The sequence below is a fragment of the Phascolarctos cinereus genome, unplaced genomic scaffold (assembly GCF_003287225.1).
Source record: "Phascolarctos cinereus isolate Bilbo 61053 unplaced genomic scaffold, phaCin_HiC Scaffold_726;HRSCAF=1367, whole genome shotgun sequence".
Classification (NCBI taxonomy): domain Eukaryota; kingdom Metazoa; phylum Chordata; class Mammalia; order Diprotodontia; family Phascolarctidae; genus Phascolarctos; species Phascolarctos cinereus.
This window is the reverse complement of record NW_027556098.1, coordinates 49,159,864-49,231,952: the sequence shown is the minus strand read 5'-3', so window position 1 is coordinate 49,231,952 and position 72,089 is coordinate 49,159,864. Positions and strand designations below refer to the sequence as shown.

The following is a 72,089-nucleotide window of genomic DNA, read 5'->3' as shown; positions in this document are numbered from 1 at the left end:
ATACTCTTTTCCAGTTTTCCCAGCACTTTCTGTCAAATAGTGAGTTCTAATCCCAGAAGCTAGAGTCTTTGGGTTTATCAAACAGCAGATTACTGTAGTCACTGACTACTGTTTCTTGCATACCTAATCTATTCCACTGATCCACCACTCTATTTCTTAGCTAGTACCAAGTAGTTTTGATGATTGCTGCTTTATAATATAATTTAAGATCTGGAACAGCTAGGTCACCTTCCCTTGCAGAGAAATGAGACTTTTATCAGAGATACTTGCTCTAAAATTTTTCTCAGTTTCTGCTTTCCTTCTAATTTTGGTTGCATTGGTTTTGTTTGTACAAAACTTTTAAATTATTATATACTTTTTAAAAAATCAAGTGGCTTGAAATGGAGAAAGAATTTTATAAATAGCCCTCTTTTGTGCTTTGTCAAGTATATGGAAGTGTTCTTTTTTTAGTGTTTCAGTTCATAAAAAGAAAAAAACATTAAAAAAAGAAAACTTTTTTTATTGTTGTTTTTCAGTCTTTCAGTTGTGTCTGAGTCTTCATGACTCCATGGACCATAGCATGCCAGGCCTTTCTATCCTCCACTACCCCTCAAAGTCTGTCCAAGTTCAACTTCATTATTTTCATGATACTATCTACCCATCTCATCCTGTGCTGTCTCCCTTTCCTTTCGTCTTCAATCTTTCCCAACATCAGGATCTTTTCTAGTGAATTCCATCTTCTCTTTATGTGGCCAAAGTATTTAACCTTCAGCTTCAGCATTTGACCTTCCAGTGAATAGTGTGAATTAATTTCTTTAAGTATTTACTGATTTGATCTCCTTGCTGTCCAAGGGCCTCTCAAAAGTCTTCTCCAATACCACAATTCAAAAGAGTTGATACTGTGGTGCCCAGCTTTCCTTATAGTCCAACTCTCAGAGTCATACATTGCCACTGGAAAAGCCATAGCTTTGACTATGTGGACCTTTGTCAGAAAGGTGATGTCTGTTTTTTTCAGTATATTGAGCAGATATGCCACAGCTTTCTTTCCAAGGAGCAACCGTCTTTTAATTTCATGGCTGCAGTTGCCATCTGCAGTCATCTTAGAGTCCAAGAATCATAGGATTAAAAAAAAAAGACTCAATTCTTGGGCTTATATTCTTGTGAAATATAACCCCCAAGTGTATACACAGAAATTGCAACAATGTAAGTAGAAAAAAACCCCACAAAACAATCACAATCCAATATTGCAGAAGTATAAAGAACAAGCTTGGCCCAGAGAAGCGATATGAGAAGACACTTCCCATTGCAGGCATGGGAGATCCATGAGTGTAGGACTCATGTAATGTTCATGTGTTTCATGAGTATAGAATGCTTAATGTCAGATTTTTTAAATATCTTGAGAGGTTTTGATGAATTTTTCTTCTTCCTCTTTAAAAAAATTGTTATAAGGGAAGGCTCTCTGAAGAAAGAGGGAAAGGGAAATCTGGGTGATGAAGAACCAAAATATATCAATTAAAATCTATTGCTTGATTTACTCAACTCCACTTTACTTAAAGTGATCTTGGTGCCATAGTGAACAATCAGGCCTGGAATCAAGGAGACAAGTTAAAATTTGGTCTAGACATTTCCTACCTGTATGACTTTGGGCAAGTCATTTAGCATCTGTTTGCCTCAGTTTGCCTCATCTGTAAAATTGGTATAATAAAACCACCTACCTTCCCAGGCTATTGTGAGGATCAAATTAGATAAATAATTGTAAAGCACATAGCATAGTACCTAACCCATAGTAAGTACTATATGTTAGCTATTATTATTATTATTATTAAACTGTAGTACACTCAATTTCAATCATAGGCCTTAGACTGTATGAAAAGCCTTTGATAAAATCCTTTAGTGAAGTAAAATTAAGTCTATTCCAATTGGTAAACAGGTTTTATCATATCCATGTCCTGTATAAAAGTCTCTTTTTAGCTGGAGTTAGGGAATTCCAGAATTGGAGCAAACAGGGCTTCTCAGAATGCTCCTAAGGAGAAACCACTCAGGGCATGAGTGGAGAAAGAAAAGACCCAGGCTTCAACCTTGACCAGGTCTGTTCCCCATCACCCTACCTTTATGAATGTTGAAGGGTCTGGAGGATTTTGGACTTCCCATCTTCTCATCATAGGATGGCAGTGGCTAGTGCCAGTGCCTGAATCTGGAGCCAAGGACAGATTGGACACCAAGATTCACTGTGCTCAAGGGAAGCTCGTTGAACACACTATGAATGGTAGAAATGGATTTCCAGCTGCCCAAAGCTATGAGCTAACCATTTGCCACATGTGCTATCTAAGCTTATACTCACTAGACTTTATATGTACTTGTGGTAGAATGTCATAGATTTTTGTAGAGAGGTGTTTTGTAACAATTATTCTTAATGCACTCCCTTAGTGAATACCGCTTTCTAAAATCTACTGAAGGAAAGTTGACTAAAAAGATTCTGAACTAATAATCTTAGGGGGGAAATGCACCAACAGGGACTCAAGCTAAAAAATGACGCTGACTCCTCAGGGAAAAGTAGCTGAGCTCTGGGAACCCAAATTGTCAGTAGGAGTGGGAGATTGGTTAAAGATCCTAAGAGCACACATTTGATACGGTATTATTTAAAAATAAAAGCAACTGGAGTCATTTCCCATCCAAGTCTTCATCTCCTCTCAACTGTACTGCTTGGTTTTGACTCAATCATCATACAACTCCTCCTCTCAGGATAAGCTCATCACCAGGAAACTGTCATCACTGAGATCCTTCAGCTTTGGTACTTACACAAGACCCACAGTTGCCTCTGTCCCTTTGATTGGAGGGCTGTAAGGAGGAGCAAAAAATTCCTCTTGATCACCCAGAAGCTCAGCCAACTCTTCACTTTCGATCAGCTACATGCTTAGTTTCAATTCTATCGCCATCATGCTCTATTACTGCTTTTCACTTTCCTTTTGTGCGCTATTTTCCTCTAGAAGACTGTAAGTTTCTTGAGAACAGGGACTTCCTTCTTTTACTTATTTGTATCCCCAGTACTTATCATATGCCTGGAAATAAATGTTTATTGTATTGCAGTCAGTCAGCTTTGTAAACTTCCTTTTGTCAAGTCTGAAAACAAATGATCAAAACGTCACAGAGGTTATACAACTGCTATTAACTCTAAAAATACCAAACAGCTCACACAGGTCATCACAATCACAGTTAACTCTAAGAAATAAAATAAAATAGGGGCAGCTAGGTGTCACAGTGGAGAGAGCACCAGCCCTGAATTCAGGAGGACCTGAGTTCAAATCCAGCCTCAGACCAAACACTTGACACTTACTAGTTGCATGACCTTGGGCAAGTCACTTAACCCCAATTGCCTAAAAAATAAAAAATAGGGCTTATGACAATAGTCATAAGCAAAAAGCTTTCTTTATTCCATTGGAGGAAGGAAACCAGACACATGTGCAGGTTCCTCTTCCAGAAAGAGATCCGCTTTAGTGAAGTCAAACCTTAATACATATAGCAACGGCTATGCAGAGAGCTATAACCCTGACAATGAGGGGTAACAGCAACAGTGAGACAAGTCAGATTCATAGCAAGGGTTCATGACCAGAACATGGGTCCTGCAGGTCTTGCCGTAGCTCAGGAACCATCAGTTCTATGATTTAGTTGCAGCAGTGTTCATCCAAAGAGTGAGTGCAAAGGATAGTTGTTATGCTAAGCTCAGGGCTCAGCTTGCTTGCTGGGCTTTAGTTCTGTCTCTCTCTTTTTTTTTTGATGAGGCAATTGGGGGTAAGTGACTTGCCCAGGATCACACAGCTAGTGAGTGTCAAGTGTCTGAGGCCAGATTTGAACTCAAGCTGGAGCTTTACCCACTATTCCATTGAGCTGTCCCCTGGGCTTTAGTTCTGGAAAATGGTGTCTCCTAACAGTAAAGAGAGAGGGGCGGTCTTGGCATGGGGACCCTGATACTTGTCCCCAGCAGGATCATCAACCCCAAAACCTGAGGCCATCTAGTTCAACCCTCTCATTTTACAGATGAGGAAACAATGACAGGGAGGTTTACACTGGTAGTATCATGGTTATGATTTGAACCCATATCCTCTGACACCAAAGTCAGTGCTCTTTCTATTTACCTCCCTCCTACTAGAACAGGGAAATCCAGTACCTCAGTCTGGACCTTTCTTCTCCACCTCCACCTAAGTGGCCATAGAAGAGATATCCTGTTCAGTCCCATCTTCTAAGCTCCCCTTTTCCCCTCTGAAGAAAAGATTTTTCCTGTCCTTCTCCTTTTCTACCTAAAGATTATGAGATTACTCATACCCTGTCAAAGCTGGAAGAATCTCCACTTCCTTCCCCCTCCCATCCATTGGAATACAGGAAATTGAAGATTCAATTCAATTCAATAAATATTTACTCAATCCCTGCTATTTACTGTGCTAAGTGCTGGGGATAAAATAAAAACAAAACAGTCCCTTCTCTCGAGGAACTTATAGCCTAGTAGAGGAAGATAATATACAAAAGTAATTTGGAAGAGGAGGGGGAATATCTTGTTCTGTAGAATTGAAACCAAAAAGAATTGTAGAGGGAGAATGAAGGGAGCTGGAAGTCCAACTTCTGCCCCTCTATAAAGGACGGTTTTGGGAGGAGTTTAGCACTCCAGCCTCTAGCCCTACAATTAGGTGGAAGAGGAGGCCAAGAGAAGTAGAAAGGTGTCTGAATACCCATGGATGAGTTATTGAGATGGTATTGAAATGGGAAGTGACCAGTTTCTGTCTCTGAGACTGAAGAAAATGTGGTGATCTCATTCACAACATTTTCAAATTACACCCACCTTATTTTTGCTATGCCTGATCCTTCTACCACTTCTATCCTTAAAGAGAAAAGAAAATAGTAAATTTTAAAAAATCAACTATAACACAACAAATTCCACAATATAGAAGACTCAAGGGGTAAAATTCCAAAAGCAATGCAAGGTGAAGTATCAATCCTACCTACTTTACTCGTGATGCTATTCATTATAACAGCTATTTTCAAACTTTCTCTTCTCTCCTCAATCTTCCTATTCTTTCCCCTCACATATAAAGAGTTCACCTTATATGTTACTGAGAAAATGGAAGCTGTTTGTCCAGAGTTGCCTCTTCTTCCTTTCTCATTTGTCAGTTCCTTCACACCATCCCTCACAATCTTCTCTTTTATTCAAATTTCTGATGAAGGGGGAGGGGTGGGGCTTTTTCTCCATAAGACTAACCTCTCCACGATCTCTCCTTGGCTCACATTCCTTCCATCTTCTCCAACAGATTGCCCTCACTATTATTCCTTCTGTATCACTAATCTTTAATCTCTTTCCCTCTTTCCCTTCTGGTTCCTTCTCTGCTATCTACAAAAATCTAAGAGTGATTTTAAAGTCCTCACTAGACCCTAACATCCCCACAAGCCATAATTATGTGTGTGTGTGTGTGTGTGTGTGCACGAGCGTGCAGCGTGTGTGCATTTTCCCACTTTCTCAGCCTGGCTTGGAGCTCAAACAGAGCATTTTTAAATTTTACTGCCTTTTGCTTCTCTTCTTCCAGATTTTTTTTTCTCAATTCTGTGTATTTTCATTTCCAATCAGTTGTCTTCCTTTCTGTTTCTTTGGTAAGACTTGCCACCACAGATTCAAGTTTTTCTATGCTGCCAATTATTTCTGTTGTGCAGATTATACATTTTGCTCTCACAATTCTCTTTTCTCTTAAACCACTCAGGAGCAAGGTCCACACTGGGCAATTCACACTTAGGAACAGCATGTTGTGATTCCATTTTCTCCTCAAAATCTACAGGGTCCTCTATCTTACCAAGTATTGAATCATTTCCCTTTGTTTTGCAATATTTACTCATTGATGCCTGAACTTATTTACTAGATCTGAAGGCCCTTTTTCTGCTGTTAATGATTTCCCTGTTGGTGTATCTGCTTATGGGCAAGGTCTTTGAGTTTTTTTTTCTCCTGAGATCTTTGGTAATTTCAAGTTTTTTTCCTCTATTTTCCCCTTTTGCTCACTTTCAGACTCCTTCTCTGATGGTAGTTTCCCTGGGGGCTGGCACTCAAAGCCTCTCAGCCTCTTCCCACATTGGGTAACTCCCAGTTCACAAGCCTAGATATTTGCCCCAAGTAGTTTTGGGAGGGACAGGATTGGTCCCATTTGGATTCTGGGCTCTTTCTTTTCCTTTCCTATAGAAATCTTTTGTAACACAGAATATTGCTGCAGCTCTGGGTAGCTTGGCCTCTACAAATTTCGGCAGTTTGGAGCTTGGTCAGGGTGTGGGATTGCATTTTGTTGCCAGCCTGGGATTGATCAGGTGACCAGTACAATCTTGCTACAGAGAGCATGTTAGGTGGGGGAGGAAGGGGTGCTGAGTGAGTGAATCAAGTGTTAGTTCACAGAGTTTTTGCCTTTTTTTGAGTTCCTGATATCCTAAACCAGCTGATGTTGCTTTACCTTTTGGCAAATAATTTCTGTATTAGAGAATCATGTTTTGAAAGGTCATGAGGACAAGGAAAATATCTAGTCTTCTATCTTGTTGGTCATATGATCCAGAAGTATCCTAGATGATTGGATAATTAGGCACTGATTCAATGATACCATCTCATCCCTGTTCTATAGCTCCTGCCTCGGTCACTTACTTATAGAATTTGTGATCTTGATCTTGAAAGATGACCTATAGTAATTTCTCCTTTGATTTTCTGTTGACTACTAGGTCCATTGTTCTTAGATTATTGTTGAAATAGTTGTGGATGGAGCTGGAATATAACTGCTTCCTTCTAGTCCACCATCTTGGCTTTCCCCATTCTCTGTGATTTTTTTTAAAAAATTATTTACATTGGCTTAGCAATCACTTCCACCAATTATTTGTCTTTCAACAGCAAGGAGAGATCAACCCTTGGCTGATTTGATTATCACCCCTTGGTTGGAAAAGGGAGGTAGCTAAGATTCCAATGGGCTGACCGGCCATAAGGATTAGCCCTTTACCATCAGAACTCAGGGTACCTCACCAGCTCAGGTTCTCCTTCCTCATTCTTCTTTTCACCACCTGATATCAAATATAGATCTTAGCTGGGATCTAGTGCACAGATCACCTTGCTATTGAGATGAGTGTGACATTCTTTTGCCAAAAGACTAACATGGGGCAGCTAGGTGGTACAGTGGATAAAGCTCCAGCCCTGGAGTCAGGAGGACCTGAGTTCAAATCCGGTCTCAGACCAGATACTTGACACTTACTAGTTGTGTGACCCTGGGCAAGTCACTTAACCCTGATTGCCTCACCAAAAAAGCAAAAAAAAAAAAAAGACTAATAGACTCCTGTTTCACTCTGAGTAAGTTTTGTGGATGAAAATTCATCCCTCTTGCTACCATTCTCTTGACTCCATCTGCCTTAAGCCTACTTTGATATTTCTTAGAGCCCTGTCACATAGGCTGGTACTATTTTTCCTAAGTCTTTACCCATACATGTTGTGCTTATTTTTATTTAAAAGCCATTGAAGTGGTCCTTGAAACTTAATTGGTTCAGAGGACTAAGGCTCAAGCCCTTGATGTAGTTTCCTCATTATCTGATTACTAAAAAGTCCAGGGAAATGAGGGGCTCTGGCTGCGCTCTTAAAGGCATGATGACCACTGCGGTCAATCCAAAGACAGGAAAACTGTGCTTCAGGGAACCAAGGCGGAATCGTTGCAGAATAACCTTTCCCTTCTATTGATGTCCTTCTCCTGCTGTGAGTAAATAAACCTCTTTTTGTAAGCTATCAAATCTTTCACAAGTGTTTCATGTTGATCTAATCTTGACCCTGAGATATCAGTGATTCCTGTTTCAGGTCTACCCTCTTATAGCAACCATTCTTATATTCCTGTCCTGCTCTGTCCTCTCTTTCCACTGCACTCTCTGGATTCTCTATTCCATTGTTAACTAACTGCCTTTGATATTAGATCTTTTCCTCTTATCTTCCTTTCTTTTTTTCACTTGCAGAAATCTGGCTCCTCCTTACAAGATGTTTCATCCTTGGTTATAATCTCCAGTTCTGGATACACTTTCTCTCATGCCCCTATCATACTAGGCCAGGGAGAAAGAGTAGGTGTGCTCCTCAGTACCTTTTTTAGACTGTCCTCCCTGTAGCTATCACTCATTGACCTTTTGTCCTTTGAGGTTCACCACAGCCATATATATTACCCCTTCAAGATTCCATCAGCAGTTATCTACCAAGCCCCAAAACTATTCTCTTCCTTTTTCGAGAAGTATACCTATTTCATGGCCTTCTTTCCCATACCAACGTCAACTTAATACCTTGATTTCCCAATTCATCAACTCGTGAATGAATGAATTAAAAAAAAAAAGTATTAAGAATTTGCTTTGTGCTAACTGCTGTAAAAAGGATATGATACCAGTCATCAAGGAACTTACATTCTTATGGGAGAGACAACACATAGAAGGAAACAGTGCCCAGAGAGAAGCGTTTTGGTATGGGAAGTCACAGGAGTGGTGAGTAGAGATATAGGGGTGTAGATTTATGCATCTTTTTCAGTAATGCTACTGATTTAGGTATGGGTCAAGGACTTAAAGTGGCAGGACTAGGGGACAGACATGTTATGGTTGGTCGTAGAATGAGAAAATGCATGGTGTATATACTAAAGCATGGCTGGAGTTGGCTAGATATGCCATGTTTTTCTTCTTTCCTAAAGTCTTCAGGACTAAGTGGTGCAATGAATAGAGCACTAGGCCTGGAGTCAGGAAGACCTGAGTTCAAATCCAGTCTCAGACAATTATTAGCTGTGACTTTGGGCAAGTCGTTTAGCTCAGTTTCTTCATTTGTAAAATGAGATGGAGAAAGAAATCACAAACCAGCATCTTTGCTAAGAAAACTTCAGATGGGGTCACAAAGAGTCAGACACAACTGAACAGCAATCTTTAAAAAAGAAATGTTCCTTTTCTTCAATAAAGCCAATCCCTGTACTTATTTCTTTGCTATGATCTCCTGTAGTATCCTCTCAGAATTTATTCCTTTGATATGCCCTCATTTAATCTTCAGTGTCTCTATATTCATTGTCTTATTCCCTGTTGCATTCAAACATTTCCCCTTAGATATCCCATAGGCAGTTCAAATTCAATGTGTACAAAATGGGAACTCATTATTTCCTCCATGAATTCACTCTTCTTCTTATTTTCCTTTTTTTTCTCTTCAGGGCATCATTGGCCTTCCAGTAACCCAGGTTCACAATCTGGGATTTATCCTCAACTTTTTAGTTTCATCAACTCATTTTCAATTTGTTACCAATTTTAAAAATTCTATCTCTATAACATGTTTCAAATCTGTCCCCTTCTCTCTATACACATTTCAACCAGGCTTTATGAATAATTTCTCACCTGGACTATACATTCTTTTATTTAGTACCCTTGTCTTTAGTCTCTCCTTTTCCAATCCATTGTCCACACAGTGACAAAAATGCCATTTTTAAACACAGGTCAGACTGTGTCATCTCCCTGCATAAGAAGTTTCAGTAGGTCCCTATTACAATTAAAATATATATTCTTTGTGTGGCATTTAAAGCACTTAACAATCTGACTCCAAATATTCTAGTCTGATTTCATAGTAACCTCCTCCCCATGTCTACCTCCCTCTCCCCCCACCCCAACCTGACCCACATAGACCCTGCATTACAACCAAGCTGGACTGCCTTTTTCTTACATGTGACATTCCACTTTTGACTTCCATTCCTTCACAAAGACCGCCTCAACTATGTCTTGGAGAATTTTGTCACTCAAAGCCCTGCCCAGATTGTCCTCATTCTTGCCCCTTAGGACCTGCAGATAGCCTTTAAGTCTCAGCTCAATGCCTCCTCTAGGAGGTATTTTCTGATTTACCGGGTGGTTAGCACTGTCTCCTCCCCTATGCCCTGAAATTTACTTTGTATGTATTTTGGTTATTTCTGACTAGTAGCATATAAACTTATTGAGGATAGAGATTATTTTATTTTTGCCTTTGTATTTTCATGGCCTGGCAAAGAGCAGACACTTAAATGTTTATCATTGTTGCCCTAGGATTGTGACAGGTGGATTGATTTGAAATGACTGAGGAAACAAAGGTTTGAGCTTCTGAGCGTATCTATTTAGTAAGCAATGCATGCCAATTGCATAACAAATTGGGATCAGACTCCTCAGCTTGGTTTTGGAAACTGAATTCAGGGGAAGACAGATTTTTATGCTTTAAAAGCAAATAATTAATAAGATATAAACTAGGATACAAAATGAGGTAATCTAATTTCTAATTGGAGGAAAGATTAGCAATTTTGTAAATTGGGAATGGGAGAGCAAACAGGTGCAATTCCCTGAAATCAGAAAAAGAGGTGTCCTACTTCCCCTCAAGTGTCTGTATTCAATCAAAGGAACATGAAAACAGTAACTAACCAGTATGGGGCCAGTTTTCAGTTAAGACATATAGGTTGCTTGAGAGGTGTATAATTATGAGAAAACGCCTTGTGTCAACATCTTTGGGCCTGACCAAGTATCTGGGCAACTTAATCTAGGTCCTTAGTTAAGGGTCTCTAAGCAACAGATAGAGGTGGTCCAGTTTCCCAGCCATACAGGGCTAGGTTCAAACAACACAATAAAGTTTTCTCACAATTCCCATAATTGAATAAAGTATTCTCACAAGACAGAAATTAGATGAGGCCCGTAATTGAATCGAAAGGGAACTGAACCAGATCCAGAATTGAGTCACAAGATGGACTCAATGTGGTTCACTCAATTCCCATTACCACTTGCTGTTTCAATCTCCTCGGTTCCCTCAATGGGAAGGCTTTTGTGGACTGATGCAGAGTGAAGTGAGCTGAACCAGAACAATTTATACAACAATAATATTGTAAAGACAAACAATTTTGAAAGATTAGGAACTCTGTTCAGGGCAATGATCAACCAAGGTTCCATAGGACTAATATGAAGTATATTGCCACCTTTTAAACTTAAGCTGATGGACTTGGTGTAGAATGAGACATATAATTTTTGGCATGGCCAATGTGGAAATTTTTTTCGCTTGATTAGATATATATTTGTTATATGGGCTTTTAAAATTATATTGGAAGAAATGGAGGTGGGAGGGAAACAAAATAGAGTTTTGTTAAATGAATAAAATAAAAACAAATATGGTAACAACAATGAAACAATATACTAAATTTCTTTGGAATGCAGCCATGGTACTTCTTTGGGGAAAATTATGTCTTTAAACACTTTCATTAATAAAGAAAGAGAAAAAACAACAGATCAATGAATTGGAAATACAATTTTTAAAAACCCTAGGAAATTAACAAATTTTAAAAATTCTGATGAACACCAAAATAGAAATTCCAAAGGTCAAAAAGAGACTAACAAAACTGAAATTTAAAAAGCCATTGAATTAATAAATTTAGAAGATGATTAAAAGCTAATAAATTGCATAAAATTATAGCTAATACAATTAAAAAAGGAACACCAAATTAACAGTATTGACAATGAAAAAGTAGAATGTGCAATAAATGTAGAATAAAGGGAATTATTAAATCTATTTGATCAGCTATAGGCCAATAATACATACAGCAAATTAATTGTATGAATATTTGCAAAAATACAAAATTCTCACATTAATAGAAATAGTAATAGAGAATTTAAATAACTCAATCTCAATAAGATAAAATCAACAATCCATAAATCCTATCAAGGCAAAGAAATCCAGGAACACATGGACTTATAGGTAAATTCTATCATTAACAAACCCCAACTAATTCCTATATTACATAACTCTCTGCAAAAACAGGAAAAAGTGGGATTCTGCCAAGCCTCTTCTATGATATAAATATCATCTACATACCGAAATTAGGGAGAGTCAAAATGAAGAAGAACCAAACCAACCAAACAATAGACCAAAATCCACAGGTGCTGCTGGTAAATGTTTAACAATTAACTCTTTGAAAAACAAAAGTAGGCAGAATACATGTTTATGTTATCTGCATTATTAACATTGTCTCCATCATCTTCTTTAGTCTGGGAAATAAATAAAATAATAAATCAAACCCTGATCTATAGCATTTGCAGATTTTTGAAATGTAGTTGTTCACACCATTTTCTTTTTTAAAAAAATGTAAATAATACTTCATTTTTTCAAATACATGTAAAGATAGTGTTCAATATTTATTTTTATAAGATTTTGAATTCCAAACTTTTTTCCCTCCCTTGCTCCCTTCCCCTCCCCAAGACAGCAAGCAGATATAGGTTATACATGTGCAATCATGTTAAACATATTTCCACATTAGTCATGTTGTGAAAGAAGAAACAGAATAAAAGGATAAAACCACGGCGGGGGTGGGGGGAAAGGGAAAGGGGGAACCAAAGTGAAAGTATAATGCTTCGATCTTCCTTGATCACTTCCTTCTCTGGATGTGGATAGCATTTTCCATTATGAGTCTTGTGAAGTTGTCTTGGATCATTGTATTGCTGAAAAGAGCCAAGTCTATCACAGTTGATTATCACATAATATTACTGTTACTGCGTACAATGTTCTCCTTGTTCTGCTTACTTCACTCAGCATCAATTCATGTAAGTCTTTCCAGGTTTTTCTGAAATCTGCCATTTCTTATTTCTTATAGCACAATGGTATTCCATTACATTCATATACTACAACCTTAGCCATTCCCCAATTGTTGGGCCCTCCTCAATTTCCAATCCTTTGCCACCGCAAAAGAGCTTTTATAAATATTTTTTGTACCTGTAGGCCCATCTGCCATTTTTGTGCTGCCTTTGAGATACAGATCTAGTAGTGGCAGATCAAAGGGTATGCACGGTTTGATTGCCTTTTGGGCACAGTTCTAAATTTTCTCCAGAATGGTTGGATCAGTTCATAACTTTACCAACATTGCCTTAGTGTCCCAGTTTTCCTCTTCTGTCATATTAACCTATCTGATAGGTGGGAGGTGGTACCTCAGAATCGTTTTAATTTGCATTTCTTTAATTAGGATTGCTCACACCATTTCTATCCCCTGCTGAACTACTTCAGAACTGAGAGATATAAGGACCTAGCAGTGGAGAGGGGAAAATCAATCCCCTGAGTTAATTAATCTCCAGTTAATCCCCTAAGAAAGAACCTATAAAGTGGAAGGATGAACAAATCCCTGGCTTTGGTCTAAGTCTCAATCTCCTCACCGTCCCTGCTGCCATCTTCGTTGCCAAGAAGACCTTCTGAGGATTGGAGGATTTGGGACTTAACCTTCCCATCAGCAACTTAACAATGTCCCCAGAACAGCTAATAGCAGTGTCTACATCTGGAGTTCAGACAGACCAGTGGGAGAAATAGATGTAAAGCTCTACAGAATATCCTTCAGAACAGGTCCATCACATATGAGGGGGACATCTTGTGGACTCCTACCTAAAGACTTCCTGGAGCTGTGTTACTCCTTTGTCCCATATGCAGTCTAAGCTTGTCTGCTCCTCTAGACTCTATGTGTACTTGTGGAAGAATGTATCACAGAATTTGGGAGGGGGGATGTCTGGTACCAACTATGCTATCACAGTTGTACTCCTTTTCAGAAGCTAATTGTTTAATTGACTTAGTTGATATAAACTCATAATTATGGCAGAAAGTGTACCAGTGGGAGCTTAGCTGTAGTATTAGAACAAACCTGTCAGGGCTATATCCATGAATCCCAAGGAAATGTAGTAGCTATTTTCTGGAGATTTGGCTTGTCAGTCTGAGTAAGAGTTTAAGTCATACAAACCAGCAATGAACTAAAACGTTGATGTCAAGGACAGGTGTACTTGTTGCACATAAAACCTATGTCTGGAACAACTCTTTTAAAATTATGAACTTCATAATTGGTCAATAACAACAAAAAATCAAACAAATGTACAGAACAAGGGGAAAAATCTTATCCTAAATCCCTAGCCTTCAATAAGACAAACTCATATAAGCTAACTCATTACAAATGAACAAAGATGCTTTTGTTTTGTTTCTTCTTCTGGGTCAGTGGGAAGAAAGTAGGAATGCCCATTTATTCAGTCTTGTGGTTTTTTTGGCTGTGGAGACATGGATCCATTGTTTGGAAAGCTTGGGGTATTCTTTTGTTTTGTTTTGTACTTTTAAATTTTTAATCACTGATATCTATATGCCAACTTCTTTTTGGAGGACAATCAGCTGTTGTTAGTTTCATGAGAATCCACTAAATTTATTAATACTTCCTAGTATTCACTGTGGTTACTTTGTAAGGGAGGAAGGTATCATAAAGTACTTTATGAAGATTCTAGGGAAGGCCAGACATCCAGAAAACATTATTCTTTAATTGATCTCTGATCCACTCTGTCCTATTTTTCTAGATGTAATTTTACTGAATCTCTTTGCATCAAAAAAGCCAGTTTAGGAGTAAAGTGGAGCTCAAGTAAGTATAGCCTCTTTTTCTCTTGAGGGTATTATGGTCATTTCAGTCACCTGTGTTTGAAACTTTGGAGTCATTCTTGTTGTTTCCTTTTAACTCAAACTTCATATTCAATCAGTGACCAAAGTTTCTCAATCCTATTCAAGAACATTTCTTGTTCTCCTCCTCTTCTTGGCATTCATGCAATGCCCAGCCTAATTTAGACCCTCTTTATCACCTGGATTATTGCAATAGTTTTTTGTCTCCTTATTGTATGTAGGATTAAATACAAACTCCTTAGTCTAACATTTAAAAACCTTCACAGACTTTCCAATCATTTCAAATCATTTTCCTTCATACTATTTCTGTTCTAGTTGAAATGGTCTATGAGCTATTCTTATAGAATATTACTCAGACGTGGAGGACTTTTGCACAAGTGGCCTTTCAAGTCCGCCTTCAATTTACATGTTAATGTTTCCTTTAATACCCTTGGTTTACAATTCATCAACCTTCTCAACTCATGATCTACACTTTCACTCCACATCAGCCCCACATAAGGATGATTACATTTGATGTCATCATTATCCACAAGTGTTCCACCTCCACAAAAGCAATTAGATTTGATCATTAGTAACTTTGGAGAGAGCAGTATCAGTTGAAATGATGATGTGCATTCAGCAACTAGAACCAGAACTCTGAACTTTTTGGGAATGTTCACTGGTAGTAAGAAAACTCCAAATTTATTCTATCACTGCTCTCAGGAGGGGTGGTGGTGGTGAGTCCCTGCCCTGAGACAGCAGGTAGTGGGTAGACCTCTACCAAGGACTTGGAATAGTTTCAAGAGAAGTTCAAACTGAATCCTGAATTCTGGAGCAATGGTTTCAGAGGGGTGGTTTAATGGAGTTGATGCTGAGCAACTCTCCACAACTGACTTCTTTACTGTGGGTGATCTCTCTGAAAACATAATTGTACAGAATCAACTAAATTTATTAGATACTCTAGTCAAGTTTTGGGGAAATACAGTGGGTAGGAAAACCCAGAGGATTCCAGGCACAGTCTAGAATATTTGCTTTCCCACAGTTGAAGAAGGAAGCCCAAAGACTTATTAGATCCTTCAGGTTTTGGAGAACCCACATTCCTTACCTGAGCATCCTAATGGTTCTTAATTATCTAAGCACTATTAAGTGTGCCTCTTTCAAGTAGGGCCCAGAATAAGCTAAAGTACTAGAAGATCTAAACTAGGTTGTCTAGCAATCTCTCCCTTAGGCCCTTATGGCCTGGAAAGGCCCTTGTTTTTGGAAATCTCTGTCCATATAGACCAGGTTGAGTAGAGTCTTTGGCAGTCACTTAAGAGGTGGCTGGAAAAAGTGATTATTGTGGAAACTTTAAATTCCTCTTGGTGCCACTTTTGAAAAGTAGTTGAGAACCTCTTACTGGGCTCTCATAGCTACTGAACAGATTACACAGGGTCATACAATCAACACTTGTCCAGAGTTGCCTACTATGAATCTCTCCATCATTTATGTCAAACTAATTTTGATGTTTGGGAGTGTTCTGTCACAGATGAGTAAATGCAGTGCTGTACATCAGATCTCTGAAAGCTATCTACTCCTTTTTTGCTCCACCGTTGCCAACCACGTATTGATTCAGCTTTCCCTACAAGTTAGCAAAAACTGTTCCTACTCAGAGAAGTACTCTAATCAGTTGAAAATTAAATTAAGTAAACAAAAGCCATAGCTTTTGTTGAATGTGAATATTTAGCTTGGTGAGGATAAGTCTATGATCAGTCTAGCACTCTGCACCACACATTGCCTTTGTCACTCTCACATCTTGTCGGTCTCTTCTCTTTACAGTGACATAGTCTATTAAATGCCAATATCTGCTGTTAGAGTGAATCCAGGAAGTTTTATTATGTTTAAACGAACAGAAGACAGAATTGGTGATAAGAAGATCATGAGATGCACAAGTTTTCAGTAGTAAGTGACCATTGCTGTTGCTGTTTCCAACTCCATGCCTCTCAGGGATTCCCTGTCGTGTCTGATAGTCTGTGTCTATTCTTGCATTGAAGTCACCCAGAATTACAAGATTGTCCTCTTTCGGCATATTGATGATGAGGGTCTCCAGGTCTTCATAAAATTTTCCTTTGACCTCAGCAGGGTTTGTCATGGTGGGAGCAGATGCACTGATGACGGTGGCATGGTGCTTTCCTGCAAGGGGCAATGGTATTGTCATAAGTCTGTTGTTCACCCCTTTTGATAGGCATACAAGCTTCTTGATTAGATTAGTTTCGATTGTGAAACCTATGCTAGCTTCATGGCGCTCCCCTTCACTGTGGACCCTGTGGTCACTCCAGAAAAATGCATATCCAACTCCAGCTTTGGTAAACTGGCCTTCATTTTACTATTTGGATGCAATACCTGCTGAGCTGTTTGTCTTTCTGCTGTGGTTTCATGGTAAGTTGTGGTAGTACCATCTCAAAGAATTCAGAGTCAGACCACCTTTAATCCAAGTAGAGGCATTTATTGAGAAGTGATGCCTCTCAGAAGTGGGCTAGGGGTTCTAAGAGGAACCAGTGGTAAGACAACAAAGGCACATTTATAGTGTGATAATGCTGATTATACAAGAGAAATTATGAATATTAAAAAGGCAGGAGGGATTTGTTAAGGGATTAGGTAATGGGGAGGGGTCCTTTCTGTGGTTCAATGGTCAGACAGCCTGGTTGTGCTGCTTTCTTATTGGCTAGGTATTGTGGTCTTGTCTGGTCAAGATAGTTAGGTGTTGTGGTCCTGTCTTGGGCTAAATGGATGATGTGATTGTGGTTGAGTACAAGGACATACCTGTTCAGATATGTGAATTGGATCTAGGGGCAGTGGTTAGCTTGGGACAGTGGCTGTATTGAGTTGGGGGGGGCTGAGGTGTGGTTAAAGCCAGATTGTGTGGTTAAATCAGGACATGTCTGCTGTTCAGTGGGGTCCATAAGGAAGTTAGAATGGGTCTGGGGGAAGCTTTATTAGAATTCCATCATTTCAAGTCTACCGGATTTGGTGTTGCCCATAAGCACATGAACATTTCACGTACCAATAATGAGTGGAATCTTTGCAAGTTTTTGCATTTGTGTGTGTGTGTGTGTGTCTCAATCTGAGTGGGATCCTTGTTTGCTGTAGTAAGCAGGCCAGGGTTGGGTAAAGCAGACAACTTTTAGGGTACCTTTTTTAGCCTCTTTGTCACACCAGGAGGTGAGCAGTGTGGTCTTTCAAAGAGGCTGCTCAGACACCCAGGAGGCTGCCAAATCCCACTGCTGCTTCAGTCTAGTGAGAAGATGACCCTATGGCCCGGGCCACCTGCATGCAGGGTTGTGACTACAGCTCCCAATGTATCCTCATCTGCTGTTTCATCACTTGCCTGTCATTATAGGAGTTTGAGGTAGGTCAAAATGGTAAAATGGTATGGGTGATATCTTTGGTTTCATGCATAAATTGGATTTAAATGAGGCAGAGTTGTATGGAGTGGTCAGCCTCATTGTCTCCCCCAGAGTCATCAGAGTCCAGTGGCAATTCAAAGTTAAGATAACTGGTGATGGCCCAGGATGCAGTGGATGACCTTGGAATCTTCAATGTCTTACCAAGGTCTAATATTATCTGCTTCAGTGGCCTTCACGGCCATTGGAAAAAATTGTTCTCATCTTTCCATTCTGCCAGAGGAAGTCTTTACATGCGTGGGGTAGACACCCTCCTAACTCACCTCAATTGTCCTTAACCTAATTTAGTCTATCTGCCAAAATGGTTTACCAGGGTGTAGCTACTGCTTCTTGGAACCATAGGTGAGATTTGAGTGAGTCAGGTGGACACCACACATGGAAGACAGCCCTGAGAAGGGCTCGGCAGCCCACAACCAGAGGTACTAGTCTTCCCTGAACACACCCTGGACCCCAATCTAAACTAATTCCTGGGTGGTGGCTCTGCATCTGGCCATGTGGCCTGGGGCCTGGAGAGCACTGGCCTGGACAATCAAATGATTTCCCATTTGGAATCAAGACCAATTAAGGAATTTTGCCAATGCCTTCCATTGCTTATAGTTGTTTATAGGGCATGTCAACACTCCTCTGAGACATCATATGTTAAACAACTAGGTTGGAGCTGTTACAAGAACAGCATAAGTTGGTGAATGGATCCAGTGCTAATTTGGACATTGGAGTGGTAATGCCATGTTGTTTTGGGCATAAAACCATATGGTTCCCCCTAAGAATAAAGCAGCAGTTCCTGTTCAAATAGGCTCCTAGGGCCAGTCAGAATGCCCATCTAACTAAAGTGGTCTTTGTCCTGTTCCCAGAAGGCAAAATGACATTTTCTTATCTCAAGGCAAGAGGTCTTCTACTGCTATTCCACAGTTGCATCCTTATACATCCAAGTTACAAATGTTTATGACAAATCAGTGCCAAGCTGGGAAGAGGAAGGGCTGTCCAGTCCAGTGATTTCTGGGATCTATTCTCCAGGAAGACTTGCCTGATAAGAATGGACTGTTACTGGACAGAGTTCTGGCTGGCCTCACTGGCATTTCCTTATGTCTTCCCCAGGTCAGAGTCGCCTTGGCCTTGAGGTCCTTGCCCCTCAAAGGGTACATATATCATGGAGAAGTAGATTAGGTACCTAGCAACTGGCAGGCTTCTTACCCTCTAGGATGGTTTGGACAACTCCCTCCAATACAGGGCTTGGAAAACCAAGGAAAGGTATTGTTGATAGTGCCTTGCTTTCTAATAGCATTGGGGAGATGAAACTGTCACAAAATAATTATGGTATGTATAACCTGGAGGAAAAAGGATTCTCTAAACTGGTTTGATGATAATTCTGAATCACTGGATGGGTATGAAGGAGAGTCCTTATTCAGCTCCCTCCACAGAGGCCCCTAATAAACTCCTGTTCCAAATTTCCAAATTATTGTCAAGGGCAGATCATATCTTTCTAATCATTTGGGTTCACAGTATTGATATCATTCTTGATTCCTCACTCTTCCTCACTCCACATTTCTAATCAGTTGCTAAATTTGGTTATTTCTGCCTCAACATCTCTCCTACCTATTACCTTCTTTCTATTCATATAGCCACTACATTATGAACTAATTATGAACTCATCTGCCTTCTCAACCTGCAACTTCCCTCAGTACCTGGGACCTTGTTATCCTGCAATATTCCTCAGTCACGTTGGCCCCCTTCTCCTATTGGTCATTTACTTTAGGGCCTCCATTTGCGAGGCAATCGGCCCAGGCCAGCCAGCAGCCGAGCTTCATTCTCTTTTTGGCTGTGCTTTTGACTCTAATACTTTGCCACCATGACTCATGTGCCCTTTTGCCCTGGAACTTCTTTAGGCCTTCTTACTCAACAATAATCTGTCCCACTCCTGCTTTCCAATTCTCTTTTGTGTGTGTCACTTCACATTAGAATACATTCTAACCTTCCTGAGGAGAGGGACTGTCTTGACTGTCATTCTTTTTGCTTGTATTTGTATCTGCAATGGGCATGGCTGGGTGGCACAGTAAACAGAGTGCTTGGCCTGGAGTCAGGAAGACTCCTAAGAACTTAGGAAGAACTTGTTCTTCCCTTGTTCTTAGGGAAGCCAAGGCTAGTGGATCTCTTGAACTTAGGAGTTCGAAGCTACGGAAGACTGAGAAAATCCAATTCAGCCGTAAGCCCCTGGTGGTAGCAGAGGGATGTTTAAGGAGGGTCTATGGTCAAGATTGGAAATGGAGCAAATCAAAACTTCCACGTCAATCAGAGTGGGACTATGTCATGAGTAGTCCCTATACTTCTAGCGTGAGTGAAATAGGAGGATCCATTCTTTAAAAAAAAAAAAAGAAAAATAATTTTTTCCCTAAAGCTTAGGTCTGGCCATGTCATTCCCCTACTCAGTTCAGAGAGGCCTTTATTGACTCTAGTATCAGATAGAATTTTATTTTTACCTCATTCTTTTTATTTTCAATTTTTGTGTAAGTTTCCTAAAGGTACGTGATTATTAATACAGTAGTACATGTATGTAATTTATAGGTAACTAAATATATACATATCAGGAGTATGTACTAGTAGAGGTGCACAATCAAATAAATTTGGAGACTATTGCATAAAGAACATCTTTCCTTCTATTTTCTTTCTTTCTCTTCCTTTCCCATACTATCAGGAAGTTTTGTTTTGCTTCCATTCCAAGGCATTATCCTCCTTCCTAACCACATTCTTCTCTCTGATCATGCTTTTTCTCTTCTGTTGAATTTGGTATATTTCTATACCAAATTCTGTGTGTGTTGTGTTCAACCTTTTTTTTTCTGTTTCAGATGAATGAGGTCCATTTAATTCTTATGCCCCATACCTTCCCTTGTGTTTGCATACTCTTTCCCCATATTTGTATACCTCGTTTATGAGAAATGGCAAGTTCTATTCCATTTTTCCTCCTTTCTGTGCTAGCATATTTCTTTTATCCTTCCTTCTCTTTTCAAACCATCAGCACAGAATCTTTATACTTCCAGGTCCTCTTTCTTATTTAACTCTTTCAAGACTCTTTGAAGACATGAAGATTCTGAAGGAACACTTGTTTTTTTCATCCCCCTATTATAATGTTAGCACAACATCATCATATAACTCCTTCCAAATAACTCAAATAAATTTACCTCTCTAGGTTTTTCTGGACTCTTCTGTTTGCATTTAAAGATTCTTACTTAGCTCTGGTCTTTTCATCATAAAAGCTTGAAAGTTCTCTATTCCAGTAAGATTTTATTTTTTTGCCTCCCTGTAGGCTGATAACTTCGTAGAGTAAGTTATTCTTAATTGTGAGTATATTTTTTCTGCCTTTTGGAATATTGTATTCCAAGATCACCTCTCATCTATGTTAGAAATTGCTGGGATTTGTGTAATCCTGACAACAGTGTCTTGTACTTGAACTTCTTTATGGATGTTTATAGTATTTTTTCTTTGATTTGGAAGCTCTGGATTTTGACAATGACAGTCCTGAGACTTTTCCTTTTAGGTTTTATTTCAGGAGAAGTTTCTTTGTATCCATCTTCATTTTCCCTTCTGGTTCTAAACAATTTGGGCCATCTTCATTTGTGATTTCTGGAAATGTTCAGGCTTTTAAAAAAATCATGGTTTTCTAGAAGTCCAATGATTCTTAAATGATCTCTTCACTTGTTTTCTAGGTCAGTTTGTTAGATATCTTACTTTCCCACCCCCTAATATTAGGCATCCAAGTGGTGTAGTAAATAGAGCACTAGATTTGTAGTTGTGAAATCCCAAGTTTAAACTCTGTCTCAGACACTTATCAAGTGTATGACCCTGGATAAGTCACTTACCCTTTCTCAGTCTCAGTTTTTTTCATTTGTATAATGTTGATAATTATAGCACCCATCTCACATGGTTATTGTGAGGTTCAAGTGAGATACCATATACAAAATGCTTTGCAAAACTTAAAGCACTACACAATTGCTAGACATTTTCATATTTTGATTTTATTGTAATTTTTTTTTGCTGTCTTTTGGAGTCATTGATTTATGTTTGGTCTATTCCAGTTTTCAGGGAGTACACAACTTTTTCTCTTACTTTCTCTTCTAAATTTGTTCTAATTTTTCTTCAAGAATTTTTATTTCATATTGTCCTTTTGGTAAAATCCGTTTTTTCTTTGATTCTTTGATTGCAACTATTATATAGGATTATTCTTCCTTCCTTTTGGGCAATCTTTTGATTTGCAATATTTTAAAAATATTGGTCAGGGTTACCTATCTGTCTGTCTGTCTGTCTATCTATCTATCTGTCTGTCTATCTCTCCAGCTTTTAGTTCCTGAATTGAGGCTGTCCTCTTTTCCCAATGCTAATCCTTTAGACCTCAGTTTCTGTAGCAACAAAACTACTCTCTTCACAAGGGCATCTAGTCTGAATGTGACCATGTTCTCTGCAGTCGTAACAGAAGGTAGATCTGTCATCCTTGACTGTCTCCTTTGTAGTCATACCATTACTTTTCTAGATAGCATGGTTTTGTCCACAGTTCCATCTCTCACCATTTAAAAAAAAGTTTCTTTGCTCTACTTTACACAAGGACCCTGTTTGGGGCTGTTTGATGGGGAAGGAGCTGGAAGGCTTTAGAAATTAGCCATTACATTGACTTCAAGTCAACCCTACCTATCCAGGTAGCTTCCATAGCTTTTAACCTGGCACCACCCACAACTAGCCACTTGATAAATGCTTTTTTAGGGGTACTGTTTCCTGGTGAGCTTTGTTATTGCCATATAACACACTCTTGAGAAAAGAGACATTTGCTTTTTTTTTTTAATTTTTGTTGCTTCCTTCAACCATAATTCATTTATTAGCCCAATATGCATTGCATCATCTATAGTACTGATCAACTTATAAATGTCCCTTGGTTGTACATCTCAAATGCTGTTGAGGTCCCTATCAACTTAGCGGATAAGGATGACCCAAGGATCTATATGGTGATAAGAATAAACTGTTTTAAGGACTGATTTATCCTCTCTGCCTTTAATGACAAGAAATGTTATTATCTCCAAAATACTTGAAAAGAGAAGGCAGTAGATAGTAGATAGTAGAAAAAAACCACTGTTCCAGGAATCTTAAGGCCAGTGTTCTAGTCCTGTCTTGGCCCACACCTGGCTGTGTGACCAAGGACAAGTCACTTTTCCTCTGGTATTTAGTATTTTCATCTGAAAAATAAGAGGCTGGAATAGATTATGTGTAAGTCCCAGCCAGTTTTGACTTTCTATGGATCCAAGTTGCTGTTAAATAAGGATAAACTTCATATTTTTCTACTTATATCATACCTTTCTCAATCACTATTTCCAGAAAAAATCAAGAAAAAAGGTTTCCTTACTACCTACTTCCATAGACTTTAGTAAGGGAGGAAGTCCTGGAGTCAGGATAGAACTGAATTTACATACCTCCTCTAATTCTTATTAGTTGTGTGACTATGGCAGGATCACCTAAGGCTTATGAATCTCAGTGTTTGTCATCATCATGATAATATCACCTATCTCCCAGGATTGTTGTGAGGATCAAATGAGATACTTGTAAAGCATTTTGTAAACTTTCAAGCACTATACAACACCTGTCATAGCAATACCTTTACGAACTTCCTCACAGGGTTGTTTTGAGAATCAAATGAGCTTATATGTAAAATCCTTTGGAAATCTTAAAGCGCTATAAATATCAGCTCTTTTGTTCCATTTTGGGCACTAATGTACTTTGAAAGAGGGATGAATTTTGAGGTTATCAATCAATTTCACAATTGGAAGTAGCAAACTTTGACTAGACTCCAACGATAAAATACATTTCCCTTTGTCCACTAGACAGCACTTAGAAGGGCATTAAAGAGTTAGATTAAATTGAAGATGTCCAAAACAGAATTCATCATCTCTCCAACAAGCCCACTCTTTTCCCTGGAATCTGTATTTTTGTTAGTAACATCATCTACCTAATGACTCAGGCTTGAAACTTAATAGTCATTCCTTTCTTTCTCTGCCACCCCCACCAAAGTTCCTATACTCCTTATGTCTCTGGACTACTTGGGTTGCTCACCATGAAATCAAAGTTTCAAAAGTTCAAATCAAATATCTCTCCCTTAACCAATTCATGAAAAGTACTATTTAGTACACAAAGAATTCCAGTGGAGACTGTAGAGGAGGGTATCAGTGTGTTTCACATACCTCCTAGTTTGTGAAAGAAAACATTCAAGATAACTTACATTGCATCTGCATTGAGGATTGATTCCACTTGCATGCTGGCAATGTAGTAAAACGGATTGAGAGCTCATGGAATCAAGAACAACTGCGTTCAAATCCAACCTGTTACTAAGCCACTTAACCTCTTATCCTGTTTTCTCATTTAAAAAACGGGGTCAATTGTGCCTCACAGGGCTGGAGTTAAGATTCAAATAAGAAAATGGATGAAAAGCATTTTGCAAACTTGGAAGTACCGAATGAGTGCCAGTTATTCATGCATAATCTTGTCTTGCACTCCCCTTCTCAAAAACCTTCAATGACTGGCAGCTACGTGTGGCAGTCGGACCTGGAATAAAGAAGACCCGAGTTCAAATCTAGCTGTAGACACTTATTAGCTGTGTGATGTACAAATTGCTTAACATCTGTTTACCTGTTTCCTCAAGTATAAAATGGGGATGATAATATCACCTACCTCCCAGGATTGTTGTGAGGATCAAATGAGATACTTGTAAAGCATTTTGTGAACTTTAAAGCATTGTATAAACTAGTTATAATGAACCTCTACTTATAAAGTCTAAATTTCTCAATCTGACATTAAAGACCTGCCATAATAAAGCTCCAACCTATCTTTCTAGCCTTCTCCCCTACACTGCTAGTCCTATATACATACTCCATAGTCACGCAACTGTACTAATTTTCCCTTAGCCATAACCTATACATACATGTATGTACATACATATATAGATATACATGTATACACATCCATTTTACATACGATCTTTTATTTTTATACTACCTTCATTTATAATTCTCCCTACTTCCCTACCCAGATTTCTCCCACCTTACATACCCAGTTACAAAGATTTAAAAAGAAATTTTTAAAGGCAGTTCTATAAAACTAATCAATGCATCAAATGAGTATGACATTCTATGACTGTTCCAGTCAGGTGTCTATCTGCAAAGAAGGATGGAATATATCCTGACTTTTCTAACCTGTATTTACATTTATGTTGTTCATACTGCCTCTCCAGCTTTCTCCACCTGTCAGAAGTCCTCCCTACACATGAACAGAATACCATCTCCTCTATAAAGCTTTCTCCAATGTGACCTCACACTCCTCTGAACTGCCATGACACTTTGCACTTGTCTTATGTCATTTATCATATTTTGCTTTGTTTCAATGGCATACTTTGTCTTGGAGCAGGGCTGCTTATCCACCTTTAGTCTTCACCTCTCACTCAACTCTCACCTGTGGCTCCAAGAAGCTGTAGCATGCCTAGAGGCCCCACCCTAATAAAACCATTTTGGCAGAGGAGGCAAACCAGGTTGAGGGTAACCGACAGGCCACAAACGTGTTGGTGAGTTTGGGGGTGTCTACCTAAAGCATGTGAAGACTTCCCCTGGCAGAACAGGTGAATATGAACAATTTGTTCCAATGGGCCATGAAAGTGGCTGAAGCAGGCATTGTGGAGTGCTTAGAGCTTGGTCAGGCATCGAAGACGCTAAGTTCATCCACTGTATCCCAAGCCATAGCCAATCATCTTGATTTTTGTCTTCAATGACTCAGAAAAGGAAGCCAACAACTTCACGCAACTCTCCCTCATTTAATCTAATTCACGGGCATGTCAAGACATCACCCTGTGATGTCACTGGTCCTCTTCAAAAACAAAGGACAAAGGAACAACACTACTACTCTGTCTTTACCTGTCCTTTCATCTATTCCTCACTTGATTTTATGGTCTTTGAGGGCAGACTCCTCTTGCACACAGCAAACTCTCAACAGATACTTACTGAAATCTATTGTTCAGGGTAGGAAAGGAAAAATTAGGCAACATTCTTTCAGTTCTCTCACACCATTTGCTTCTCACCAGCCTTGGTAGGAATACTCGTCACTTTCAAGCAGCAGACCCTCATTGTTGACAGAGGCAATGGTGGTCTTATTGGTTTGATATGTTTATGTGAAGTTTAGCGAACCTTTAATCTTTTGGAGAAATCCTAGCTACACGAGTTTCTTTTGTGGTATTTGCCTTTCTTCTATTAGAACAAAGATGCTTTGTTACACAAACTTTAAATCCTCAACACAAGTGCCACCTCTAAGTCATCTTGAAAATTTTCTTTCACAAAGCAAAAAGCATGTGAAACACGCTTCCTATTAAAGTTTCCATGGGAATTCTGTGCGCTAAATAGTATTTTTCATGAATCAAGGGAAGAAATATTAGCTCTTTGGTTGTATTAATTTGTTTAAAAAACCTATTTCTACAATTAGTCATGTTGTGAAAGAAGAATCACAACAAAAGGGAAAAACCACAAGAAAATAAAAAAGAGAGACAAAATAGTATGCTTCCATCTGCATTGACTCCAAAGTTCCTTCTCTGGATGTGGATAGTGTTTTCCATCACGAGTCTTTTGGAACTGTCTTAGATGATTGTATTGCTAAGAACAGCTAAGTCTATCCAAAGTTGTTCATCACATGGTGTTGCTGTTACTGTATACAATGTTCTCCTGGTTCTGTTCACTACACTCAACATCAGTTCATGTAAGTCTTTTCCAGGTTTTTCTGAAATCTGCTGCTCATTATTTCTCACAGTACAATAGTATTCTCTTACATTCATATACCACAACTTGTTCAACCATTCCCCAGTTGATGGGCATCCCTTCAATTTCCAGTTCTTGGCCACCACAAAAAGAGCTGCTATAATTATTTTTTGTACATGTGGGTCTTTTTTCCTTTATGTTCTCTTTGGGATACAGACCCAGTAGTGCTGTTGCTGGATCAAAGGGTATACACAGTTTTATAGCTCTTTGGGCATAGTTCCAAATTGTTCTCCAGAATGGATTGGATCAGTTCACAACTCCACCAATAATGGTTGCATTAATTTTGACACTGGTTACTGTTTAACTTTGGGTAAAGCAATGATTTTTTAAAAGGGGGCATAAGTGGGAAAAGACATGTATTCATAGAATGAAATAAGAAACACCTTAAAACCACTCTCATTTGGTAGATAAGGAAGGCAAAGCCCAGGGAGGCATACTGATTTACCCAAAGTCACAGAGCATGCTAGGACTATAAACTATGTCCCATGACTCCTACTCCAGTGTTTTATTTATCACTACTCAAAGATTAATAAAGGTTAGAAGAATAGTAGCACTGGACAATGACCCTTGTTTGCAAAATTTCTTCTCTCCCCCTATTTAATGTGAAATAATGGGAAAGGGTGGCCATTATCAAAGTAAACATGATGTTGTAACACTTGTGAAAAAACTGGCAAAGGATCTTCATATTATTAAATTTGGAATACCCAGTGTTTCTAGCATGCATATGGAAAATTAAGGATTACAAATTTGTCAAATCTTTTGTGTGCTGTCACTGTATATTTCAATACTGATATTAAAAGTGTATAGGGAAATGGAATGTTTATCTCTGGGAATTTTGACAGATTTCTCTTCACCCAACCTTGTTACACATAGCCAATTATTTTTGGCAGTGAGCATGCACACTAAGTTGTGCTTTGTTTATGAGAAAGTCAGTTCAGTTTGATGTTTTACCTAGTATGAGGTTAACCATTATGAACTTTGTAAAAGAACACATTTTCTCCTATTTGTCTGCTCCTAACTTTATTTTATTAATTATAAACATTTTAAAGTAATTGTTATGATGAAATGTAGCAATTTGACTGCTTCTCTAGATTCCCTTCCAACTTCTTCAGTTCCCTGAATCCAAGTATGTTTACTTCTCTAACATGACTTTTAATTGATAAATTTTATGCAATGTTTATGTGTTGAAATATCCTTACAGAGATGCTAAAAACAGTCTTCTGTGTAGTTTGAAATTATTTAGTAACAGATTTGATATCTTCCTTTTTCTCTTTCTTCCTTCCTCTACTACACGTTGCTATCCAATAATTTTACGCAGATAGGACTGCATGAGTAACTTCTATTAAAGCAGCACTTTAATAGTACCACAAATCACTCTTTTGAAACCAATATTAAAATCTCCAGCTGAGATCAAAAGACAAACTTTTATTTCAGACACTCCCAATATTCTATCCTTAACAGTTATTTTCTTTTGATAGTTTCTAGGTCTTTACAAGCACTAGAAAGGATGTTTACTGTGGACACCAAGAAGAAATACATTTGATGGTCAAAGAGTCTTGAGATATCTTAAGGAGGAACAAAAATTTGACATGCCATATTTCACTTTGTGTTCGAGACATTTTAATAAAGATTTGATTTTCAGGAACTTCTTCCTCAGTATAATATAATACATTTAACTTTACATGAAGCTAAGATAAAAATAAAACTTTCTTACAAATTATATTTTCCAGTGATTTTTTTTGCAGTAAAAATAGCTGCTACATAAATCCCTCCTGATCTCTGAAAAGGAGTTGCATATTTCCAAAAATAGAGTTCCTATTTTAATCAAACAACATTAGTTGGGAACAGGGAACCACATAGGAGAGGACATGTTGGAAGCAAGGAGGATGGGAGAAATACAATTAAACCAAAAAATAAGTCTTGAATATAAACTTATTGAAAGACATGCAAAGAAGTGGAAAACATAGCATTTATCAGGAAAAGTACTGCTGCTTAGCTAGTAACTTCAACATTAGAATAGAAACCATGAAAAGGTCAGTTATGCCCCATACAATAGTTTTTTGTAAAAATGACCAAATATACAAACTATTTGCCAGATAATAGTCGTGGCAAATAATAACAATAACCTTCTATACTTTTTCCCATGTAGAAATATATTATGTATGTTTAATACACATTTCACAAATTTCCTCCGCCTGCCCTTGGCAGATAAAATATTTTTCTAATGTTGTAGGTACTATTAAAATGAAAGATTAAACATTGGATAGGTCTGTGTCCTTCCGGGTTCCTATTTCGAGCACACTTAATAATTAGTTTAAATTACAATATATAATTTCTGTTAAATAGCACTGCTAGAGGTTTTCAGGAAGAGCCATAAGTTTATAACAGTATACAAATACTATCATCTGAGATGGCATTATTTTTAACTCCCCCTGTGGAAGGAAATGCTTTTGCATTTGCTGCACCTAGCTCTGCAAGACAAAACCAAAGTGCTTGTGGCTTCCCAGAACATCTTTGCCTTAAAAATAAAATTGTTATGTGCAATGTTTTCATCCAAGAGAGCAGAGTATTCCCACCTTATCTTTCATGAGTTAAAGAGAAACATAAATAACATTTTGTCACTGGGCTTTTGAAGCAAGGAGCTGCGCTGACTTCCACGTTTCTCAGTGAGGTGACTGTTTCAGAATCATGATTTTCAACGAAACAAGTCCACTGCTTCCTTTTATATTTTCCATGGCTTACAAAATTTCTCCTTTTTTAAGGTTCTTATTTTGCAGCACTTGCCCTTTCCTGGAGTAGTCAGTCAGTATAGGTCGTCCACAGTGGCATCCCATTCACAGTATATATGGAGCATGGCCATGGCCACTTGAGGTACAGACCCATGCACTGCTCAGTCTTCTGTGTCCGGCTGCACTCCCAGCATGGTGTGAAGTTCTTCTGCTGTATACCCAAGAAGATTCTGGAGATCACACACAAAACGATACACGTATCGTTTGCCAGATGTCTTGTGAATGATATTCTTGTCATAATAATAGCGGAGGCCCCGGCTCAGTTTTTCATAGTTCATTTTGGGCTTGTTTTTCCTTCTACCCCACCGTCGGGCCACCTTTTTATGAAAAGAGATATGAAAAGGAATGCTTAGATTCAAGGGAACTGTATTCTCTAGTAAATTTTCTAATTTGTTGTTACATATACTTTTTCTGGGGCTAAATAAGCTCTATCTTAGCAAATGCCAAATTAAGTGGGGGCAAAACCCACAACAGACCAGAAAGCTTAGAACTAGGACAACGCCATATTGATTTTCTTTTGTGTAACGGAGTGAATGTTATTAGGACACTGTATCTCAGTATTAAGATCATCCTTTGATGGAGGATACTGAACCCTTTAGAATTGTGACAGATATTTTAGAACGAATCTTTCCTTTGACCTGCCTCTGTAGAGATGATATATATATGCTGGAGGCCAAAGAGCTGTACTTTAGACCTGAGACAATAGCTAATAAGTGTGCCAATGCATTTTTAAGATACAACACTACTAGAGCAGGGTTGTATTGGTAAATTAAGGCAGGAGCTTAAACTCTGGGCTTAGTATCCAGAAGTAAAAAAGTGCTAGATTTTCAAAAACACTTTTCAAATGATGCCAAAACAAAACACTTAACTCTGCTACATTAGTAGTTGCAATTGTGAAGGGGATATAGCTAAAACTTAAAGAAGAGATGATATGGGTACATGGCACATAGCAGGCACTTTAATGCTTGCTGACTATTTCTAACTATGAAGGCTCTAGGGCAGTAAGGACAGCTTTAACATTCTTCACATACACAAATATTTTTAGGCTAACTTTTTTCTGAAGAGTAGAAATTCCATATAAGGTAAGTATTTTAAAAGATTATTCACAAAGTCCACCTTTATTTTTAATTGGCTGTATTGTTTAGTTTGTATCAATAAAATGACAGAATTACAAGGCTTAAGGACAAAAATTTCCCTATGACTGTGAATATACTGTAAAAGCCTACATACTTCATCTGGGTCAGCAAGTTTAAACTCCCATCCATCTCCAGTCCAACTAATGAATGACTGACAAGATTTGTCTGTTAGTAACTCTAAAAGGAACTGCCATAGCTGAATAGGTCCGCTTCCTAGAAAGAAAGAAAATAAGAATAAGGAAATATTAATATAACATGCTTCACTAGACTTTCTGACAGAGATAACAGACATTACTGTAACTTTAAGAGCCAAATGGAATGCTATACAAATGGTAGTTTTTAACTGTCAGTTTCTTTAGCTTGTGAATATGAAGAAGAAACTTAAGAGATTTTATTTTGTATCTTGAGTTAAATGGTAGGAATGTTTTTAAAAGAAAGAAATCAGTCAGTTACAGTGATGGTTGTAAAACTGATTGACTATAATCTTTTATTTTGGTTAGGCAACTAGGGTTAAGTGACTTGCCTAGGGTCACATAGCTAGTAAGTGTCAAGTGTTTGGTCTGAGGCCGAATTTGAACTCAGGTCCTCCTGACTTCAGGGCCAGTGCTCTATCCACTGAGCCACCTAGCTGCCCCCTACTATAATCTTTTTCACAGCTAAATATAAACAATTACGTTTTGTTATTGATTACAATGTTAAATTGTATATCTAGCAAATTTTAAATTTATTTAATACTAGGAGATTAGGGATTCTGACATAGAGAAAATTATTAGCAACTGCTTATGAGGTTTTTCTAGGTTTAGAGATTACTCTAATTTACTAAATAATCTTTAATAAATTGGAGCTCTAAGCTTAGTGAATAGTTGAACGCTTTGTTGAAATTGAAATTTTATTAACTAATGAGGAAATACATAGACATAATCCGGGATTACCTTAGATAAACTTAAATATAGAAATGAGTCAAGATGAGGTGACATAAAGTTAACTCCAAAAACTTTGATATATTAAAAAAAAATCCCCAACACAACAACAATCTTTCCATGAAAGTAAAATTCTGAATTAGGCAAACTGAGCTAAGAGGAGAACTGTTTTGTTCCAAATAGCTGCAATGGATTTGAATGTAAAATATAAAATCACTAAATCTTTCAAATGGGTGGGCCTAACTGTTGGTAGAGTTGTGAACTGGTCTAATTATTCTGGAGAACTATTTGGAACTGTGTACAAAGGGCTATAAAACTGTGCATACCCTTTGATCCAGTAAAAATACTTCTAGGTCTATATCCCAAAGAGATAAAAGGAAAAGGACCTATATGTAGAAAAAATATTTATAGCACTTCTTTCAGTGGTGACAAAGAAATGGAAACTGAAGGGATGCTTATCAATTGGCTGAATAAGTTGTGGTATATAAATGTAATGAATACTTTTGTTCAATGATCAACTGTGAAAGACTCAGCTACTCTAGTCAAAACAATGATACAATAAAATACCAAAGGACTCATGATGAAAAATGCTATCCACCTCTAAAGAGAACTGATGAACTCTTAAGTGCAGAATGAAGCATACTTTTTTCATTTCCTTTATTTTTCTTGCTTTTTTTTCCAACATGGCCAATATGGAAATGTTTTGTATGACTTCACATATATAACTGCTATCATATTTCTTGCCTTCTTCAATGGGTTGGGGGAAGGGTTAGAGGGAGGGAATTTGGAACTCAAAATTTTAAAAAAATGAATGTTAAATAAAGTATATAAAAAATAGCTAGGCCTAGAAACCTCAAATTTTGTCTTCTTTGTCACTGTATTTCCCCATTCCTGGTAGAGAACATTTGCTTCCCTATTCTTTTGTCTTCCCCTATCCTCCACTTCTCCCCTTCAAAACTTTATTATCCCTGGTACCTCACCTTAAAACCTTTCCCTGCTAAATTCAAGTCTGGTTTTTGGAGAAGGTACTTCCCCTTTATCTGTGATTAGTCTCATCTTCTAAACAAGGGTTTCTTAGCATGCTCCCCCAATCCCATTTTTGTCATGGACCCTTTCTCAAAAATGCATTTTAAATGCATAAAACACATAGGATTACAAAGGAAATAAATTATTTTAAGTACACTTATTAAAATATCTTTAAAAATGCAAAGACCGTAGGATAGTAACCACTGCTCTAAAATGTGAGCATTGGATGGATGAAGGAAACTCCTTTTTTGCTGTCATTCAGTGATTTTGGATGGGGTGCTTATAAATTTTGACTCAACTTGGGCTGATAAGATAAAGAAATTAAATTTCAGACCTATGAACTGAGTAATCCATGTCAAGTCTAACACACTTTACCATCTACTCTACCTCTATGCCCTCTGGATTCCCTAAAAAAAACTCCTTTGCCCTGTCACTGCAACCTAAGGCCAGCTAGATTTCTCTATTTGCACTGCAGCTGAATTCTCCAGTATATAGTTTCCCCAATTAAAATAGGAATCCTTAAATGATAAATGTTGGAGAAGATGTGGGAAAATTAGAACACTAATGCATTATTGGTGGAGTTGTGAACTAATCCAACTATTCTGGAGAACAATTTGGAACTATGCCCAAAGGGCTATAAAAATGTGCATACCCTTTGACCCAGCAATAGCACTTTTAGGGCTGCATCCTAAAGAGATCATACAAATGGGAAAAGGACCCACATGTACAAAAATATTTGTAGCAGCTCTTTTTGTGGTGGCCAAGAATTGGAAATTGAGGGGATACCCATCATTTGGGGAATGGCTGAACAAGTTGTGGTATACAAATATGATGGAATACCATTGTGCTATAAGAAAAGTTGAGCAAGTAGACTACAGAAAAACCTGGAAAGACTTGCATGAAATGATGCTGAGTGAAGTGAACAGAACCAGGAAAACATCGTATATGGTAACAGCCACATTGTGCGATGACTAACTTTGTTAGACTTGGCTTTTCTCAGCAATGCAATGATCTAAGACATCTCCAAAAGTCTCATGAAGGAAAATGCTATCCATATCCAGAGAAAGAACTATGGAGTCTGAATGGAGATCAAAGCATACTATTTGCTCTTTTTTTCCCCTTCTGTTTTGTTTCTTCCTTCTTGTGGTTCCACCTACTGGTTTTAATTCTTCTTTACAACATGACTAATGTGAAAATATGTTTAATAGGAATGTATATGTAGAGCTTATATCAGACTGCATGCCATCTTGGGGAGGGAGGTGGAGAGGGACAGGGAGAAAATTTAAATGGAAACAACCTATATTGAGTTGTTTGCCTTTTCAATGAGGGGGGGTGGGGAGGGAGGAAGGGAGAAAATTTGGACCCCCAAGTTTTAAAAACACATGTTGAAAAAAATTGTTTTCACATGCAAATGGGAAGTAAGAAATACAGGAAATGGGGTATAGAAATCTATCCTGCCCTACAGGAAAACAGAAGGGGAAAGGAATAAGAGAAGTGGGGAGTGAGATAGAAAGGAGGGCAGATTAGGGGAAGGGGTATACAGAATGCATGCCATCTTGGGGTGGGGGGAGGGATGGGAGGGGAGAAATTTGGAACTCAAAATCTTGTGGAAGTGAATGTTGAAAACTAAAAATAAATAAAGAAAAAGAAAATGAAGGGTGAACAACAACAACAACAACAACAACAAAAAGCTTATGGAAGTGAAATATTGAAAACTAAAAATAAATAAATGAATTTAAAAGAATAAAATAGAGGTCCTCATTGATAGCAAGAATTATCTTGCTCTTTTATTTATAACCTCGTTGATTAGCAAACTACTTGGAATATAGTAAGGGCATAATAAATATTTATCTAGCCCACTGCATTCCAAAATATTCTTGTTCTCAATCATAGGATTGATGTTTCTGGAAAAAAAAAGATTTAAGACTATCACTCAACAATAAAATTTCTCCACCTTACCCAAAGAGTAATGATGTGGTAGCCTTCTAAACAACGTATTTCTTAAAATACATAACCACACACAACAAAAGGTTGAAAGGGCAAGTTACCTGTAACACAGCTGTTAGTACCTCTGAAAAACTCTGTTTTGGAATATTGGTTCTTCTATCGATCGATCGATCGATCGATCGATCTCTCCAACTCCTTACCTATTTACCTACCTACTTTTAGAAGAAGGAGTAGTTTGGTGACTGAGAAATACTATTTTAATCTACAGAGTGGGCTTTTAAAAATGTTTTAATCTTTGGTAGTTAGGGTGCCTTACACTATATATAACCAGTGTATGAAGAAAACATAAACATATGAGAGGGAAAAATAAGGAAATGCAGAAGCATTAGAAATATTTTGGTATATAAAAACAAAGTAGCTTTAAAATTGATTCCAAGAGCAGGAAGGGTTTGAAAGAGAACTTTAAAATAGGTTTAGATCACTGTTTTAATTCCAAGAAAGTTCAATAAGGCCTCTGTTATTTGGGATGGGCTTTGTAGTCTCCCTATACCAGCTTGTTTCCTTTAAATTCTTTAAGTGGGTGAGTCAGTGAGAATTCCATGTATCTAAGTACTCCCTAAAACCTTTCCTTTTCAACTGACCCAAATAGAAGACTCTATTAATTTTTATCCATTACATTTAGCTTTCTATACCCTAAAATTCCTGCAAGATTTTCATTTTTAGAATTCAAGCATGTGATTGGAATGTAAATAATAATGTACTTAAACTAGAAACATCCTTTATAAACATGGAAATATGGCCATGCAGCGAATTAGAAGAGCAAACAAAGTCTCAGCCTACAAGCTCTAGGAGGTTACAACACTTGCCTGTAAAGCCAGCAAGAATGGCAGCTGGTATAACTGGTTTGCCTTGTTCTACTGGGTCACTTCTTTCTTGAATGTAATCCTTGAAAGACATGGTAGGTTTATTCAGGCATAGGGACTGGTTGCAGTCATCTTCAAAGCTTTCAAATGAAGGCACACGCTGCACATCCAATAAAGATGACTGGCTATTCCATGACTGTAGCAGAGAATCAGAACTTTCAAAACTGTCCTTGCCATTCTCAACAGAATCATGTTTTCCTGGCTTACCTTTTGAAAGACAACCAAAATGCATATTTTCATTCTTATGAAACAATGGATCAATCTCATTAATTACTGCACCCACTTCATTTGGCATAGTATTTGAGTTGATGCTCTAACTCTACTGATATGTAGTTTAAAAATGTTTAAGTGTTTTAGGATGAATTACTCAGTGGTATATTCTTTAGTTCTATGAATTACACAAATTGAATGGGAAACTAACCCATAGCAAGTGAGAGGGAGAACACAAAGTAATATAGAAAATCACCAAGTGCTTGCTTGATTCCTAACCTAGTGGCTGACCACAAAACATGCTTATTAAGAAAATCAACCCTATAACTCATTTGTCTTCTTAAATGATCTTCCTAAAATCCAAAACCAAAACATATTTACACAAAAAGGCATTTCGATCTTACCAGGATTATTGATGAGCAAATTCAAATTGTTTCCTGGGAAGTCTGGATTCACTGAGCAGTAGTTCACACTTATTGTGTCAAGTCGGGATTTGGAATACAACTGAAACTCCTGCTCAGAATTAAGAATATTAGGTCCTGTAGATGACTGACACAAACTATTCAGGAGGGTTGTTTTGGTACAACTTTGTGTCTGCATTCCATATGGCAGATGATCCATACTACCTCCTGTAACATATTGAATAGTATTGATAGAGCAAATGTGTCTTTATCTTAACTTTTCAAAACCCCAAACCAAATATCCTTAATCTTGTCATTCACTATCCCAGAAAACCACAATCTAATAATACCACTATATTTGTGAAGAGGTTCCACAAATGGAAAAAAAAAAGATTTCACCAGGTTTTTCAACCTTTAAAAAAATCCATTTATCCTCTTATCCAAAGCAGACTTTGCTGAGAAAGCAACTAGCAACTAGTTTTCCACAAATCTAGAATTTAAATGTTATTTCTTCTGGGTGGGTGGTATTCAGTTATTGTGGGAGAAATATGATTTTCTGGAGAATAATGTAAGCTAGTTTGCTTCAGTCCAGCTACCATGTGATTTTAGATCTGGAATGGATGACTATTATATTGGTACTATGAAGACTTTCTTAACTGTTAAGAATTATGAAATACGAGGAAAACCCACAGGAGGTCGTGAAATATTCATTTATATAGATTTTGTTTTGGGGGGAGGAAATGGACAGCTGATTGTCATTTCAATGGTATGTCCTAGAAAATTTAGGCTTTTGACTGACTGGAAATGAGAGGCTTGAATAGATGACTATCTGAAGTCTTGCATTCAATTATTCTAAGATCAGACCACCAGGAGTATTTACTCTTTCAAAGAAAGACTTTAAGATAATTCTGGGCTTTTTAAAATATGAAGGCTCAGAACATATTTGAAGATGACTTTCTGAACTGGGCCTGCCAACCGTGATTTCTTGCTTTTGAGTGGGTTTTAAATTTCTGACTAAGGTTAATGAGGTTATGAAATTCTATTTCCAATTATTGTCCAGATAAGATCTCATATTACAGAATCCCATTCTAAAATAAGGCACACATAATGGAGTGATATTCTTAAATGTAAAAGCAATTAGACTAACCTAATGAATTACTACTGATCCAGTGAGGCACTGAAGTGAGATGGGAGTTTTCTGCATAGAGATCCTCTGCTTTTTCTTGATTCTCTGAAAAACCAACAAGAATAGCCAAAAGTTCAAATTTAGGTACACATACTGCAAGACATTATAATGTGCGCACATGAACACACACACACACACACACACAGAGGCTTGCATATATATGTATATTTTTACTTACACATTTACTTACATATGAAAAAAAAAGAAAATAATTAAATCTACATGTCATGCTTGTAAAAAAAATCAGTTTTCCAAAACACACACACACACACACACACACACACACACACTCTCACTCAGGGATTTTGAGATTATGCATTCAAACTGAATACTTTTGAGTAAGGAAAGATTGATAAAATGGAAATTAATGTGATTAGTAAAAAAAAAGTTATAAAAAACATGATACTGCTAGTGTAAGCTAACAACACTATTTCACACTTAGACTATTACAACAGCAATAAGGGTTGGTCTCCCTGCCTCAAATCTCTCCCCACTCCAGTCCATCTTCCACTCAGTTGTCAAACTGATCTTCCTAATGCACAGGTCTGTCCATGTCATTCTCCTCTTCAATAAACTACAGTAATTCCCAACTACCTACAAGATCAAATATAAAACCCTTTCAAAATCCTCAATAACCTGGCCCCTTCCTTTTCAGTCTTCTTACGCTCCATTCTTCTCACATGCTCTGCAATCCAGTGACACCGGTTTCCTTGCTGTTTCTCACACAAGACTTTGTAAATTCACCTCCTGAGTTCATGCATTTTCACTGGCTGTCTTTCATGCCTGAAATATTCTCCCTCCTCATCTCTGCCTCCTGGCTGCCTTCAAGTCTCAGCTAATATCCCATCTACTGCAAGAAGCCTTTCCCATTCTTCTTTAATCTTAGTGTTTTCTCCTGAGTTTCTTTCCAATTTTTCCTGTATATCTTGTTTCTATATAGTCATTTGAACAGTACCCCCATTACACTATGAGCAACTTGAGATGAGGGACCTTTTTTCCCTTCTTTGTATCCTCAATTTTTAGCACAGTGCTTGGCACATAGTAGATGCTTAATAAATGCTTCATGACTCGAAATGAGTTCTTTCATAAAAAAATAATTATGTGTCTCTCTCTAGGACGTGTGCATACATATATATCTATGTATATATTTACGTGCTCAAGTATGTGTGTACATACATACATACATACACACACACACACCCCTAATTTATGTATCAGTAAAGACTGCTTTGCACAAACCAGTTCTGCTGCTGCATCATCATCATCAACAAAAATAAGCATTTATTATGCATTTACTATGTGTTAAGGGATGCAGGGATACAAAATGCAAAAACACAGTCCCTACCCTCAAGGAAACTGAGAAAGAGCAGTCAGGTAGGAGGAAAATCAGGAGAGATCAGTGAGGCAGCAAAGTGGTACAGTAGATAAAGTGATGGAGTCAGAAAGAATTGAATGCAGCTCTGGCCTCAGGAACATGGACAGAACCAAGATGATGGAGTAAGGCAGGAACTTGCCTGCTCTCCCAAATTCCCCTCCAAACAACTTTAAGGCCCCAAGCGACAACCCACCTCTCACCTAGGCACAAACCAGCTGTGAGGCCAGGCACAAGCCAGCTGTGAGGCCAGACACAAGCCAGTGGCAGGCCCCACCCCAGCCAGTGCTGGCCCTGGGGACAGCTGAATCAGCAGCAGCCATTCCCAGAGCTCTCAGACCACAGATGGTAAAGGGGCTAGATAACTAGTCAGAAGGAGATTAAAGTGGACACTTTGCTAGCACCAGGTACAAGACTCTATTGCATTGCTCACATGGAAATTGAGGTCACAGGCCTAGATCACAGTCCCAGGGCAAAGAGGAGCAGCAGCACAGTGGAGTATGTGGGTGCAGAGGAGTGAGGACCCCAGTCACAGGTCTATGTTGGAAAAGAGTGACTGTGGACTCTTAAAGACTAGAGTACAGACCAGGAAAGCATTGATAACACTTCTCCTTAGATCATACCACCTTGGGAGAACTGAAAACTTATAGATCCCCAGAATTAGATCTGAAAACAGCACTAAGAAAAACCTGAAGCTTGGGATAGTACTATGTCCACCTCAGCACCAAACTTTAACATAAAATTAAAAGTCAAGAAACAGGTTGGAAAATGAGGAAACAACAAAAAAATAGAAAGTTAAGATAGTGACAGGGAAGGTCAAAACATAAACTCAGAAAAGGTCAACAATATCAAAAACAGTTACACTGAAGCCTAAAAGAAAAATGTGGATTGGTGTCAGGCCCAAAAAGAACTCCTGAAAGGGCTCAAAAAGGATTTTAAAAATCAACTAAGATAGGTAGAAGAAAAATTGAGAGATGAGAGTGATGCAAGAGTCATGGAAAAAGAGTCACTAGCTTGGTAAAGGAAGCACAAAAAAATGGAAAAAAGATAATAGAAAAATTCAAAGAAAACAACTCATTAAAAATTAGAATTGGCCAAATAGAAAAGGAAGTCAAAAACCTTACTGAATAAAATAATTCTTTAAAAATTAGAATTGGGCAACTGGAAGCTAATGACTTTATGAGAAATCAAGAAATCATAAAACAAAACAAAAAAATGAAAAAATAGAAGACAATGTGAAATATCTCATAAGAAAAACAACTGACCTGGAAAATAGATCCAGGAGAGAGAGAGTAAAATAGAAATTGAAAGAATCCACCAATTACTTCCTGAAAGAGATCCCCAAAGGAAAACTCGTAGGAATATTATAGCCAAATTCCAGAGCTCCCAGGTCAAGGAGAAAATACCACAAGCAGCCAGAAAGAAACAATTCAAGTATTATGTAAACACAATCAGGATAACACAAGATTTAGCAGCTTCTACATTAAGGGATCAGAGGGCTTAGAATATGATATTAATAGGATTAAAACCAAGAATCACCTACCCAGCAAAACTGAGTATAATCCTTCAGGGGAAAAAATGGATATTCAGTGAAATAGAGGACTTTCAAGCATTCTTGAGGAAATGGACTTTTAATGAAATAGAGGGTTTTCAGGCATTCCTGACGAAAAGACCAGGGTTGAACAGAAAATCCGATTCTCAAATAAAAAACTCAAGAGAAGCATAAAAAGGTAGACAGGAAAGAAAATCATAATGGATTCAATAAGGTTAAAGTTAAACTGTTTACATTCTGGGAAAGGGATACTTTCAACTCTTAAAACTTTATCATTATTAGGGCAGTTAGAATATACATAGAGACTGTGGGTGTGAGTTCACTATGATGGAATGATATACCAAAAAGAAATTAAGGGGTGAAAGAGAGAGATTCATTGGGAGAAAGGGGGAGAGGTAAAATGGGGTAAACTTTCTCACATAAAAGAGCCATGAAAGAGCTAGTAAAATGGAGAGGAAGACAGAAGTAGGGGTGGCTGGCAATGCTTGAACCTTACTCTCAGTCGAATTGGCCCCAAGAGGGAATAACAGAGCACTCAGTTGGGTATAGAAATCTATCTTACTACAGGGAATTAGAAGGGGAGGGGGAAAACAGAAGGGGTGGGAACTGATAGAATGGAGAACAGATTGGGGGAAGCAGTGGCCATAAGCAAAACACTTCTGAGGAGGGGAAGGAAAGGAGAGAGGGAGAGAGGGAGAGAGGGAGGTAAGGATCAACAGAGGGAAAATAAAATGGAATCATAACTGTGAAGGTGAATAGAATGAACTCACCTATAAAACAGAGGTAGATAGAGTGGATTAAAAATTCGAATACTATAATATGTTGTTTACAGGAAACACTTGAAGCAGAGAGACACACACAGAGTAAAGGTAAGGGGCTGGAGCAGAATATTATGCTTCCACTGAAGTGAAAAAGCAGGGTGTAGAATTAGGATCTTAGATAAAGCAAAAGTAAAAACTGATCTAATAGAAGAGATAAGCAAGAAAACTACTTCTTGATAAAAGGTACCATAGACGATGAAGCAATATCAATACTAAACACATACACACCAAGTGGCAGAGCATCCAGATTCTTAAAGGAGAAGTTAAGTGAGTTATAGGAGGAAATACATAGTAAAATTATGATAGTGGGGGACCTCAACTTTCCCCTCTTAGAACTAGATTAAATCTAACCACTAAATAAACAAGAAACAAATTAAAGAGGTGAATAGAATTTTATAAAAGTGAGATATGATAGACCTCTGTATAAAAATGGATGGGAATAGAAAAAGAATATACTTTTTTCTCAGCTCTACAAGGGACTGACACAAAAAGTGACCATGTATTGCATAAGAACCTCACAACCAAATGTAGAAAAGCAGAAAAAGTAAATGCATCCTTTTCAGATCATAATGCAATAAAAATTACATCCAATACAGAGCAGTGGAAAGACAGATTAAAAATTAATTGGAATCTAAATAACCTAATCCTAAAGAATTAATGGATCAAAGAACAAACCACAAAAACAATAATTTCATTTAAGAGAATGACAAGGAGAAAAGATACCAAAACCCATGGGATACAGCCAAAGCAGTGCTTAAGGGAAAATGTATTTCTCTGAACACTTACATCAATAAAGTAGGGAAAGAGCAGATCAATGAATTGGCCATGTAACTAAAAAAACCCAAAAAACTAGAAAAAGAACTAATTAAAAATCCCTAACTGAACACCACCAAATTGGAAATCCTGAAAATCAAAGCAGAGATTAATAAAACTGAAAAGAAAACCATTGAACTAATAAATAAAACTAGGAGCTGGTTTTATGAAAAAAAAATCTATCAACCATTGGTTAATTTGATTACAAAAAAAAGAAAACCAAATTATTAGCATCAAAAATAAAAAGGGTGTATTCACCACCAATGACGAGGAAATTAAAGCAAATGTTAGGAGCTATTTTGCTCTATTATACACCAATAAATCTGACAATCTAAGTGAAATGGATGAATATTTACAAAAATAAATTGCCTGAATTAACAGAAGAAATAGAAATTAAAGAAATTAAACAAACCATCTTAGAAAAAGAAATTAAACAAACCATCAATAAACTCCCTAAGAAAAAAAATCCTCAGGGCAAAATGGATCAACAAGTGAATTCTATCAAACTATTTGGAAAAATCAGTAAAAAAGTAATCCTACCAAATTTCTTTTATGACACAAAAATGGTGCTGATACCTAAATTGGAAAGAGTGAAAACAGAAAAAGAAAACTATAGACCAATTTCCCTAATGAATATTAATGCAAAAATGTTAAATAAATGCTTACAAAGAGCAATATATTATAATTAAAAGTATTATAAAAACTCAAATCAACTACAAAGGACCTATGAAGGAAGATGCTATTCACATCCAGGGAAAAAACTGTTAAATTTATGGTTTTACACTGAACCCTGTTCTTATGTTGTGCTGTGTACATGGAAACGTTCTTTTTTTTGTCTTTTTATATTTAAGTTCAAAATGAATGGAAAAAAAAAGAATGTAAGTTATTCCTTAATTGCTAAATGGTCAAAAGATATGAACAGACGGTTTTCAAAGAAATCAAAGCTATCTATAGTCATATGAAAAAATGCTCTAAATCACTATTGATTAGAGAAATGAAAATTAAAACAACTCTGAGGTACCACTTCACACCTATCAGAGTAGCTTTTATATAAGGAAAAAGGAAAATAATGCATATTGGAGGGGATATGGGAAAACTGGGACGGGGAACTGATCCAACCACTTTGGAGAACAATTTCAAACTAAGCCCAAAAGGCTATAAAATTCTACATACCCTTTGACCCAGCAATACAACTACTAGGTCTATACCCCAAAGAGATAAAAAAAAGTAAAGGATTTGGTTGCACAAAAATATTTATATCAGCTCTTTCTGTGGTGGCAAAGAATCAGAAATTGAGGGAATGTCCATCAACTGGGGAATGACTGAATGAGATGTGGTATGTGATTGTAAAGGAATACTACTGTGCGATAAGGAAAGATGAGCAGGATACTTTCAGAAAAACCTGGAAAGACTTACATGAACTGACACAAAGTGAAGTAAAACAGAACCAAGAGAACACTATACACAATAACAGCAATATTGTACAATGATCAACTATGAAATGTTACTCAACTATTCTCAGCAATATAATGGTCCAACACAATCCCAAAGGACTCACGCTGAAAAATGCTATTCAGCTCCAGAGAAAGAACTGATGGAGTGTGAATGCAAATTGTATCATAGCATTTTTCACTTTATTTTTTATGGAATTTTTTGTGTGTGTTTTCTTTCACAATATGACTAATATGGAAATATGTTTTGCATGACTACATAAGTATAACCTGTACAAAATTGCTTACCATCTCAGGTAGGAGGGAGGGAGGGAGGAAGAGAATTTGGAAATCAAAAATTTAAGAAACAAGTGTTAAAAACTGCTTTTATGTGCAATTTGGAAAAAAAATATTATTTAAAAAAATCTGGCCTCTGACACTTACTATGTGACCCTGGGCAAGTCACTTTACTTTGGTTGGCCTCAACCATAAAATGGAGATAATAATAATCGTACCTACTCACAGTTGTGAGAATTAGATGAAGTGATATTTATAAATATAAAGCACATAGTAGGCGGTATGTAAATGATAATATAAAATACACACACAAAATTGGAATAATCCAATTACTCCCCTCCCAGGGGTCAAGAAGGATAAGGACTGAGAAAGGCCATTAGATTTGACAATTAAAACCATTGTAGATAACTTTGAAGAGAGTTGTTTCAACTGAAAAAGTAGGATAGAATCCAAACTACAAAGGACTTAGAGAGTGAGAAGGGAAGAAATGAATAGCTTTCTTAAGGAGTTTAGCCCTCCCATGAGCCATGAATAAAAAAGGGGGTGGGAGGAAACAATTCAACAAAACCAACTAATACATCAAACAAATCTGACATCAGTGTAATATTCGACATCCATTGCCTCTTCCCTCCTCCCACAGGGCCAAATAAAGGGAAGGAGGTATTTATCTCTTCTTTGGACTCAAGCCTGGTCATTATAAATTAAAAGCACCTAGTTTCAATGTTTTTTTCCCCATAAGTTGTGTATATTATTTTCCTTACTTTAACTTGCAAAAATTCATATAAATACGTATTCATCAGATTTTTTCTTTTACAACTTAGTCATGTTTCTCACATTCATGTGCTATAACTTATTTCATTCCCCATTCGATTGGCATCTACTTTGTTTCCTATTCATTGCCACTATAAAAATGCTGCTACAAATGTGCCTATGTGTTTGAGGCTTTTTTTTTTTTGTAATCATTGACTTCTTTTGAGTAAATGACTAGCAGGGGGCATTTTATTTATTTTCTTGACATAATTCCTAATAAGGCCAATTATTTCAAATACAATAAAATACTCTCAGTTCTCCCAACCTATTACTGAAATGTGGATTCAGTATCCTCTTCACTTGTTCCCAGAAGTAAGAATGTATAGGAGATGACATGTCTTTCTTGAGGTACCTTTAATCATCTGCTCCAGGTGCTCCCAAAGAATGTCACCCACAAAGTCAGGTGCTAGTTCCAGAAATCGTTCCTTGCCAAGATTGCATAAGACTTGACCATTCATTATAAATTTTTGGAAGTTTATATCCATCAGACTGAATTCATTGGTAGCCCAAAAAAGCCACTGGCATACCTGCTCCTCTGTCCAAAGCCAAGGATCTACATGGGGGAAAAAAGGATCAATGGGAGACAGCATAGAAAGAACACTGGAATTGAAGACAGGCTTGAATCCGTTTCAACACCTACTCTCTATGTGAATAAGGACCTGTCCCTTAATCTCATTTATAAAATGGGGAATAATACTACTTGAATCTCACAAACTTGTTATAAGAAAAGTACTCTATAACCTAGAAGTATTAGATAAATGTTATTATTACTATTGTTGGAGTGGGAACAGTATAAATGAAATATTAAAATTTCCTCACTGGTAATACAAACCACTCATTTCATACAATCTAAACATGTTATTATAGATTTTTTTTAAAGCTGTGCTGTCATTAAAGTACTACTATGGAAAATTCTAAGAATTAAACATCATTACCAACAACTCAATGATTGTTTTAGTCTCACTCTATACTTGCTAGTCTTTGAAAAGCATCTTAAGCATCTCTTTTTAAAATAAGTCCAGATCAAAGTTGTTTAATTCAATAGTGGTTGGTTAAGATGGACTATTTAGCTTTATTTTACACACTAAAAACAGGCACTTACTGTTAGGAATACCAAGGCGACACTGTTCCTTTGTGAAACCACTAAAAGTGGCTTTTAAAGCTTGACTCATAACAGCCTTACTACATGGAGTTAGCAGGGGCAATTCACAATTGGTAGGCTCTAGAAAGAAGACAATACAATCACATTTAAAACATGAGCTTGTAATAGAAAATTAGAGCCTGCTGGCAAATACATATAAGATTCTGAATTTAAAAAGAGAACACACACACACACACACACACACACACACACACATACACACATACACACACACCCCTTATCAGAAAACAGCAGTTTTGGCCATGAAATTTTTACAAGAATCTATCAAAAGCATTTAGTAAAAGGTCTGCTATGTGTCAGGCACTAGGTATACAAAGACAAAAACAGAAAAACCGATCAGAATGTAGGAAATATACATCGGTTTATTTTTCCCTCAATTTCTTCAACTATATAACCTGGGGATAATAATAGCACACCTACCTCACAGGGTTGTTGTGAGGATTAAATGAGATAAATAATTGTAAAAAGTGCTTAGCACAGTGCTTGACACATAGAAGATGCTATATAAATGCTGATTTTCTTCCCTTCTCTTCCTCTTCCCATTTCTCTATAAGGTGATGCATTTATACTGCTCTAACATATTTTATTTGTCCTAATTCCTTCAAGCTAATCCCTATGGGCCAGGTCTATAAAGGCAAAATATCTATATGAGACACATATAAAAATTAATGTAATTCAAGAAATAGAATAGATCTAAAGTTACTGCAACCCTAACAAATTCCATTTAACTACTTCATCGGTGAAAGGGCCGTCCCAAATGAGCTTTAAAAATATAGAGATTATTGCCATTGTGTGTAAACACTGTAATAATTTTTACTTTTCAAAAACCTCTAAGTGAATGAGGATGAATCTGTGCTGACTTGCCATAAACTTACCAATACAGAATCATAGGATGGTAAGAGTTAGAAGGGACCTTAAGGAGATCATCTAGTTCAACTCATTCTGTAGAGCAGGAAAAGGTGGCCTATAGAGGTTATGTGACTCAAAACAGTTACTGGCAAAGTCAAAACCAGAACCCAGGGCTAAATAGGGCCTGCCTCTCAAAATAACTGCTCACATGGGGAAGCTAACTCTACATGAGTGAGAATAAGTCAACTGAAATCTATCATCCTTCCAAAAAACATCTGCTAATTCAATGATAAAAAAATACTGCTTAATTAAATATATCAGCATCAATATACAAAGAAATCAAAATATCACAAGCTTCATTATAACATCAAAATCAAAGAAATCTACATTCCTATATGTATATGACAATATTTTTACTAAGCTGAAACATCTAAGGAGATACAATTAGAGTACACATCTATAGTTTACCCTAACTAGAGAAAATCACACATGATTTGTGAATTGTGACCAGGAAATTACCATTAGCAACTGAATCCAAGCCTGTTGGTACCTCTTGAAGTGTCTGTTCCTCATTTAGTGAAGGGAAAAATCCTTCAAACAGTGAATCTGTGCATTCAAAGGTATCAAAAGCTGGTTGACGCTGCCAAAGTAAATTATAAAAATAATTAAAATACGTTTGATTTGCTTTTAACCCTAATTGAAACTGTCAGTGATGCCTTGAAAAATGACTGAATTGACAACAGAATGGCTACTATGAAATTCTGTGGGAATCAATTACCAATTAATAACGAGGAATACTGACTTTACCACGTGGTAATCCTACATAAGCTCTTAGGAGGCCAAAATAACAAAGGCTCTTATTATGTAGCTTGTATGTACCTATTTTTATACATTTTCCTCTTGCCCCAGTAGAACATAAGCTTCCTGAGAGCAAGGACTGCTTTTGCCTTTTCTGTATCTGTAGTGCATAATAATGTACCTGGTACATAGTAAGTGGGGCAGCAAGGTGGCACAGCAGATAGAGCTCTGGGCCTGAGTATGGAAAACCTGAGTTCAAAAAAAGCCTCAGACACTTACTAGTTGCGTGACCCTGGGCAAGTCACTTTAACCCTGTTTGTCTCAATTTCTTTACCTGTAAAATGAGCTGGAAAAGGAAATGGCAAACCACTCTAGTACCTTTGCCAAGAAAACTCCAAATGGGGTCATGAAAAGACAGATACAATTGAAACAACTCAATAATATGTAAGCAAGTAGTGAATGCTTGTTCAATGATGGACATATGTTATTATAATGTCAAGGGTTATTCTGGAATCCAAATAAAAAAATCATTAACAAAATACATAATAAGTCTAAATAACAAAATACTGAATATTAGCGTACTAAAAGTCTTTTGATATAATTAGGTTCAAAACTGTTATATTTTGGAGGTTGAAAAAAGAGGCTAAAATTTTGGAGAAACATAAACACATGAAAATAGAACAGTCTCATTCTGTATTCCTAACAACACAGCATTTTGACAATTGTTAAGTTCATAATGAGAAATTTAGAAATTTTAAAATAGAAGACTTCATTACTGGTTGTAAAAGAATTAAAAATGAAGTGAAGATAAGAGTTCAGGCACTAGAGATATTAAAAAATTATTTAAGTCAGCAAATACTCATGAGATTCTAGGGTTTGTAAATGACCAATATATTTAAAATGTTTTCTTTATGCAGATTTCTGGCCTCTGGAAACTGCTACATCTAGTGACAATAAATACTGACAAGTACACCTAGTGACAAGTTTACTCATGTTTAACCGTGTATGCTTCTTCAAGCATTACAGCTAGACTTTGCCCAATTATATCCTGTGGTACATAATATAGCAAAATATGAAGTAATATATGAATTCATTTGAGCTCCAGTAACATGTCAACTGCCTGCTATGAATATCTCTTCCTGGATGTCCTATAGGTACCTTAAACTTAGCAAATATATAAGAAAACTCATTATATCTGTTTTCCCTGTCTCTCAAACTGAAACTGCCTATACTCCAAATTTTCCTATTTCTGTTGAGGGTACCACTATCCTTCCAGTCATTTAGGTTCACAACTCTGAAGTCATCTTTGACACTTCCCTCTTCCTCACTCCTAAAAAATAATCAGTTGTCAAATCTATTTTGTATTCTAGCTCCGTGACATCTGACACCCTCTCTTTACCTACAGTCACCACACTGGTTTGGGTGTTCATTACATTTTGCTTTGATACTTCTTGCATCTTATTTCTCCTTTCTCTAATTCATCTTCCACACAGCTTCAAAGATAATCCTGCTAAAGCACAGCTGTGATCTTGTCACTCTCCTGCTCAAAAATCTTCAGTTGCTTCCCACTGCCATTGAATAAAATACAAGCTGCCCTCCACAATCTGGCTCCTAGCTTTTATTTCAATAGATGCCTCCCCTTTATGAACTCTACATTCCAAGCAAACTATTTCTTAAATCCAATAGTCAATCTCCTGCCCTCATTTATTCACCCCTACGGCTAGAATTATTCCCTCATTTCAAGTTCTTGGAATCTTACCAGTCATTACCGGTTTCTCTTTCCTCAATTTCCCTTGTACAACACTCATTTTGCACATTTTATATTTGCCCATTAAAACATAAATTCCTTGAGAGAAAAGACTTTGTATTACTAATATACCTAATCCAATGTGTTGTACAAAGCTATGTGTTAACAAATAACTGAGCATCTAATTATACTAATGGGATTTTTGTCAATACTTAAAACTACAGGCAAAGTAGACTAATTTTATGAAAAGATGAATCTCCTGATTGAGATAGAATAAAAAATAGGAAACAAAACCTTTAAGGTATGTTCCTATTCCTATTAATCTATACTAAAATTAATGAATAAAATTTTCTCTTATATAAACTTAGGTGCATCTTTGAATGTTACTTCAATGTCTAAAGTGGCTCTTTATGTTAAATAAGAACCTTTTGGTTTATTAAAAAAGAAACTAGCAATGGTCTTTAAATATTATCTGATACAAATGAAACTACTATTATACCAGACATGTAAGAATGTTAAGATCTTCTTCCTCCCATAAGTAAAAGATAAAAAGTAAGAGATAACTTAACTTGTTTAAGAAAAAAAAAGTATTTACATTTAGAAAGGCCATATTTTTTCTACATAAATTGGAAATTTTATATCATGTGTACCATCTGTTGAGTCAATTTAAAGGAAAGATGCATCGAGGCTATTAAATAAATAGAAAATACATTTTTATGTTCTCTCTTATTTCAGAAAAGTAATATTATGAATATGACATCATAAGACAACAAAAGCTGAAGCTCAGCCAAAAAAACAGGAAATAACTAACTATAATCTTTGGGGAAAAAATAAAATAGGCTAGCAAATCAGAAATGCTAATCCTCAGGTTACTCTTCTCTTTTTTTTCTTTTAGACAATTGGGGTTAAGTGACTTGCCCCAAGGCCACACAGCTAGTCTGAAGTCATATTTGAACTCAGGTCCTTCTGACTTCAGGGCCGGTGCTCTATCCACTGCGCCACCTAGCTGCCCCCTCAGGTGACTTTTCAACCAGGCCAACTATGAGAAAATCTCCAATGAGAAATAGTTTGCCTGGAATGTAGAGTTGGTAAAGGGAGGCAGTATGAAATAAAAGCTAGCACCCAGCCTATCCGTAGTAGAAAGCTAGACTTGGATTCAGAAAAACGTGGTTCAAAACTCATTTCAGATTGTTGTTTGTCTTTTGTTTTCAAAGAGGACCAATGACACCATGGGGTAATGTCTTGACTTAAGTGTGAACTGGATTTAAGTGAGGCAGAATTGCACAAAGTCATTAGCCTCACTTTCTCTTACACAGTCCAGTGGCAAAACAAAAGTCAGGATAACTGGTGATGGCTCAGAATGCAGTGGATGACCTTGGCACCTTTGATGTCTAACCAAGCTCTAAGCACTCCACAGCACCTACTTCAGCCACATTCATGGCTGTTGATATAAATTGTTCTCTTCTACTCATTCCAGTCAACAACCCCCTAATTCACCAATGGGTCTGAAGTGCTCAAAGTCAGCGGTTACCCTCAACTTACTTTAGCTTGTCTGCTGAGAAAGTTTCACTGGGGTTTGGCTGCTCTGAGTGCTATAGTTTCTTGGAGACACAGGTGAAGGTATCTCATTTCAGATACTAACTAGCTAGCCATGTGACTCTGGGCAGGTTATTTATAAGCTCCTCATCTATAAAATGGGGACAATAATAGCATCTACATCACAGGATTGTTGTGAGGACAATGAGATAATCTTTGTAAAGTGCTTTGCAAACCTCCACAAGCTATATGTTAACTGTTATTACTATTACAGAGATTTGGAAAAAAATAACATAGCATAGCAAGTCAGTAATGTTAATCTTCAGGTTAGTTTTCAATGGTCCTAATTATGGTGAAATCCTCAAATCTGGGGAAGAAGGTAGGTGCAATGGAACAAGTATTATATTTAGAGACAAGGAACTTGAGTTCAAAATCTGACTCTGCCACTTATTATCAATGTAAACTTGGTTAAGTTTCTCTGGGTCTCAGTTTCCCCAAATGTAAGTAGAAGGGATTAGACAAGGTGATCTTAAACATCCCTTCAAGTTCTAAATTTATGATCCTATAAATAAAAAACTTACTTGAAATTCATTTGCATTATAATCTTTTAAAATCAGTTTCTTGTGTTAAAATGAGAATGGTTTTCACCTACACCTCCTTAGTATCTAAAAATATTGCCTGAACACTGTTTGACTTACTTTATTTTTACAACAAAGATAGATAGATTGGTATAAGATAAATTGAACTAGAAACATGTTCAAATGAAGTAGAAAATGCTTTAGGCAGAGCAGGCTCTTTTCTCTTCAACATGTTTTTTCCCTTACTGCTACAAAATACAAGACATATTTAATGTACTAGCAGGGAAAAGCATAAGAGATACTGGCACACACCTGAATTCCATGCTAATTACAGCCTAATTTCTATTATGTCCCAGAGGGCATTAACTGAATGCACCTTGTGGAATAAGCAACCATTGCAATCAGTTTTAGAGTTCAGGACCATTTTCTGGTACCATTCCCTTACGTCCATTATAATACTAAAATCCTGAAATTCTCTTTTTGAAGTTAGGTGGGACAAGTAGCCAAGAGCAACACTTGCAGAAACTTGGTGAGAGGGCAAAAAACACTGGAAAGAATTCTTCCAGCCATTTCCCAATTGACAATCAAAAGATGTGAACAGAAAGTTCTCAAAAGAAGAAATCCTTGCTATTAACAGTTATACAAAAAAAAGTTCCAAATCACAATTAATTCCACCTTATGCCCATCAGATTGGCAAAGGTGAAAAAAAATGAAAATAACAAATATTGGAGGGGCTGTGGGAAAAATATACACACTAAGGTACTGTTATGAATTGGTCCAGCCATTCTAGAAAACAATTAGGAAATCTACCTAAAAAGTCAATAGACTGTGGGTACTTTTTGATCCTGTTACACCACCACTAGGCCTATATTTTATTCTAAAGAGATCAAAGAAAGAGGAATTTTACAGCAGCTTTTTTTTAAATGTCAAAGAACTAGAAATTAGTCAATTATGGAATGGCTAAACAAATTATGGCAACAGTAATATAATAGAATATTACTGTGACATAAGAAACAGAAAAGAGATCATTTCAGAGAAACCTGTGAAGATTTGTATGAATGATAAAGAGTAAATAATACCAACAGAACAATTTATTATTAGTGAAAGAACCAACCACTGTTCCTTTCAGTGCAATGACCACCCACTTTTCCAGAGAATCATAGATGATGGATTAAAAGTGCAGAATTAAATACATTTTTAGACATGACCAATGAGGGAATCTGTTTTACCTGACTATGAATACTTGTTACAAGGGTTTTGTTTTTGATTTTTTGTTTTCAATGGAAGAGCCAGGAGAAAATTATTTTTGTTAATTGGGGAAAAAAAAAGGAAAGAGTTCTTATATCTCACAGTTTATGTGTCTCCTTTGTTGTCACAAATATTCACTCACCTTAAGTGTTCCTCTGTAATAGTTAGACACAGGAGCTACTTGGTCCATGTTCTTGATTCCAAAGTTATTCATCTTAAAAACAAACAAAATTTTAAAACTTCAAAAAAATTCATAACTTGGTCACACAAACACAATTCTAGTACTGTAATAACTTTTATTCAATACTCATTTAACAAACATCATTTAACAAGCACTTATTAATTATGCGAAGAGTACTGTGCTCTATAGCAGAACATATAATTTGAAAATACTGAAAAGTCTCACTTAAAAGACTTATTTTTTTCCTAATGGAGCTTAAGATTAATATGTTTCTCACTATACATGGCAAACAAGTAGTCTAATTTTTAAAAAGAGTGACAATTTCAATTTTATTTATTAACTCCTATTAAAGACCTTATGGAAATGCCTTTTTAATCTGGGCACAACCGGGTTAAGGGAGTTTCTACAGTAAAGTATCTGGAGGGAAGGAAAAAAGGAGGGGAAAGAACCTCAGGATTACTTTCTGGATGATTCTGGGAGCATACTTCCTTCTAATCTGAGCTGTGCTTACTTTACCCAAATTGAAAAAGCAGGCAGAGAGGTATGGAGAAATTCAATTTAATTACATACCTTAAATCCATGTAAAACATTCTATCAGTTGCTGGAAATACAAAGATGATATGTGACAGAGACTATGTCCTCAAAGAATTGTAGCATAAATAAATCTGTCTCAAGGCAGAATGTGATAGAGGCAATGGAGAATGCCAGAAAAGATTCTAGGAATACTTAAGAAGGAGATTATTTTCAGCTAGGAGGATCAGGGAAGGGTTTATGGATAAAAGTGGCACCTTAGTTGATCCCTGAAGACAAAGATTTCAACAGGCAGAGATAAGGAAAGGGTCAGACTATGCTAATGTAGCTGAGCTAAATATGCTGAAGGTCAGTGTGTAAAATTGCCATTCAGTTATGAGGAAATGGATTCAAAGATAAACAAATTTTCAAACTGCTGATTTTGGTCTGTTGGGATTATGACTCCAGGTGAAGATCAAATCAGTCACTGAACTTTCTTCTAGACAGACAGCTGTGGCTTCAGCTCTAGCTTTATAGTGCTTGTAAAGTGATTCATAAAAGTTTTGCTGGTACAGACCCTGAAGGCTAATCAGCTGTGGGAGGTGAGACTCTTCTTGGGCCCAGATTAAGGATGGAATGTGGGAAGGAAGCACAATGATGATAATTTACGCTTGTATAATTCTTTAGTTTACATAGCCCTAGCATGTATTTGGAGACATCTACACATTATTTCACTTTAACCTTATAACCCCAGTATCAGCATATTATCTCCTCTTTACAAATAAAAAAATGAAGTTCAGAAAGATTAAAAGGTCAGTAAATGAGAGAGCCAGGAATTAAATCTAAGTCTTCCAAATTAAAATCATCCTTTTCAGATCTATACAAGGTTCTTTCTTGGGCCCTCTTCTTTTTTCTTGACCTACTTTCTCTTGGAGATTTCATCAGTTTCTCATGTTCAATTACCATCTCTATGAAGATGACATCCAGATCTCTGTATCTTTACAAGTCTCTTCTGAACTCCAGTCCTGCACCACTATTTCCAGTTGGTTATTTCAAACTGAATGGTCCATAGGTACCTCAAACTCAGTATATACAAAACAGAACTCACTGTTTTCCTAGAACCTACCCCTCTTCTGAACTTAACTGTTTTTGACTAGGGCACTACTGTCCTTGAAGGTTAACATTAAAACAAAAACAAGAAAACCAGGAAGATTTTGGCAACTGGTCCTATCACTTTCTGGCAAATAGAGGGAGAAGAAATAGAAGCAATGTCAGATTTTATATTTTGGGGCTCAAAGATCACTGTGGATGGTGACTGTAGCCATGAAAATTACAAGACACTTGCTCTTTGGAAGGAAAGCTAGGGCCAATCTGGACAGCATACTAGAAAGTAGAGAGAGACATCACCATGCTGACATGGTGATATGGTAAAAGCTATGGCTTTTCCAGTAGCAATGTATGACTATGAGAACTGGACTACAGGGAAAGCTGGGTGCCACAGAATCAGTGCTTTCGAATTGTGGTGCTGCAGCAGACTTTTGAGGGTCCCTTGGACAACAAGATCAAATCAGTCAATGTTTAAAGAAATTAATTCAGGCTATTCACCAGAAGGAAGGTCAAATACTGAAGCTGAAGCTTAAATACTTTGGCTACATGATGAGAAGATGGGGCTCATTGAAAAAGACCCTTATGTTGGGAAAGACTGAAGGCAAAAGAAAGAGGGGACCGGAAGACTACGAGATGGATAGTGTCATGGAAACAAGAACTTGGACAGACCGAGAGAGGACAGAAAGGCCTGGCATATTAAGGTCCACAGGGTCACAAAGAGTCAGACATGACTGAATGACTGAACAGTAACAACTACTACTGTTCTATTTATCCAGGTTTGAAACCTCAGCATATCCTCAACTCTTCCCTCTCCCCACAAATCCAATTAGTTGCCAATTCCATTTGATTTGACCTCCATGATATTTCTCACACCTATCACCATCCTTGTACTCACAAGGCCACCAATCTGGTTCAGACTCTCATCACTTTATGCCTGGACAACTACAATAATGTTCTCATTGGTTTCCCTGCCTCTAGTCTCTCCTCTCTCCAATCCATCCTCCACACAGCTGTCAACAAGATATTACTAATGGGAAGGTCTGACTATGTTACTTCCCAGCTTAAAAAAGATTCGGTAGCTACCTACTGCTTTTAGGATTAACTAAAACTTCTCTATTGGGTACTTAAAGCCATTCACAATCTGGCTTTATTCTGCCTTTCCACAGGTACCATATATAACTGGCATACTTTACCTTCTAATCAAACTGGCCTTCTTGTTATTTCTCATATGACATTCCAACTCTGGCCTCTCTGCCTTTATACAAGATTCCCCCCAAGTGAGGACTATATCTTTACCTCACTTGCACTTCTTAGAATCCAAGCTTCCTTCAATTTCAGCTCAAGATCCATCTCCATGAAGACTCTCCTTATCCCCTTAGTTGCTAGTGCCTCCTCCACACCCCAAATAACTTTGCATTTACTTGGCATATGTTTTATATTTACATATAAATATACTTTATATTATATTTACATTCAGAGAGGCAGTATGACATGGTAGTTAGAGTTGGCCTCAAAGCCAAAAAGAGGTGGGTTTAGGTTGTGTGTGGGGGGGAACCTTCGGCCTTGAGTCCATGTGTGGTCCTCAAGTGAGGCCTTTGAGTCAAAGGGCCTAGACCAGTGGTGTCAAACTCAAATAGAAATGTGAGCCATTAAACTTTGGATTCCTGAAGCTGCATGTTGACTTAGAAAATCACATGTTAACATTATCTATGTTTTGTTGTATTTTGATTTATTTTATTAAATATTTCCCCACTACATTTTAATCTGATTCTTGCCTGCATGAGAATGTTACTGGCTTAATATTTCCAGTTGGTTATTTCCAAATAGGTACCTCAAACTCAGTATATCCAAAACAGAACTCACCAACACTGTATTCTAAGCAACTCTCTAAGACCATAAATTGCATAGAAAATGACATTCTGCATTGGTAAATGAAGTTTTCTCACTCGGGGTTCCTCACACCAATTAAATCACAGGTCCAGTCCCTATCACTATACTTTGTATTTGCTGCATAGAGCATGGACTAAATGTGTTGATATAACCTGACAGAAGCATTACCACTGATCTTTCCCCTAAGACATATAACACCACTATTATCTAACTTAGGTATACTTGCTGTTTTCTCCTTTGAAGGCAGGTACTATTTAGTCTTTGTATTCTCATGGGCTAGCATAGTACCTGTCTTGTTATAGGTACTTAATAAATATTTGCTGATTAAATGATCGATTTACTTCTACATAAGAGTTTCAGCTCTAGGAACACACATTTCTAAAATCAGGGGAGAATCAAATTCACTGCGGTTCTATTACTTGCTCAAGTTCACAGAAGCAAGTTTTAGGCCTAGCACTTCAGTGTTTCAACCAATTCTTTTTTAAAAATTCGAGTTTTGAAACCATATTATAAGATTCTATAACTTTAGCTATAATAGCTCACTCTGAAAATTTTGGTAAAATTATATTGCAGGGCAATTCTACATACTTCTCTAAGCAATACATCCTGATCCCTCCAGTTACAAATAATCTCTCTTTCCTCTCAACTCTCAAGGTCATCTTTTATATAGATATTAAATTTTACCTTGTTTTGTAGTGATTTATGTACATATTACCTTCCCTTAGACTAAATTCCTTAAGAGTTGGGAAGACATGGACAAGAACCACAAAGATTACATTATAGTTGCCTATGTAATTCTTGGTATAGTTGGGTTGGTATAAAAGGCACACTGTAAATCTTATGGGGACAATTCTAACACCCCCCTCCCCCACCTTGGGAAACATAAAGAAGCTAAAGGTGTAATTTTTAAACCAAGGATTAGCAATTTAGTGCAAGCAATTCAAGGTCAGGTTTTCAATTTTGGATTGCCGAGGAGATGGAGGGAGTACTTACTGACACTATCATTATCAGGAGGCTAATCAAAGACCAAGAGGAGAAACAATGGCTATTTGATTCTGCTGAAGCAGATAGTTACGATGTATTCCCCCTATCTCTCATGTTTTCTTTTGTTCTTTCAGGGAGACTATGTTCCTGCTCCAAAGTTAACTGAATTAGCTGGAAAAAGGATTGATCCTAATTGGTTTTGGTTGTATATTTCATTATTTGTGAAGGGAAAATTGGAGGGGGAAGCTGGCAGGAGAAGCAGTGGTTGGCAAAGTATGAGAGATAAACAGAGAAGACAGACAACCTCTGTATGAATTTCAAGGAGGAAGAGTTTTTTTCCTATACATTGTTGAGTCACGCTTCCTTTTCCATTGTTTTCCCACAGAAATGCAGAGGAATCACTCCACAGGAGTCAAATTACTAGAAGGTCCTGGTGCTGGGAGATGGGGAATAGCTGGACAAGGCCAAATATACCTATATTCCAAAGCGGGGAGTCAGCTATGAGGGAGTGGTGGCTCCTTCTTCACTTTCAACCTAACAGACCTCCAAAACCTTATCAATTGGCTATACACAAATGGAAGGAATGTTTATAATGGATCCATGAAAGTATCAAAAAATGTCCCTTAGCATCTAGTACAATGTTTTGGCCCTAGTCTGTCACAAATTTATGAATGAAGTTGAATAGCTTAAATTATGACTATATTTTTACTTAGGTTAATTTCCAACTACTTAAATTATTGTTAGTAGTAGTATAATTCACTCAACATCCTTCTGCTTCAAAGTTTTGGTAGAGATAGAGCTTCTGCCACATTGGAGAACACTAATTGCTTATAATACAATAGGCATTATTAGTATATTCCTGAGGGCTAGATGGCAATTATATAGTAGTTTGAGATTTGCGAAGTGCCTCAGTGCATTATCTCATTGGAGCCTGACCACAATCTTGTGAAGCAGATGCCATAGGTATTATTATTCTCAATTTACAGATAAAGAAATTAAGACTCAAGAGAAATTTAATGACTTGCCCAAGTTCACGTGGCCATGGACTTCAGAAGTAGGATTCATTCAAATTTCTCTGCATATCTAAACCTACATATAGCACGTTCTCAATTTATTTTTTATAGTCTTTTAAGTTTATTTCTTGGATTTTCTTCATAAGCAATACTATCATTAAAGGACATCTGTTATACTAAATGTGGACAACAGGGAACTAGAAGATGTGTCAAGCTTCCAAAAATTTTAGTTCACAGAATCATAAATTTGAAAGTCGGTAGGGACCTCAGTAGCCATCTAGCCCCAACTCACCCATGAAGGCATTCCCCCCAAAACTGACAAATGGTTATTTGACCTCTTCTAGAAGATCTCCAAAGGTGGGGGAAACACCTCTGGAAGCAAGCTATTCTAATTCTGGACAGTTCAAATTGCTAGGAAATTTTGTTTTTCCTGACATCAGATCAAGTCTAATATCTCCTCCGCATCTGTCCTTCAAAATACTTGAACAGAACTATCATGTCTTCTCCTGAATCATTTTGTTTTCTTTTCCCTCCAGCAAGCTCAAAACCTGCCTATGGATCTTCATATGACAAGTAATAAAGATCCTTCACTATCCTGATTGCCTTTCTCTGGACACTCTCCATTGTAACTTCCTGAACTGAACACAATGCTCCAGGTTTACATCACTAACAACCTACTGGCCACAGTTAAAACTATGATCAAGATTTGACTTTGAAAAATAAAACAGAAAATGGTTTAAAAAATACATATTGAAAATGTATCAGTCACAGATTAGAAGTAGCAAAATTTAATAAAAATACACATTTGGCAGCCCAGATTGTCTATGTCAAGTTTAACCTAGAATTCATATTTATTACAAGTACACTAGGGCATTTTTCCACCACAGGATTGATACACAGTACAAGTAGAATATTATTAAGCTATATTCCTATTGATTATTCATTATTCTATTAAGTAACTCCAAATTGAAGGATTTTGCTATTTCGTATAAATGTTCTTATGTCACATGTTCATTAAGCAGGAAAGCCTTAAAAAGAGACTATTTAAAATAGATATTTTAAATGACAAGTCTTTATTTGTATTCTCACTAGCTAGTTGCATGAACTGAATGAATATAATTTTCCATAAACATGCCAAGTGCTAGAGTTCCCCTCTCTCAGTTCCCCCTACTCTCCCCCAGACTCTATAACTCACAAAAGTTTACTTTGCTTCAACTGGTTTAACAGTTGCTTTCTTGCTTTATCTGGAACCCCAGGTCCAGGTCACTGCCCAAAGAAGCCAGGCAAAACCTGGGCCCCAGTTAATCAGTGTCTGAACCTGTCTGCCTTGCTTAGTTCCACCCACACTCCCAGAATATGCAGGTTAGCTAGGGGAGGGAGCTTACTTAGACTGAAGGTAACCTCTCTCCCTTGGAAAGGAGATCAATCAAAAGGAAATGCTGTGGCTTTGACTTTTTCATTAACTTAAAATTAATTTTTATCATTCCATTTAAAACTCTTTTGATTTACTAATTTTTCTATTTCCAAGAGCCATTCAATTTAGTTACTAGTACTTGAGCAAAGACACCAGCCATTTCCTCAAGATGGGAATGATAGCCTATGAATGGTGAATGGCATAAGCAGGACTATTTTGAGTGGGTGGAGAGACCTTGGGTGGTGTGTTTTCTTTTCAATAATGACCCTTGTAAATGTTTGTCTGAGTTAAATTTCAGGGTAGAATGTTTTTCCAGTTAGGCTTTTATTCAAAACATTTCAGGTGATAAAGCACTAGCTCATATGAAGTTAAAAATGAGAAATCCACTTTGTAGAAAGGAAGCAGTTTATTCTAATTAACCAGTAGATCATGGTTAATCTACACAAGTGAAATTTATGTGTGTTATCAGTATTCTCAAGGCAGATCAGTGTAATAAATCTCTTAAAGTTTATTGCAAATTAGTAATATTGTAACAAAGTAATGGAGGCATGTTATGTTCTATAGCTAAACATCTCATTTTCACGGCTCATTTCACATAAACTTAAGGTATAGTACATTATGCTTTCGAATTTACTCAGTAAAAATAAATGTTAATCATATATAACTGTACATTCAATACTGTTCAGTATCAGTTGTTTCCCTGCTTTAAAATGTAACTATTTTCAACTATTAACACATTTTTCTTTCTTTTTTGGGGGGTAGGTAAAAGCAATTATCAAGATTGCAACAAAAATTGATTTATGTGGTGATACTTGATGTGTGTTATATTTTAACAAGCTACAATGGGTAAAAAAAAAAGCAATCTGATTAGTTATATCTACCTGAAACTATTTCCTAGGACACTTTGATTCTGCATGGTTTTACAAAACTCTTAAGAGCTGGATAACAAAAGAATTGTTTTGTAGTTAGTAATTACAGCTCTTTACATAGGAGTGAGTAGGGAGCTATTTCTCCTAGTATTTGTATTAATAGCCAGAAACACAGTTCCAGATTCATTCTCTCAGTCAATAAAGCTGAAAAAAATCTAGCACAAAGCTAAGACTTAAGAATCCTTCCCCTGTGCCCCCAAAAAGGGGGGGGAGAGAGAAAATGGGAAAACAAAGTGTCGATAGGAATGCTAGATCGGGAAGGGAAGAAGCTGGAAGATCCAGACCCTACATCCAGGTAAGGAGAATGATGCCCAGAAAGAATGATTCTTACAAGGTTGTTCAAGATAATAAATAATAGTTTGAGGATTGAGACTAAGGTCCTCTCAATTCAAATCGTGTTATTTCACTTGTGTAGATTAACCATGATCTACTGGTGAATTACAATAAATTGCTTCCTTTCTTCAAAGTGGACTTCTCATTTTTAGCTTTAAAATCGACTATATCTAAAAGTGATTTTAGTGTCTGCTATACTGGATGTGTCATAAAGTGTAGTGTGTAAAAATGACTATCTTAAAATACGATGACACCAGTCCACCAGCCCTCCTCCCCACTGTTTGTCCAACACTGAGCCTGCATTTTCTAATTAGTACCGTGGTTGGTGTGGTATGCGACCCTTGGTGTTTTGTTTGGAGAATGGTGAGGAAGAGTGCGCTAAAGGGTTTTCAAGGAAAGCCTAACTAGAAAAACATCCCAACCTGAAATTTAGCCCAGATTAACATTAAAAAGTCTCAGTGTTGAAAAGAAAACAGTCTCTACTCATAGGCTACCATTCCCAGCCTAAGGAAATGGTTTGTGCCTGGCCCATTTACTGAGTGTTTAAATAGATTGGGTGGCTCTTAGAAACAGAATAAAGTTAGTAAATCGAAAGAGGTTTAATTGGTGAATCTTTTGATTCACCAACCTCTTTTGCTCCTCACTAGCTCCCTTCCCCAGCCAGCCTGTTCTCTGGGAGTGTGGGTGGAATTAAGCAGGGAAGACAGGTTCAGACACTGATTAACTCAGGACCAGGTTTTGCTCGGCTTTTTTGGGCAACGACCTGGACCTAAGGTTCCAGGTAAGTAAAGAAAGTAAACTTTTGTGAATTATAAAGTCTGAGGGTGGTGGAGGGGACTGAGAGGAATTCTGGCATGTAGCATGTTTATGGAAAATCATATCGTTTAGTGCATTAAAAACAAAATAAGAGGAAAAAAAAAACCTGGCCTTGTGCCCCTCCCAAATCCGGGAAGCATTTTTCATTCTGTGACGTCACAGTAATAGCAGTACTCTGATCCAGTCTAATTCTAAACAATAAGAGGGTCAGATGTCAGAGTAGGTGCTATTTTATTCCTTGTGCTTGTATTTCTATCCCCGCAGTGGCTAAAAATGTCAGGTACAGAGTTGGGGCTTAATAAATGCTTGTTGATTAACTGAATGAATATGCGTAAGGCTGATGGGATATGGGTTTATTAATTCCTAAATCATTGAAAGCTATTTTAACCTTCTTTCATCCTTTTACCACATAAAGTATTGTATTTCAAGTCTGCTAGGGAAAATCCCAAAGAAAAAGGGTCTGCATAGTAGGTTCGTATTTCTTCAAAATAAAACAAAAGACGGCACCCTTCCCCACCCTCGCGCCGCGCCCCCCCAAAACCCCCAACTTACTGACTTTGTACATATCGCACTATGTGAAACAAGTCCAGTACAACAGGGACTAAAATCACTCCATTGCAACCCATTTATAGCCAGGATTTAGAGATCACAAATTCTCTCCTTATCTTCCCCACTCCCTTCTGAGCATTTGTTAATATTATCTATACGGATAATGTGAAATAATACAACGTTAAAGGGCAGCCCTCATTTAAAAAAATAAAATAAAACCCAAGGAAAACGTCCGGGAATGAAACCCTTCAGGGTTACACCGAAGCTTTAGTGCCCCACTTCCCCTTGAGATCTGTGGCTCAACAAGCACTAATTAGGCGCTTACGGGGGTGACGCGCCCCGCGCCAAGCGCCTGGGACAGATACAAAGAAGTCGGGGCAAAGCGGCTTCGGCCCCCAGGAGCCCACCGTCCAATGGCGCGGCCCGGCACGCCGAGAGGCTCGCACCCAAGGTGGAAGGTAATCTCCAGGTTAGGGCTCTCGGGGGGGAGGGATGGGGAAGGCTCCTGCAGGTTAGAGCCGAGCTTTCTGAAGGACCCAGAAAAGCAGCGAAGGCAGGCTGCGGAGGGGAGGCGGGAGGGGATTTTTCCGGTCACTGGTCACTAGGCGCTACACTGGGAAGTGTCACACGCATCGGGTCCACCCCTCGTCTCATTATTTCTCGAGGGCCTTCCCAGTCTGGGGGTGGGACCCTGGGAGAGAGCGAGGAGGAAGCGAATTTACGCCACCCTTCTAGGAAACGCAGCAGCGGGGAGGGGTGCGGGGGCGTGTGGGGTGCGGAGGAGGAAGGGTGCGGAGGAGCAGGGTGGAAGGGGGAGGTGAGGTGCGGAGACGGGGGGAGGAGGGGTGCGGAAGAAGGCAGAGGAGGGGGTACGGGGGTGTATGGGTTCGGGGGAGGGGTGAAAGGAGAGGGGGTGCCTTTGCCACCCCCCAGCACAGCTGGAAGCGGCTCGGGAGCCGGGCACTTTCCAGCCGTAGAAGAGCTCTTTTCCAGCCCCCAACACCCCCTAGCACAATCACCCCATTTCCGTTCCCATCAGGCAGGGTGCCGGGCCCCGCTTTCCCCCTCCCTCCGTCACTGCCCGGGGGTCGGGTGAGAGGCGGAGGGGCAGGAGCCCTCGCGGACGCCCCAGCGGCCCGAAGCTTTTCCCGGGCTCCGGCCCCGGCTGTCCGGCCCCAGGATCCGGCGCCCCTTCCTTCCCCGGGTGTAATCCCCTTCCCTTCACCGCGGGCGGGGAAGTGGCGGCGGCTCGCGCTTACTCACCTGGGCCGCGGGGCCGAGAGGTTCCAGCGCAGGCCGCGGTCGTCAAAGCCCGGACACCCCTGCCTCAAAAACCAGGGGCTCCCGAGAGGCTCCGGAGCTACCACGCAACGCGATCCGAGACCCGCGGAGAAGCAGCCCCGGCGGGGGAGGAGGAGGAGGCGGTGGCGGGAGGCGAGGCGGGGGCGGGCGGGTCAGCACCAGAAGGGAAGGCGTCTATCCAGCTCTCGGCTTCGGCCCTGAAATGGCAGCCCGGTCCCCGCTGCGCCCGCTCCGAGCTCCGCAGCCTCGGGAGGAAGTAACTGGATCGTCACCTACTCCTACGGCTCCTCAGCGGAGGGGGGAGGAGGGGGAGAGGCGGGGCAAGGGGGGGGTGTAGGAGGGGGGCGGGGCGGGGGCGGGGCTCCGCGTCTTCCGCCTCGGCCTGCTCGCCCTCGTTAGTCTTTTCCTCTGGTTCCTCGACTCCCTCTCTCCCGATTCCTATAGCTGTCTCGTCTTCCCTTCTCTTCCCATTCCCCTCTCCTTTATTCTTTCACTTGTTCTGCTTCAGTCCAGACCGAGAACCCCGAGACCTCCGCGTCGTCGATCCCTCCTGTGTTCTCTTCGCTCAGCACAGAACCTCAATGGCGTCTCTGGTGCCTTCTTTCTCCTTCCTGGCCAGGCGCCCGTAGCGCGGCCCGGGGCCCAGCGCCGCTCTGCTGGGTCGGCTGCGTCTTTAACCTCGAGGGCTAGTTTCGGCGCGGCTGGACTACGTGTTATCTCTGGTCTTGACCACTACGAATCAATTTCTATACTTCCCCCCTCCCCCCTCCCCTCTCCCCTCCCCTCCCCCCTCCCATCTTCTCCCCTTCCCCTCCATCTTTCTCCCCACCATCCCTCCGCCTCCTCCCATCTTTTTTTCCCTCCCTCTCTTCCTCCCTCCCTCCCATCCATCCATCTTTGCATCCTTGCATCTTTCCTTATCGATCGGAGACATGGGGGAAAAAAATCCGCCATTCTGCTTTCGACAAATATTTCGTTTAAGCAATTACTGTCTCTGCTAGTGGTCTTCACAAGTATCTTCGACAGATTATTGATGTAGCAAAAACAGCTCCAAATTCCTTTTATTCAACAAATTTTTATTGCATACTCATTATATGTATGACATTGTTTTAGGCACTGGGGATAAAGGTGGAAAGGAAACAGTCACTGCTCCCAAAGAAATTTACATTTTACTGAGAGTAGGGGAGGTACATTCATTCATTCAAGAAACATTAAGAGCTTATTATGTGCCAGGTACTGTGTTGATTATTGGGGGTACAAAAAGAGGCAAAAGACAGTACTTACCATTAGGGAGTTTATAGTCTGAAAGGAGATACCATGCCAACAAATACATACAAAGTAAGCTATGTACAGAATAAATAGGAAATAATAATAAAAAGGAAATTACTGGAATTAAGAGGGGTTGTGAGGGGAGGGTGTAATTAAAACTAATTAGGACTTAAAGGAAGCCTGGAAAGTTAGTAATCTGAGCAGGGGCATGTGGGACAGTCAGAAAATGTTTGTAGTTGAGAGATGGAGTATCTTGTTTGTGAAACAGCCAGCAGGCCAGTGTTACTGGATGGGAGAGTTGGGGAGTAAGGTTTAAGAAGACTGGAAAGGGAGGAGAGGGCTAGGTTGTGAAGATTTGAGTGTGGAACAGAGGACTATGCTTTTGCTTCTGGAAGCAATAGGAAACCACTGAGGTTTATTGAGTAAGGGGATAACATGATTAGACCTGCATTTTAGGAAAAAATCACTTCAGTGGCTGAATGATGGACGGATTAGATTGGAGAGAGGCTTTAAAGCAGGCTGACCCATCAGTAGGCTGTTTCAGTAATCAAAGCATGAAGTGAAGAGTACCTGCACTAGAGTGGTGACAGTGTCAGAGGAGAGAAGGGGGCATATACAAGAAATATTGCAAAGATGAAATTGATAGGTCTTGGCAACAGCTTGGAGGAGGGGGAAGATAGTGAGGAATCCAGAATGACTCCTAGGATGAGAGCTTGAGAGCCTAGGAGGATGGTATTGTCCTGTACAGTTAATAAGGAAGGTAGGAAGGAGGGGGGGTTTAAGGGGAAAGGCAGGAAGTTCCATTTTGGATGTAATGATTTTAAAATATTTACTGAACATTCAGTTTGAGAGGCCTGGCATAGAGATGGTATTTAAATCAATGAGAGCTGAAGAGATCACCAAGTGAATATAGATGAAGAGAAGAGGGCCCAAGATGGAATCCATGGTTAGAGGCATGATCTAGAGAAGGATCTAGCAAAAGAGACAAGGAGCAGTCCGGAGGAAAACCAGGAGGGAGTGGTTGCAGCATGTATACAAGTAAATTAATAAAGTATATAGAAAATAATACAAAGTAATTTCAAGAGAGAGATAGTTAATAACTGGCAAGACCAGAAAAAGCATCATATATGGGTTGGCACCTGAGCTGTGCTATGAAAGAAGGTTGAAATTCTAAGAGGTGGAGGTGAGAAGGTACTGCATTCCAGACTTTGATAAACTCATGTCAAAGCAGGGAGGCCAGAGGCCAGAAAGTTCAGTCAACAGGGTTAACAGGGCCAATTTGATTGGGTGGAGAATAGGTGAGGGGGATCATAATATGAAATAAGACTGGATAAGCAAAGGAGAGCCAAATTGTATAAGGCTTTAAATGCCATACTGAGGGCTTTAAAAAAAATTTCTAGAGACAAAAAGGAGCTGTTAAAGATTTTTGAGTGGCTGGAAGGCACATACAGTGTGTTTTAGGACTTATCAGATTGGCAGATGTGATGGAATCCTAATAAAGCTGCCCCCAGCCTCAATATTCTAACTTACTTATAGACCTCACTGAACAGCAGACCCACTGCCTCTACCTAGCCACTGCCCCCAACCCTGACTCAATATCCTAACTTCTTCATACATGCCTCACTGCTCACCAGAATGACAGGTGCATTCATATTTCTCACAGAAACAGCAGGCATGTCAATGTGATTGGATCCTAGCCACTGCCTCTAGCTAGTCACTGCCCCAGACCCATTCCTCATATTTTAGCAGGTGTGTCCATGCAACTCAACCACAACCACATCCATCTAGTCTCAGATGAGATCACAATAGCCAGCCAATTAGAAAGCAGCACCACCAGGATGCCCAGGGAGGATGTGGACCCCAAAACAATAGAAGGGACTTTCCCTAAGTAGGCACCTGAATAGTAATAGCAAAAGCTGTCCTTTATGTGAACTTATGATGTAGAGAGGCTTATTATAATATTGTTATCATACATACTCCCCAAAGGGTTTTTCTGTATATATTGTATGTAATTGCATGCACAGTTCCACTGTGGCTGGGACCCCCTCCCCTATTATCTAATCCCTTAACAAAGCCCTCTTGACTTTTTAATATTCATAAATTCCGTTATATAATTGCATCTGTCTTGCTTTCAGTAAAGTTGCAGGTTCCTCATGGAACTTCATGAGAGGCATCAATCTCAATAAATGCCTGTACTTGGATTAGAGGGAGTCTGACTCTAAATTCTTTGAGATGGTTCCACTGCAACACAACACATCATGAAACCACAACATATGTAGATGATGAATTGGAGAGGGAATTCTTTCAAAAACAAAATATATTATTATTATCATCATTATTATTATTTTGCTTTTTGGTGAGCCAATTGGGGTTAAGTGTCTCTCCTCCAGTCAGGTTCTCCTGACTGCAAGCTGGTGGTCTATTTTCTATGCCACTTAGCTACCCCCAAAATACATTATTATTGATACATTGTTTTTAACATTGTCTACATTTCCACTGTATCCCTCCTCCCTCTCCCTTTCTGAAAGTCACATATATGTATGTTTGTGTGTATATGTATGTGTATATGTGTGTGTATATATTTTGTGTGTTTGTGTGTATGTATATATATATGTGTGTGTGTGTGTATTTTCCTCCCCTACAGCACAGAAATAATCCATTGCATTTGTTGTAGGCTAGCTACTCAAAGGCCAGCACCCTCTTAGTCACTGAACATTGAACAAAGGAAGAGATTTACTTTGTTCTAAAAGATGTACCTCAAGGCTACAATATAGCACTTAGCTTCTCTGGACATAGCCCCTTTTACTCCCTGGTCTCCAACTTGAAACAAATCTGGTTAGTATATTATCAGGGTATGGCAACTCCATATGGTTTCAGGTACCTCCCAAGTCTGAGAGACTTTTGACCTCTTGACCTGGAAGTTGGGTTGGAGAAACTGGGCCAATTAAGTTGCCGGGTAGGAAGGAAGCTGTAGCAGGGAAGCCACTAGGGAAGCTGGGGCTGAAGGAAGTTGTGTGAGAGGAGGGAACTATGTTGGTGAAACTGAGGCCAGGAAAATATTGATCCTATTACATATTACCCGTTGGTGGCGAGGTCCTAAATTCTTAGAGGGTTCTTACTGGACAGTCCTGTTGTAGTGGTACTAAGGAAGGAAAAAGGGAAACAAAACCAAAAATACCTGGAGAAGAAAAGCCAGTAATCTTAGGTTTTTTTCTCCCTCCTTCTGAAGGACCAATTCTCAAATCTTAATGGCTAGTCTTCCTAGCTTGGGCAGGACTAAGAGGAAAAGGAAATGGAAATGTGGAAGAAAACAAAAGCCAGAAATTCTAGGCCTGTTCTCCCTCCTTCAGAAGCACTAAATCTGTCACACCACCTTTGAAGTTCACAGTGGTGATGATGAACCAGGGTAGCACCACAAAAACCAGAGCCATAGCACAGATGATAGCACCTCTAGTATAGTTGCAGATTTCTTCTACTGATATGAGATGGTGATGATGAGCAGGAGGTTAGCTCCAGTAAGGTCAAGGCATCTGCACAGACCCTTCTGGCAACAATCCACAATTCTTCATCATGCATCAGAATCATCTGTAGTAAACTGGCTAAGAGATCATAAGCCTCTTTCATACTACCTGTCTAGAGATCTAAGTTTACACCAAGACTCTGTCTGCATCTCTACCCACCATTCCCTGGACTACCTGACAAAACCTCTCTTTCCCTGAAAGCTACATCAGGGGAATGATACAAAATCTTTGCCCTAGTACAGCATGGATATACAGCAAGTATATTGTGGCACCTAGTTGTCTCCATACTAAAATGCCTCTGATCAGCAAATTATCAGGATATGGTGACTTGCATGGTCTCGGACACCTACCAAGTCTGAGAAATCCAGACTTCCAGGCTTTTTATGCCTTTTAATCAGGAAGCTGTATCAGGAGAGCCAGAGCCAGTGAGGTTGTATGGAGGGGAAGAAGCTGCACCAGAGAAGGAATCCTGGCTAGGAAAATGATGGTCCTAGTACATCAGTCATGCAGTGCAACATTTTTTTTAAAGTTATTCCCTGATCAATGTACATCAGCTTTATTTCTAGTTCTTTGCTACTTCCAACAAGTACCACAATTATTTTAGTATAAAGGGGCCTTTTTTTTTTCATGTATGTGTGACTTACTTGGGGTATATACCTAGTAGTGAGATCTTTGAGGCAAAGGGTATAGACATTTTGGTCAATTTCTTACCTTTTGGTTGAACTAAATCACAGCTCCACCAATAGAACATTATTGTGCCTGTATAACCAATGCACTCTGGAGTAAAATACATTTATCTAAATACAGCATTATTTATATTTTCTCATAACATAATGGTGAGAGACATAGGCAGTTTGGTTTAAAATGTTGGAATCAATTATTTTTATTTCTAAAACCAAGAGCTTATCTATATCTATAAAAATTTGAGGTTTATATGTATCTATATGTTATTCACAATTGTCTATAGATAATCTTTGACTATAGATTCCATGTAGCTCTTCCCCTTTATTTCCCTGTAAGTCAACCCACATGACAAACAGTATTTTTTAAAGAGGAAAAAACATCAGCAAAACTGATAAATATATTGAAAAAGTCTGAAAACATGTATAACATATAATACCTGTGGACCTCCCACCTCCAAAAAGGAGTAAATTGAGGGTGTCTTCTTATATATCTTCCTTTGAGTCTCACTTGATCTTTATGATTTTGTTTCATTTCCTTTTGATTTTTTAGGATGTCCTTTCCATTTACATTGTTATAGTTACTGTGTATGTTGTTTTCTTGACTCTACTTACTTTGCCTTGCTTTGGTTCATATAGATCTTTCCATAGATCTTTCTCTGTAATCATCACACAAAATTTCTTACAACATAGTAGTATTCCATTACACTCATGTATCACAATTTGTTTAGCCATTTCTCAATTGATGGGCATCTACTTTATTTCCAATTCTTAGCTATCACAGAAAATGCTGCTATAAATATTTTTATATGAGATCTTTCCTCTTATTAATGGCCTTCTTAGGGTATAAGACCTACAATGGAGTCCCTTGTTTAAAAGGTATGTACATTTTAGTTACTTTATTTGCATAATTCCAAGTTGCTTTCCAAAATGGTTGTACCAATTTACAGCTCCACTAACATTGTATTACTATACCTATCTTTCCAACATTGACCATCCCTCCAACTCTGACTATTGCCATTTTTTATAATTTTTTGCCAATTTGCAAGATGTAAAGTGAAACCTCAGGGTTGGTTTGATTTGTATTTCTCTTTATTAGTGATCTGGAACTTTTTTTTATGTGAATGGGAATATTTTGCACTTTTTTTGAAAACTGTTCATTTCCTTTGATCACTTATGTATTGGAGAATGGCTAGAAGTCTTTTTTACACACACACAAACACACACACACATTATTTTGAGGTAGAAAACTCTTATCAGAGATATTTGATAGAAAGCTCCCCCCCATTCAACCACCTCCCATCTTAGGTGCATTAAATTTATTTGTGCAGAAGCTTTTTAGTTTCAAATAAAGTTATCTATTTTATCTTTTGTAATTGCTTCTATCTTGTTTAATTAAGAATGGTATCTCTTAGCCATATCTGTGAGAGGTATGTGATAGGGTGACTCTTTCTGAGGGAGGGGTGGATAAATCTTTTCCAGGTCTGATAATCATGCAAGTCTCTGAGTTCCTGTTTTAATTAAGCAATACAATTATGATTGTCCAGAGAAAGAGTTTGGACGTTGCTTTGGAGGGTGCAAATTTGATTTTCTGCCTTTTCCTTTTCATTTCTCAATTTGTTTGCTATTTCTTTAATTAAAGAAAATTACTTTAAGCTTCTCACTTGGTAGTTTCAAGCAGCCATTTGTTAAAAAGCATCTCACTTGGGATATTTAATTTTCTTGCTGGCTTCATCAAGACATTTCTTGAGGTAATTTATTTTTATCACAATTGAAAATACCCTAGTTTGGCCAACAATGATCTTTGATTAATTTCTGCCAATTAGTTGGGCAGGTTTCTGGGCCATATTGTAGTGATATGTGGCAATGGCCCTTGCTTCAAGTACGTGGCTTGGATCACCTGAGAGCTCTCTAAATTTGCAACGGTGGGGATTTTTCTTCCTCACACCTTCAGGGCTTATAAATTTCTTCCCCACTGCTCAAGGGGCTTATAAATTTTCAATGATGAGGAGTTCCAGAGATGGGGATTTTTCTTTTTTCTCCCCTACTGCCTGTGAAATATGTGGGTTTCCCTTTTAATACAGAACTTGACCAAATAGGAATTTGATATTTGAGCAGGGAAGTAGTACTCACCACCACCACCACCACCACCACCAACAACAACAACAACAACAAAACAAACCCCAAAAACCAGAGACAAGTTGAACACAAAGAATCCTCATTGGTACTCAGGCTCACCTTTGGAATGAAGTTGGTGGTCTACTCCACTCTTGTCAAATCCCACTTCTGATACTAGAATGTCAAAAACCTATTCCCCCAAATATGGAGGAGTTCTGGTTGAGTTGGAACAAAATTATTTATTAAAAGAGAAAGATATTAGATATGTATTCTGGGGCAACCGGGTAATGGAGCCCATAGCCTAGGAGAGTAAGGGACAATTCATACTTGAAAACCACAAAAGGGAGGTTCAGAGAGGGGTTAGGGTAGAGAACAGTCTTTCCCAGGAATAGGTGGGGTACAGAAGCAGGATGTTTTGCAATAATAGTTGACCCCAAGGTTGGTTTAAGCCACTTTGAAGTGCACAGCTCATCAACGTCAGCCAGTGAACACCAGCAAAGGCATCTGGGAGTAAGCAAGACTTTTGGTTTACTGAAGGCACCTGATTGGCTCCTTTCAGCAAACAGGCTTATTGTGTGTCCACTTCATCTATATAGTAAAATAACTCGTGGAAAAAAGACATGTTAGTCTTAGGAGTGATCTTAATATTAAAGTCATATATCCATTTAGAATAATTCTAGGTATTTTAATGCAAAGCCCACACATCCTCTTTTCCTAAAATAAACTGAAATAAGCAGCATGGATCAATTTATAATGCTTGTCTTGAGCCTCAAACTGAAGTTTTATAGCCAATCTGATTGTTTTATCGTTCAGTATGAAGACTTAGAAAATATTGACTCTTTTGCAAATTTAGTGACTACTTCTCTAGTCAGGGGTGGGGAACCTGTGGCCTCGAGGACACATGTGTCTCTCTAGGTCCTCAAGTGTGGCCCTTTGACTGACACCAGACTTCAAGGAACAAATCCCCTTTACAAAAGGATTTGTTCTGTAAAACTTGACTCAGTCAAAAGGCTGCACCCAAGAATCTAGAAGGCCACATGTGGTCTCCGAGGCCACAGATTCTTCAACCCTGCTAGATACTATCATCATACTTGAGAGGTCCTAAGAAGGAAGTTGACACAGTCATTGACCTTAAGTTTAGCTAAAAATAAAACATGGGAGAATAGTATAGTAGAGCATAAAGTATGTGTTCTTTAGTATACACTGAATACTTAGTCTTTGACTCGATGACTAAGGTCCATTTACTC

The 72,089-nt window shown here is 38.1% G+C and overlaps 1 protein-coding gene across 2 annotated transcripts; it reads right to left on the bottom strand.

The window, feature by feature from the left end:
• Positions 1-28,066: 28,066 nt before the first annotated feature.
• On the bottom strand, positions 28,067-63,305 carry ETS2 (ETS proto-oncogene 2, transcription factor). Of its 2 annotated transcripts, XM_078146532.1 has the most exons (10): positions 63,216-63,305; positions 52,369-52,440; positions 46,839-46,959; positions 45,411-45,530; positions 44,661-44,861; positions 37,175-37,258; positions 36,031-36,255; positions 35,356-35,623; positions 30,695-30,809; positions 28,067-29,781 (listed from the first exon to the last, which is right to left on the bottom strand). In XM_078146532.1, exons 2-10 carry the CDS (start codon positions 52,438-52,440, stop codon positions 29,566-29,568), a joined length of 1,422 nt encoding a protein of 473 aa, XP_078002658.1. In that variant the 5' UTR covers positions 63,216-63,305; the 3' UTR covers positions 28,067-29,565. The 2 variants fall into 2 exon arrangements, with proteins under 2 accessions (XP_078002658.1, XP_078002659.1); XM_078146533.1 differs by lacking the exon at positions 36,031-36,255.
• Between the last annotated feature and the right edge of the window lie 8,784 nt (positions 63,306-72,089).

Coding starts and splice junctions, on each gene's coding strand:
- ETS2 (XM_078146532.1), bottom strand. CDS start 52,440: ATGAATAACTTTGGAATCAAGAACATGGACCAAGTAGCTCCTGTGTCT. Junction 37,259..44,660: donor CCTGGAGCAGATGATTAAAG/GTACCTCAAGAA, acceptor TTGGTTTTTCAG/AGAATCAAGAAAAAGCAGAG. Junction 30,810..35,355: donor CTTGCTGGCTTTACAGGCAA/GTGTTGTAACCT, acceptor CTTTCTAGGAAG/CGGACCTATTCAGCTATGGC.